General features: G+C 42.8%; 3 protein-coding genes, 1 long non-coding RNA gene and 1 other non-coding gene across 13 annotated transcripts; all 5 read left to right on the forward strand.

Annotated features, from left to right (window-relative positions):
* Positions 1–774: 774 nt before the first annotated feature.
* On the forward strand, positions 775–16,267 carry LOC121843829 (jupiter microtubule associated homolog 1-like; the record flags this gene model as incomplete). Of its 2 annotated transcripts, XM_042313685.1 has the most annotated exon segments (5): positions 775–902; positions 1,142–1,169; positions 6,363–7,267; positions 14,994–15,075; positions 15,245–16,267. In XM_042313685.1, coding segments are annotated over 2 exon segments (819 nt in total). In that variant the 3' UTR covers positions 15,997–16,267.
* A 6-nt stretch (positions 16,268–16,273) lies between these two features.
* On the forward strand, positions 16,274–18,198 carry LOC121843830. The gene is made up of 3 exons (XR_006081757.1): positions 16,274–16,437; positions 17,236–17,304; positions 17,398–18,198. It is a non-coding gene; the product is annotated as an uncharacterized LOC121843830 (long non-coding RNA).
* A 3,518-nt stretch (positions 18,199–21,716) lies between these two features.
* LOC121843831 lies at positions 21,717–30,306 on the forward strand. 8 transcript variants are annotated; one of them, XM_042313688.1, is made up of 5 exons: positions 21,719–21,845; positions 22,411–22,492; positions 22,662–23,054; positions 23,698–23,853; positions 24,784–25,107. In XM_042313688.1, exons 2-5 carry the CDS (start codon positions 22,426–22,428, stop codon positions 24,957–24,959), a joined length of 792 nt encoding a protein of 263 aa, XP_042169622.1. In that variant the 5' UTR covers positions 21,719–21,845; positions 22,411–22,425; the 3' UTR covers positions 24,960–25,107. The 8 variants fall into 8 exon arrangements, with proteins under 8 accessions (XP_042169621.1, XP_042169622.1, XP_042169623.1 ...); XM_042313689.1 differs by having other exon boundaries at positions 22,662–23,042; XM_042313691.1 differs by having other exon boundaries at positions 21,722–21,845; positions 24,812–25,107.
* Positions 30,307–39,618: 9,312 nt separating this feature from the next.
* On the forward strand, positions 39,619–45,093 carry LOC112241000. The gene is made up of 4 exons (XM_042313696.1): positions 39,619–39,736; positions 41,199–41,531; positions 42,255–42,388; positions 44,229–45,093. Exons 1-4 carry the CDS (start codon positions 39,670–39,672, stop codon positions 44,337–44,339), a joined length of 645 nt encoding a protein of 214 aa, XP_042169630.1. The 5' UTR covers positions 39,619–39,669; the 3' UTR covers positions 44,340–45,093.
* LOC121843832 lies at positions 42,793–42,845 on the forward strand. The gene has a single exon (XR_006081758.1). It is a non-coding gene; the product is annotated as a U7 small nuclear RNA (small nuclear RNA).
* Positions 45,094–72,089: the final 26,996 nt, after the last annotated feature.

Here is a 72,089-nt window from a genome sequence, read left to right on the forward strand (position 1 = left end):
CCAAAATGCCCTTTCGCTGAGTGGGGTATGTGGGTTAGCCTATGAGTTTTGGCTCAGCATTTGTCTGGATTAGCCTACATCCACTGGCTGCTTTGCTGCTTGGCTGCTTGGTATCTGTCTGAGACTGATAGGTAGGCCATCGGATTTGCTTGCATCAGTGTTTGCATTAGTGGTTTTCCGCATTTTCTCATGTCATCTTGGCAAATAGTTCCTAGCAGTATTATGCTCAGTAAAAACATCACCATACTACATGTTAGTCACTCAGTTCCACTAAAACAGGAATGCACCACAAATCAAGAGGGTAAAGCAAACTGTTACCAGCCTTCCACACCAGTCTTTAATCCATTTAGACCCATTCAACCAAATTGTAAAATCCGGCCAGTGAATATGTTTGTTTTGATCAATGAAATGTAAAGTGGAAACAAACCGTAAAGAAACTGTCATGTTTTTATTAGCACTTCTAGCATTGACACTCCATTAACTATCATTAGGCCTAACACTAGTCCCTATCACTGACCTAAACCCTTCTCTCCGAGAGCTACCTGTGTATGCAGGCTATTACTCCAACCCTGTTGTGTTACTCAACCGAGTCAGTTCATCAAGGTCCTGGTCAGCAGCTAATTAGTAGAATCAGGTGTGCTGGAAAACCTACAGGAGGTAGCTCTCCCGGAGGAGGTCTGCTTTACAGAACTCTAGTAGTGAGGTCATCTCCTTCTGACTCATTTGTGAAGTCTGAGTCATCACTTATTAACTGGGTGTTGTTTCTCTCCGTAGGCGGGACGGCCAAGGGTACTCTGTGCGGAGAACCATCCGCCCCCCTTAGACGGTGCCAGCAGCCGCTCCTCTTCCCCAAAAACAATGAGACAGACGAGGTCATCACCTCCATCAACGTTCCTTTAGGGGTAAGGGTGAGGGGTCACTGACATTGACATATGTAGGCCATTGTTTTATTCATAGATGTAATGTGTGTGTTTTCCACTGGTAAGACACTTGACTTGGTTTCTACAAGTCTGCTGTTATGGATGGTTTTCAGTGATTCTCAGTCCTGTGTTTTTGAACTGACTTAAATGCTGTTGATGTAGTAAAATGACTCAGCTAAAATAAAGTAAAATGCTGACTGTTATTATTCTCCATCTGACAGGTTGAGGAGTGCCAGCAGGCAAACAATGGTAAGTATCTCCGGTTCCATTTCGAATGTCAGTATTTTAATATATGGTATTTATGTACAGTACCAGTCAAAAGTTTGGACAGCTATTCATTCAAGGATTTTCTTTATTTTTACTATTTTCTACATTGTAGAAAAATAGGGAACACATCAAATCATGTAGTAACCAAAAATGTGTTAAACAAATCCAAATATATTTAATATTTGAGATTCTTCAAAGTAGCCACCCTTTGCCTTGACAGCTTTGCACACTCTTGGCATTCTCTCAACCAGCTTCATGAGGTAGTCACCTGGAATGCATTTCAATTAACAGGTGTATCTTTCTATAAGTTATTTTGTGGAATTTCTTTCCTTAATGTGTTTGAGCCAATCAGTTGTGTTGTGACAAGGTAGGGGTGGTATACAGAAGATGGCCCTATTTGGTAAAATACCAAGTCCATATTATGACAAGAACAGCTCAAATAAGCAAAGAGAAATGACAGTCCATTACTTTGACTGACCTTCATGTGTTAATCTGGAATATTAAGAGCTTTTAAAGTTTATTCAAGTGCAGTCGCAAAAACAATGAAGTGCTATGATGAAACTGTCTCATGAGAACCGCCACAGGAAAGGAAGACCCAGAGTTACCTCTGCTGCAGAGGATAAGTTCATAAGAGTTACCAGCCTCAGAAAATGCAGCCGGAATAAATGCTTCAGAGTTCGAGTAACAGACACATCTCAACATCAACTGTTCAGAGGAGACTGCGTGAATAAGGCCTTCATGGTTGAATTGCTGCATAGAAACCACTACTAAATGACACCAATAAGAGACTTGCTTGGGCCAAGAATCAGGAGCAATGGACATTGGACCAGTGGAAGTCTGTCATTTGGTCTGATGAGTCTAGATTTTAGATTTTTGGTCCCAACCACCGTGCCTTTGTGAGACGCAGAGTAGGTGAACAGATAATCTCCGCATGTGTGGTTCACAGCGTGAAACGTTGAGGCGCTTTGCTGCTGACACGGTCTGATTTTATTTAAAATTCAAGGCACACTTAATCAGCATATCTACCACAGCATTCTACAGCAATACGCCATCCCATCTGGTTTGTGCTTAGTGGGACTATCATTTGTTTTTCAACAGGACAATAACCCAACACACCTCCAGGCTGTGTAAGGGCTATTTGACCAAGAAGGGGAGTGATGGAGTGTTGCATCAGATGACCTGGCCTCCACAATCACTTGACCTCAACCCAATTGAGATGGTTTGGGATGAGTTGGACTGCGGAGTGAAGGAAAAGCAGCCTACAAGTGCTGAGCAGATGTGGGAACTCCTTCAAGACTGTTGGGAAAAGCATACCGGGTGAAGCTGGTTGAGAGAATGTCAAGTGTGCAAAGCTGTCATCAATGCAAAGGGTTGCTACTTTGAAGTATCTAAAACTCAGCAAAAAAAGAATCGTCCTCTCACTGTCAACACGTTTTATTTTCAGCAAGCTTAACATGTAAATATTTGTATGAACATAAGATTCAACAACTGAGACACAAACTGAACAAGTTCCACAGACATGTGACTAACCTAAATTGAATCATGTGTCCCTGAAATAAAGGGGGTGTCAAAAGTAACTGTCAGTATCTGGTGTGGCCACCAGCTGCATAAAGTACTGCAGTGCATCTCCTCATGGACTGCATCAGATTAGCCAGTTCTTGCTGTGAGATGTTACCCCACTCTTCCACCAAGGCACCTGCAAGTTTCTGGACATTTCTGGGGGGAATGGCCCTAGCCCTCACCCTCCGATCCAATAGGTCCCAGACGTGCTCAGTGGGATTGAGATCCGGGCTCTTCGCTGGCCATGGCAGGACACTAACATTCCGGTCTTGCAGGAAATAACGCACAGAATGAGCAGTATGTCTGGTGGCCTTGTCATGCTGGAGGGTCATGTCAGGATGAGCCTGCAGGAAGGGTACCACGTGAGGGAGGAGGATGTCTTCCCTGTAACGCACAGCGTTGAGATTGCCTGCAATGACGACAAGCTCAGTCCGATGATGCTGTGACACACCGTCCCAAACCATGACGGACTCTCCACCTCCAAATCGATCCCGCTCCAGAGTACAGGCCTCGGTGTAGTGCTCATTCCTTCGACGATAAACGCAAATCCGACCATCACCCCTGGTGAGACAAAACCGCAGCTCGTCAGTGACGAGCGCTTTTTGCCAGTCCTGTCTGGTCCAGCGACGGTGGGTTTGTGCCCATAGGTGACATTGTTGCCGGTGATGTTGTCTGGTGAGGACCTGCCTTACAACAGGCCTACAAGCGCTCAGTCCAGCCTCTCTCAGCCTATTGCAGACAGTCTGAGCACTGATAGAGGGATTGTGCGTCCCTGGTGTAACTCGGGCAGTTGTTGTTGCCATCCTGTACCTGTCCCGCAGGTGTGATGTTCAGATTTACCGATCCTGTGCAGGTGTTGTTACACGTGGTCTGCCACTGCGAGGACGTTCAGCTGTCCGTCCGTCTCCCTGTAGCGCTGTCTTAAGCGTCACAGTACGGACATTGCAATTTATTTCCCTGGCCACATCTGCAGGCCACATGCCTCCTTGCAACATGCCTACGGCACTATCACGCAGATGAGCAGTGACCCTGGCCATCTTTCTTTTGGTGTTTTTCCAGAATCAGTAGAAAGGCCTCTTTAGTGTCCTAAGCTTTCATAACTGTGACCTTAATTTTCTTCCGTCTGTAAGCTGTTAGTGTTTTAACAGACGTTCCACAGGTGCATGTTCATGAATTGTTAATGGTTCATTGAACAAGCATGGGAAAGTGTTGTAAACCCTTTACAATTAAGATTAAGTTATTTGGATTTTTATGAATTATTTTTGAAAGACAGGGTCCTGAAAAATATACTTTTTAACTACATGATTTCATATGCCATTTAATAGTTTGTCTTTACCATTACTATTTACTTTACTATAGTGAAAATAAAGGAACCCTTGAATGAGTAGGTGTTCAAACCTTTGACTGCTACCAAAATAATGTAGTTTCCAATGATGAATCTCATTGAAGTCTTTTGAAGAGACACCACTTAAAAGAAGTCCCTACCAGACTGGAAGGAAAGATTCCACATTCCTTGTTCTCTCAGCTGTCTGTAAACAGCAGTGCATGACTCCTATTAGTTACGAATGGCCACAATGAATAGCATCATGGTCGACCGTGGCAGCTCTGATAATTCCAGCCTTTTTTAAACGTGATCATGTCTCTCCTTTTGTTTTCAACAATGACATTTGTCATACCTGGGAAGTTTGTCCTGACCTTGTTGATCTAACCAGGAGAAACTCTGGTGTCCCAGTTATACAACACATGACTCATAGAGGGCTTTTATTAAGGCTTTTTATTTGTAGGGAACACCTTGTAGTCACAACTCAGATTCTCTTTGATCCAGTTGTGCCCTTTCATAATGTCTGTGGTCAGTCATCTGTTCTGTAATGATATAATGCTGTTCCTATGAGGAGCAAGGCTATTTATTAACTTCCAGGTGCTGCAAACATTAGTGATAGTGTGTTCTTGGATAATGGAGGGTTTAGGCTTCACACATCATCTTGGTGCATTTAAAAATAGATACTACATCCGTTCCGCTGTTATGGTCTTGTCTAAGCACTTTAGACGGGGGCTTGAAGTGGTACTGGACTGGCAGCGGACCCTGGGAGGATCTTGTCTGGTCCCTCCAAGTGTTTGACTGACACTGATGTTGTACAATTCTCAGGTGTAAAATGTAATCCAAGCAGTGTTCTGAAGGAAGAAACACAGCTTTATGTTCCTTGATACCAAAATAGGTTTAGAAACACTGGTTTAACACACTTTGCCTACGTGCTGCTGTAAGCCCCTACCGACTCCATACTGTAATGGCCCTCAGGAAATTTGACTTTGAGATTCTACATCACTAATGGGCAATTGACAGCCTGTTTCTCCAGCAGTGTGATTTCATTACAGATGACATTTGCCTCATGGAGGACTGTTGAGTTCAATTTATTGCATCTGCTTTGATTTGAGTTATGCTAGTACATTTATGCACATTTTACTGAAAGCAACACATTTTTCTGAATCTATCCCTTGCTTTTGGTTCTGTTGAGCTGTCATTTGGAAAGTGGTAGCAGGACCCATCAGGTTGTCCTTGCTACAACCAAACCTGTTATCAGATATCCTATCAATTCAAGGTTTGGATGATATTTACACTGAACATAAATATAAATGCAACATGTCAAGTGTTTGATTCATGACCTGAAATATAAAATCCCAGAAGTGTTCCATATGAAGAAATATCTTCTCTCATTGTGAACAAATTTGTTTACATCCCTTATTGTGAGCATTTCTCCTTTGACAAGAATCCATCCACCTGACAGGTGTAGCATATCAAGAAGCTGATTTAAACAGCATGCTCATTACACAGTTGCACCTTGTGCTGGGGACAGTAAGGCCAGTTTTGTCACAATGCCATAGATGTCTCAAGTTGAGGAAATCTCCACTAGAGCTGTAGCCAGATAATTTAATGGTCATTTCTCTACCATAAGCCGCCTCCAATGTTTTAGGGAATGTGGCAGTATGTCCAACTGCTGAGCATGTGTATGGTGGGAAAGTGGTTTGCTAAATGTCAATGTTGTGAACAATGTGCCCCATTTGTGGCGGCGAGGTTGTTATAGGCAGATAAGCTAAGGACAACGAACACAATTGCATTTTACTGATGGTAATTGTAATGCTCAGATGGCAAGATCCCAAGGCCCATTTCTTTTGAAGGTATATGTGACCAACAGATGCATATCTGTATTCCCAGTTGTGAGATCCATAGATTAGGGCCTAAATAATAGATTTCAATTGACTGATTTTGGGTCATGAAATGTAACTCAGTATATTCTTTACAATTGTTTCATGCAGCATTTTATATTTTTGTTCAAGATGTGTGTTTGTAGTGAGTAAGTGCTGTGCCTCTCTCCATTCTAGCATGTCTAGATCATAGGCTGTGTTTACACAGGCAGCCCAATACTGATTTTATTCATTTAAAAAAAATTACCACAATTGTCCTTTTGAGCAATCAGATCCGCTCTCTTGCCAATAATTGGGCCAAAGATCAGTTTGGTTGCCTGTGTAAACGCAACCTGAGTCATATCAGATCTCTGATCAGTGGGCCAGGTAGTGATCATCCTGATAGTGTGGTCTCCTCTGTGTTGTGTGGTAAAGTAGACTGCCCCGAGGAACCTGAAGAGAAGGAGGAGGCACCACAGCCCTCTGCCCCCTCGGGAGTTTCCGCCAACGCAGCCGCCCCCTCCGGCCGAAGAAACCCCCCAGGGGGCATGTCCAGCCTCATCCTGGGTTGAGGTCTGGTTTTGTTGGAACGTTTTTATTTTTGAAAGAATTGCCCCCATTTCCCCCTTCCCCACCTCAGTCCCACTGTTCTTCCCCACTGTCTGATACAATCCACCACGTCCCCTCTGAGCCATGGAATTTGCCCCCCTACCTTCCAACCCCTCATGTTTTTACTTTTTTTCTAATTAAAGAGAACCGTTGACAGAAGCACTTTATGTATCTCTTTTTCCCCTCCCCCATTTCAGTCCATTCTGTAAGTGTGCCTATATTGCGCCTGATGGAAAAGGCTTGTCTCATTCTCGCCCTGTTGTAAATGGTAAAGAAAAGTATTCAAAAAAGATTTGATGCGTGAATTTCTAAATACAATAAAGATTGATATGAATTTGTTCATTTTGCTCCTGGTTTTATTTTTATCGGAGGAAAGATGTATTTTATGTGGATCCAAAATGTTTTTAGTTATGCATGTTATACCACACAGATAATTTACTGTAAGCCAACTATTTGAAGCCATAAGTGAAAGATCTGTGTAATGATTTGGTCAGCCTGTTTTTTACAGATAAATCCCATTTGACATGTTAAGACACTTCCAAAGCACTTTTATAATAATGTCCACAGGATGGGGCTGATACTGTCTGGAACACATTGGGTGAGGGAATGACTTGCCCCCCTCCTTCCCACTGCTGGGAACAGTCAAGAGGCTGAACCACAAAGTGAAAGTATGTTCTTAGCTTGTGAGATGTGCCACTTGGACTGGACTATAGGGAGATTGGAATCAAATTGTAAGTGTTTTGTTTATTGCTGCTGTAACTTTTTGGTCGTAACTGAACAGTGTAGAAAAATGCATGACACACACACATGTTTGTAGAGGTGTTGACTAACAGTAAAATCACACTATATGCTCCCAGCAATTGAATGGGTCAACCCAAGAACAATAATTTCGGCAATGCAGTGATTTAAAAAAAAAAAAAAACTCAATTCCCTGTCTTAATTTGTTCTCTAATTTTGTTTTCTGCATTGATTAGTGCCTGTAAGTAAGCGTTTCACTGTTAGTCGACAAGTATTTGACAAATTAGATTTTTGTTCAAAACGTTGGTTGTTAGGTTTACTCTTTAAATTGTTGGGAGTATATAGTGAGACTTTATTTTTTTTTACATTGACCTTGCTCGCTTAGTAAGCAAAAATAGCATGTTGAGTGAATGCTTGTATTAGTCAATGCATATTATTCAGGCTATCCACAGTTGCTCTCTGATTAATTTGTCTCAACCACTGATTGTTGTCAGGTGTCAACCTTTTCCTGTGGAGAGACCACTATTTCTCAGAACCCCTGTTTGTTTTCTACTAAGGAGAAAGGCCCTAACATGGCATTGGTCTTCAGCTTGTCCACTCTCATGTTTCTCCTCATCACTGGGATGGAGACATCCAAAAGTAAGGCATTCTTGCAGGCACAATTTGTAGTACTTCTACCAACATAACTTCCAAAATGCTCACACTGAATGGTCTAGGAGTTTTGTTTTATCCAAACTACACTTGTCAGATCTAACATTTTCTGTACTACAGTCCTGTGTAATTTGGTTTTCTATCTATTGCTTAAACAGGTCTAAGTCAGGTCCCAGAGTTGAAGCAGGTCATCCAGGTGGACTCTGGGAAGGATGCAGTCCTAGAGTGCTCTGTGAACTTCAATGGGATATCTCCTGGTAATGTAAACATAGAGAAGGTTGTGTGGTGGAGGCTGGACCAGAATGGTCTTCACAAAGGTGGACCTGTGTTCATATGCAACCTATTCAATCAACAATCCTCCAATCCCAGGATGCCGCTGAGCCCAAAATATCAGCTTCCCATGCCACCTGCCAATGAGAAAGACAAAGTTGTGTCCCTGTTGGTCAAAGAAACCCAGCCTGAAGACGAGGGTCCGTATAGGTGTGTGGTGAACACTGACAGTGGAATCACAAATTGTAACTTCATGCTGAATGTCACAGGTAACCTCACAGGTCAGCAGGTCAGCTCACAGGTAAGCTCACAGGTAACCTCACAGGTCAGCTCACAGGTAACCTCACAGTTTCCCAGTCAGGTCAGCTCACAGGTCAGCTCACAGGTAACCTAACAGGTCAGCTCACAGGTAACCTCACAGGTCAAATAACCTCACATTAAATACAGCTTACAGGTTAAATCACAGGTAACCTCACAGGTCAGCTCACAGGTAACCTGGACAGGTCAAGGTCAGCTCACAGGTCAGCTCACAGGTCACCTCACAGGTCAGCTGGAAAAGCTTTTGGACTCCAACGTTTATGTTAGGGCCCTGAGTATTTCCCAGTCAGGAAAAACTAAGGGCTTTACACATAGTTTTGAATTCAAAGTGCCTTCCTCCCCTAACACTGACCATTTAGTATTCTCCTTGGACTAAAGCATCCGCCAATTGCATCATGATTTCCACTGTGCAGAGGATCCATCAAGAATTTGTGCTTTTGTCACATTAACCTCTATTAGTATCCAATATAAATTGACTTACCCTACAAACATTACCTAATTGATTCCATACCTGAATGCAGGAACTGCTGATTTTCAATTATATTGATTCTGATTTTTGTGTGTTAGGAGGAGACCAGCACCAGGGTCCTGGAAATGTTGCAAGGGATAAGGAGGATCTCGGTTCCAAAGAACAGTTACAGGCTGTGGCTGCTGCACATGGAGTGGTAGTAGGCACCTTGCCATTGGACTGCTGCGGTCTGCTGGAAGATGTTTCAAGCCAGCAGAAAGACTCAGACAAGGTGAGACCCAGGGTCATGTCCAAGTCAGTTAAGAACAAATTTAATTTTCAATGATGGCCTAGGAACAGTGGGTTAACTGCCTGTTCAGGGGCAGAACGACAGATTTGTACCTTGTCAGCTTGGGGATTCAATCTTGCAGTTATTAGTCCAACACTCTAACCACTAGGCTACCGCCCCCAATAGAATAAGTGGAATGGAGAACTAACTGCTCAGAGAAGAGGACTGAACTTAGTTTTTTAATTGTTTTAGTTTCTCTATTGCTGTCCTCCTTCCCAGATAGGAATTCAGGATTTGTTAATGTATTGTCAGTGATAAATCACAAACCATGGTAGAGCACACAGTATCAACCCTTGTAAAAGGTTGCTTCTGGTTTCTCTTTCCATATGAACCCTTGATACAAGAGGACTCTGTTGTGCCTGAAGGTATGTTTGAGTATGTTATTTGTCTACCTAATGGAAGAGGATTCCTCTCCAAACTATATCAAATGTCTGTAAAATGCACTTTATAAAATGTCTCACCAACCACCAGGAGGCTGCAGAACACTAGGCTACCCTGGGGCGGCAGGGTAGCCTAGTGGTTAGAGCGTTGGACTAGTAACTGGAAGGTTGCAAGTACAAAACCGCCGAGCTGAGAAGGTACAAATCTGTCGTTCTGCCCCTGAACAGGCAGTTAACCCACTGTTTCTAGGCCGTCATTGAAAATAAGAATTTGTTGACTTGCCTAGTTAAATAAAGGTAAAAAATTACATATATATATTTTTTTAATTCCGGGCATTCCTGTGGTTGGCAGACTGCATCACATCCAGCTGTGATTGGTAGTCCCATAGGGCATCACAATTGGCCCACTGTGTCCGGGGTAGGCCATCATTGTAAATACTTGAATTTGTTCTTAACTGACTTGCCTAGTTAAATTGAAAAATAAGTGTTCCTATTGTCCCCTATGGCACCAGAGCCTCAGGATACAGCAGTCCCAGCAGAGCACAACCCCAGCACCAGGACAGGACCGTTTCCAAAGACACATGTATTATCATGGGTGCCATGGGCTCTCTTCCCTGTCGGTGTCATGTCTGCTCTGTCTCTCATCGCATCGCTAACTGAATGTGAATGCTTTGCCTGGAGGAGGGAGCAATCTGGCTTAACACTATTCTGCCCCTCTGCAGGAGAAATGGTTGCAAATTGTCCTGCTCAAGCTAATTGTTAGCAGCATTGTCTGTAGTTGTTAATCACACCAGACTATTCTTTCATAATTGTTTTATATATTGTAACTGAAACCTGATATGAAACAAATGCTCATATTTAGTGGACATTGACTTGATAGTGAAGACACTAGTGTGATACAGTAGCAGTGTGTGAAATTGATCTTGACAGAACACATTTACTTTGTGCATCACAATTTGAATAAGAATTTATTCAGAAGCCAATATTGTGTTTTAGTTCATTTGAGAGTTGTTGTAATGCCTTTATTGTTTTGAAACTTCTATGTGTGATGTTTACTGTTAATTTTTATTGTTTATTGTCTTTATACCTGTGTTTATACCTATGTACCTGTGCACACAGCATCCATCCCTGTAAAAGGTTCTTCTTTTCCAGTATTTCCAGATGAACCCATGAATCAGCCACCTACATGCTTGAAAATAAGTATGTTTTTTTGCAGCTGCTCTTCCATGGGTCCAGGAACAAAGGCAGTTTATAATCATTTAAAAATATTACAGTGACATTACACTTCATAACACTTTTCACAACACATTAAGTGAGGTTCCCTCAGGCCACTACTCTACTATCACATATCTACAATACAAAATCTACAGGTACGTGTGTGCAGAGTGCGTGTCTTATCATGTGTACAGTATGTGTGTCTGTGCCTGTGTGTCTTCACACTCCACTGTTCCATCAGGTGTATTTTTATCTGATTTCTACTGCTTGCATCAGTTACCGGATGTGGAATAGAGTTCCATGTAGTCATGGCTCCATGAAGTACTGTGCGGCTCCCATAGTCTGTTCTGGATTGAAAAAGACCCTTGGTGACATGTCTTGTGGGCTATGCATGGGTGTTCGAGCTGTGTGTCAGTCCTTTAAACAGACACGGTGCATTCAGCATGTTTACAGAAACAAGCACAACAAATCTCTCCTCCACTTTGTGCCACTAGAGATTTAAATGCATATTGTTCTGTGTCTTTACTATGAATTATATGATATGACATGCTATTTTATCAAATTAATTGTTAATTAATATTACCTGATTAAACTAATCATGTAAATGTCATTAACTGGAAGTCAGGGGTCCCCGGAAGAATGTTGATAGAGCTGTTGTCTTCCGAATAAACACTTAAAGATCTGTTAATCTTTTATATCAATAGCAGTCAATTATTAATTGTCACCTTATTCAGTCTCATCTGAACGTCAGAAATTATTGGTTATCAGGAACTTCAAGAACCCTGGCTAACAAGTTGAATCAGCAATACAACATTTGGTTTAATTATTTATTTACTAAATACCTAAATAAATCACACAGAATTACATATGCACAGGATGAATCATACATTGATTACTAATTATTTCATAAAAGAAAACTCCCTAGAGGCTGAAACCATATGATACTGGTTACACAAAGAAAGGGGTTGGGTTTGATGCTTGAAAATGAAAGAGTGGGAAGACTGAGGAACAAAAGGATTGGTTCTCTATCGGACCTTATGAAACTATACTATGTAAATTTGAATTTTCCATTCTAAATAACCACCCATTGGAAAAGGAAAATGCAAGAAACATTTTTCTAAGCTTTGCGCTGTCAATTAGATTAGTGAAGATGGAAGGCTGGGTTGACCAGCAGAGATCTCCCTTGTCCTTTGAAGAATATTTCTGGGCTGTGTTGTAAAGTCTGTCGTCAATGTGGTAGAATGGATACGTTTGTACCCTGTTTCTGAAGAGTTTGTCCTCCTTTCCTAGGCTAGGCACGTTTACAGCTGCTCCTGATAATCCAGGAACATCTAGGATGTATCATACTTTAGTGAAAAGAGTTCAAAGTTCATACCACTTTGCCATACACATTGTGCTATTTTCTGGCTGGTGTAGTCAATTCATCTTTCCAACGTGGTGTCTGTCACCTTCACGTTGAAATTAGCCTGTTTTTGAAATCTGATTTGAACGTATGGACACCAGTCCTACGCGTCGGGAACTAAAGTTAATTTTAATAGGTTCTAGTTGATATTAGCCCTTTTAAACGTGTGGACATCAGTCCTCACGTCTGTTCTGGAATTGTAAAGGTTGACTTTGGTGGCAACAGTCTTGGGGGATTGAAGGGTGTTTCATATTTCTCAACCAATGTCTGTTCACTTGGGCGTGGCCACTGAGTGATCATAGTTTACTTTAAGAAAACAATTATTTCATTCAGAAGCTAAAATTAAATTTCAAATTTTCACAAATAGTTTCATATTTAAAAATGTAAATTGCATAAGCTTTCCATGTGAATCTGATAACTAGAATGTGAAGACTTTCCAAGATACAATGTATGTCGCACCTATCATCAGATATAATATTCTAGACAACAACTGATCTGACATCATATTCTTTAAGTACCAATGGACACTTTCAACTGGTTGGATTACAGAAAGATAGTTTTTTACATTACTGTCTCTACAGTCCATTCTGTCCAGTGGAGAGAAAAAGGGGGAAAGCAGATTTATGGGGGTCATAAACCTCCCCAACAGGGCAATTCATGACAAAATTATTCATGCTTTGAGCTTCCATGTACATTTAACTTATTCCTTGCCAACCGTTCTGAAACTAATTGCAGCTCTTTGTTAAGTGTTTGCAGTAATTTCACTCGCTGTAGTAGCTGACGTGTTTGTGGTGAGTCATCATACATAGACACACTGGCTTTGAAAAAAATGGGTTGCCTTATCTTACCTGGATTATGTTGGAGAGGCTTCCATTAAATAACACTCTCTCTGTACTGTTATGTTATAGGCAGATAAGCTAAGGACAACGAACACAATTGTAATGCTTAGATGGCAAGATCCCAAGGCCCATTTCTTTTGAAGGTATATGTGACCAACAGATGCATATCTGTATTCCCAGTTGTGAGATCCATAGATTAGGGCCTAAATAATAGATTTCAATTGACTGATTTTGGGTCATATGAAATGTAACTCAGTATATTCTTTACAATTGTTTCATGCAGCATTTTATATTTTTGTTGAAGATGTGTGTTTAAGTGCTGTGCCTCTCTCCATTCTAGCATGACTAGATCATAGGCTGAGTTTACACAGGCAGCCCAATACTGATTTTCTTCTAATTCTTTTTTTATTACCAGAATTGTCCTTTTGGGCAATCAGATCCACTCTCTTGCCAATAATTGGGCCAAAGATCAGTTCAGCTGCCTGTGTAAACGCAACCTGAGTCATATCATATGGATCAGATCTCTGATCAGTGGGTCAGGTAGTGATGACCCTGATAGTGTCGTCTCCTCTGTGTTGTGTGGTAAAGTAGACTGCCCCGAGGAACCTGAAGAGAAGGAGGAGGCACCACAGCCCTCTGCCCCCTCGGGAGTTTCCGCCAACGCAGCCGCCCCCTCCGGCCGAAGAAACCCCCCAGGGGGCATGTCCAGCCTCATCCTGGGTTGAGGTCTGGTTTTGTTGGAACGTTTTTATTTTTGAAAGAATTGCCCCCATTTCCCCCTTCCCCACCTCAGTCCCACTGTTCTTCCCCACTGTCTGATACAATCCACCACGTCCCCTCTGAGCCATGGAATTTGCCCCCCTACCTGCCAACCCCCTCATGTTTTTACTTTTTTTCTAATTAAAGAGAACCGTTGACAGAAGCACTTTATGTATCTCTTTTTCCCCTCCCCCATTTCAGTCCATTCTGTAAGTGTGCCTATATTGCGCCTGATGGAAAAGGCTTGTCTCATTCTCGCCCTGTTGTAAATGGTAAAGAAAAGTATTCAAAAAAGATTTGATGCGTGAATTTCTAAATACAATAAAGATTGATATGAATTTGTTCATTTTGCTCCTGGTTTTATTTTTATCGGAGGAAAGATGTATTTTATGTGGATCTCACAAATGTTTTTAGTTATGCATGTTATACCACACAGATAATTTACTGTAAGCCAACTATTTGAAGCCATAAGTGAAAGATCTGAGTAATGATTTGGTCAGCCTGTTTTTTTACAGATAAATCCCATTTGACATGTTAAGACACTTCCAAAGCACTTTTATAATAACTGAACAGTGTAGAAAAATGCATGACACACACACATGTTTGTAGAGGTGTTGACTAACAGTAAAATCACACTATATGCTCCCAACAATTGAATGGGTCAATAATTTCGGCAATGCAGTGATTTTAAAAAAAAACTCACTGTATTGCCTGTCTTAATTTGTTCTCTAATTTCGTTTTCTGCATTGTTGATTAGTGCCCGTAAGTAAGCGTTTCACTGTTAGTCGACAAGTATTATTTGACAAATAAAATGAGATTTTTGCCAAAACGGTTGTTAGGTTTACTCTTTAAATTGTTGGGAGTGTATATAGTGTGAGACTTTATTTTTTTTTACATGACCTTGCTCGCTTAGTATGCAAAAATAGCATGTTGAGGCAATGCTTGTATTAGTCAATGCATATTATTCAGGCTATCCACGTTGGCTCTCAGATTTTAATTTGGCTCAATCACTGATTGTTGTCAGATGTGAACCCTTTCCTGTGGAGAGACCACTGTTTCACAGAACCCCTGTTTGTTTTTCTACTAAGGAGAAAGGCCTTAACATGGCATTGGTCTTCAGCTTGTCCACTCTCATGTTTCTCCTCATCACTGGGATGGAGACATCCAAAAGTAAGGCATTCTGTAGGCACAATTTGTAGTACTTCTACCAACATAACTTCCAAAATGCTCACAATGAATGGTCTAGGAGTTTTGTTTTATCCAAACTACACGTGTCAGTTGTAACATTTTCTGTACTACAGTCCTGTTTAATTTGGTTTTCTATCTATTGCTTAAACAGGTCTAAGTCAGGGCCCAGATTTGAAGCAGGTCATCCAGGTGGACTCTGGGAAGGATGCAGTCCTAGAGTGCTCTGTGAACTTCAATGGGATATCCCCTGGTAATGTAAACATAGAGAAGGTTGTGTGGTGGAGGCTGGACCAGAATGGTCTTCACAAAGGTGGACCTGTGTTCATATGCAACATATTCAATCAACAATCCTCCAATCCCAGGATGCCACTGAGCCCAAAATATCAGCTTCCCATGCCACCTGCCAATGAGAAAGACAAAGTTGTGTCCCTGTTGGTCAAAGAAACCCAGCCTGAAGACGAGGGTCCGTATGAGTGTGTGGTGAACACTGACAGTGGAATCACAAATTGTAACTTCATGCTGAAGGTCACAGGTAACCTCACAGGTCAGCTCACAGGTCAGCTCACAGGTAACCTCACAGGTAACCTCACAGGTCAGCTCACAGGTAACCTCACAGTTAACCTCACAGGTCAGCTCACAGGTCAGCTCACAGGTAACCTCACAGGTCAGCTCACAGGTAACCTCACAGGTCAGCTCACAGGTAACCTCACAGGTCAGCTCACAGGTAACCTCACAGGTCAGCTCACAGGTAACCTCACAGGTCAGCTCACAGGTCAGCTCACAGGTAACCTCACAGGTCAGCTCACAGGTAACCTCACAGGTCAGCTCACAGGTCAGCTCACAGGTCAGCTCACAGGTAACCTCACAGGTCAGCTCAAAGCTTTTGGACTCGAACGTTTATAAGTAGGGCCCTGAGTATTTCCCAGTCAGGAAAAACTAAGGGCTTTACACATAGTTTTGAATTCAAAGTGCCTTCCTCACACCCTAACACTGACCATTTAGTATTCTCCTTTTTGCATCATGATTTCCACTGTGCAGAGGATCCATCAAGAATTTGTGCTTTTGTCACATTAACCTCTATTAGTATCCAATATAAATTGACTTACCCTACAAACATTACCTAATTGATTCCATACCTGAATGCGACGTGATTTTCAATTATATTGATTCTGATTTTGTGTGTTACAGTACGAGACCAGCACCAGGGTCCTGGAAATGTTGCGGATAAACAGGAAATTCCAAAGAACAGTTACATGAGTGTGGCTGCTGTATGTGTGGTAGTAGGCACTCTTGCCATTGGACTGCTGCTTCTCAAGCTGTTTCAAGCCAGAAGACTCAGACAAGGTGAGCACCCAGGGTCATGTCCAAGTCAGTTAAGAACAAATTCTAATTTTCAATGATGGCCTAGGAACAGTGGGTTAACTGCCTGTTCAGGGGCAGAACGACAGATTTGTACCTTGTCAGCTTGGGGATTCAATCTTGCAGTTATTAGTCCAACACTCTAACCACTAGGCTACCGCCCCCAATAGAATAAGTGGAATGGAGAACTAACTGCTCAGAGACAAGAGGACTGAACTTAGTTTTTTAATTGTTTTAGTTTCTCTATTGCTGTCCTCCTTCCCAGATAGGAATTCAGGATTTGTTAATGTATTGTCAGTGATAAATCACAAACCATGGTAGAGCACACAGTATCAACCCTTGTAAAAGGTTGCTTCTGGTTTCTCTTTCCATATGAACCCTTGATACAAGAGGACTCTGTTGTGCCTGAAGGTATGTTTGAGTATGTTATTTGTCTACCTAATGGAAGAGGATTCCTCTCCAAACTATATCAAATGTCTGTAAAATGCACTTTATAAAATGTCTCACCAACCACCAGGAGGCCCAGCACAAGAACACTAGGCTACCCTGGGGCGGCAGGGTAGCCTAGTGGTTAGAGCGTTGGACTAGTAACTGGAAGGTTGCAAGTACAAAACCGCCGAGCTGAGAAGGTACAAATCTGTCGTTCTGCCCCTGAACAGGCAGTTAACCCACTGTTTCTAGGCCGTCATTGAAAATAAGAATTTGTTGACTTGCCTAGTTAAATAAAGGTAAAAAATTACATATATATATTTTTTTAATTCCGGGCATTCCTGTGGTTGGCAGACTGCATCACATCCAGCTGTGATTGGTAGTCCCATAGGGCAGCGCACAATTGGCCCAGCGTCGTCCGGGGTAGGCCATCATTGTAAATACGAATTTGTTCTTAACTGACTTGCCTAGTTAAATTGAAAAAATAAGTGTTCCTATTGTCCCCTATGGCACCAGAGCCTCAGGATACAGCAGTCCCAGCAGAGCACAACCCCAGCACCAGGACAGGACCGTTTCCATAGCGACAGATGTATTATCAGGGGTGCCATGGGCTCTCTTCCCTGTCGGTGTCATGTCTGCTCTGTCTCTCACGTCGCATCGCTAACTGAATGTGAATGCTTTGCCTGGAGGAGGGAGCAATCTGGCTTAACACTATTCTGTTCCCCCTCTGCAGGAGAAATGGAGTGCACGCATTGTCCTGCTACCAAGCTAATTGTTAGCAGCATTGTCTGTAGTTGTTAATCACACCAGACTATTCTTTCATAATTGTTTTATATATTGTAACTGAAACCTGATATGAAACAAATGCACATATTTAGTGGACATTGACTTGATAGTGAAGACACTAGTGTGATACAGTAGCAGTGTGTGAAATTGATCTTGACAGAACACATTTACTTTGTGCATCACAATTTGAATAAGTCATTTATTCAGAAGCCAATATTGTGTTTTAGTTCATTTGAGAGTTGCTAATGTAATGCCTTTATTGTTTTGAAACTTCTATGTGTGATGTTTACTGTTAATTTTTATTGTTTATACCTGTCTTTATACCTGTGTTTATACCTATGTACCTGTGCCGAGCTCCATCCCGTTTCTTTTTATCCAGTATTTGCCGACGTCAAGCATACCCATGAATCAGCCACCTACATGCTTGAAAATAAGTGTTTTTTTGCAGCTGCTCTTCCATGGGTCCAGGAACATTAAGGCAGTTATATATCATTTAAAAATATTACATGACATTACACTTCATAACACTTTTCACAACACATTAAGTGTGTTCCCTCAGGCCACTACTCTACTATCACATATCTACAATACAAAATCTATGTGTACGTGTGTGCAGAGTGCATGTCTTATCATGTGTACAGTATGTGTGTCTGTGCCTGTGTGTCTTCACACTCCACTGTTCCATCAGGTGTATTTTTATCTGATTTCTACTGCTTGCATCAGTTACCGGATGTGGAATAGAGTTCCATGTAGTCATGGCTCCATGAAGTACTGTGCGGCTCCCATAGTCTGTTCTGGATTGTAAAAAGACCCTTGGTGACATGTCTTGTGGGCTATGCATGGGTGTTCGAGCTGTGTGTCAGTCCTTTAAACAGACACCTCGGTGCATTCAGCATGTCAACACTTCTTACAGAAACAAGCACAACAAATCTCTCCTCCACTTTGTGCCACTAGAGATTTAAATGCATATCGTTGTGTCTTTACTATGAATTATATGATATGACATGCTATTTTATCAAATTAATTCTCTAATTAATATTACCTGATTAAACTAATCATGTAAATGTCATTAACTAGGAAGTCAGGGGAACCCCGGAAGAATGTTGATAGAGCTGTTGTCTTCCGAATAAACACTTAAAGATCTGTTAATCTTTTATATCAATAGCAGTCAATTATTAATTGTCACCTTATTCAGTCTCATCTGAACGTCGTAAAATTATTGGTTATCGTCAAGAACCCTGGCTAACAAGTTGAATCAGCAATACAACATTTGGTTTAATTATTTATTTACTAAATACCTAAATAAATCACACAGAATTACATATGCACAGGATGAATCATACATTGATTACTAATTATTTCATAAAAGAAAACGTCCCTAGAGGACGAAACCGATATGACGGCTGGTTACACAAAGAAAGGGGGTTGGGTTTCAATGAAAGAGTGGGAAGACTGAGGAACAAAAGGATTGGTTCTCTATCGGACCTTATGAAACTATACTATCGTAAATACGGAATCTTATCCATTCTAAATAACCACCCATTCGGAAAAGGAAAATGCAAGAAACATTCTTACTCTGAGCTGCGCTTCGATAGATTAGTCGAAGATGGAAGGCTGGGTTGACCAGCAGAGATCTCCCTTGTCCTTTGAAGAATATTTCTGGGCGGATACGTTGTAGTCTGTCGTCGTGTGGTAGAATGGATACGTTGTAGTACCCTGTCGTTCTGAAGAGTTTGTCCGTCCTTTCCTAGGCTATGCACGTTTACAGTTGCTGCTGATAATTCGACGTCTAGGATGTATCACTTCTTTAGTGAACAAGAGTTCAAAGTTCATACCAAGTTGCCATACTCCGCTTGTGCTATTTTCTGGCTGGTGTAGTCAATTCATCTTTCCAACGTGGTGATCGTCACCTTCACGTTGAAATTAGCCCTTTTGAACGTATGGACACCAGTCCTACGTCGTCGGGAACTAAAGTTAATTTTAATAGGTTCTAGTTGATATTAGCCCTTTTAAACGTATGGACATCAGTCCTCACGTCATCGGGAACCCAAGGTTGACTTTCGTCAACAGTAGCGGGGGATTGAAGGGTGTTTCATATTTCTCAACCAATGTCTGTTCACTTGGGCGTGGCCACTGAGTGATCATAGTTTACTTTAAGAAAACAATTATTTCATTCAGAAGCTAAAATTAAATTTCAAATTTTCACAAATAGTTTCATATTTAAAAATGTAAATTGCATAAGAATTCCATGTGAATCTGATAACTAGAATGTGAAGACTTTCCAAGATACAATGTATGTCGTCCTATCATCAGATATAATATTCTAGACAACAACTGATCTGACATCATATTCTTTAAGTACCAATGGACACTTTCAACTGGTTGGATTACAGAAAGATAGTTTTTTACATTACTGTCTCTACAGTCCATTCTGTCGAGTGGAGAGAAAAAGGGGGAAAGGTATTTATGGGGGGGTCATAAACCTCCCCCAACAGGGCAACGTCATGACAAAATTATTCATGTGAGCTCTCCATGTACATTTAACTTATTCCTTGCCAACCGTTCTGAAACTAACTTCAGCTCTTTGTTAAGTGTTTGCAGTAATTTCACTCGCTGTAGTAGCTGACGTGTTTGTGGTGAGTCATCATACATAGACACACTGGCTTTGAAAAAAATGGGTTGCCTTATCTTACCTGGATTATGTTGGAGAGGCTTCCATTAAATAACACTCTCTCTGTACTGTTATGTTATAGGCAGATAAGCTAAGGACAACGAACACAATTGTAATGCTTAGATGGCAAGATCCCAAGGCCCATTTCTTTTGAAGGTATATGTGACCAACAGATGCATATCTGTATTCCCAGTTGTGAGATCCATAGATTAGGGCCTAAATAATAGATTTCAATTGACTGATTTTGGGTCATATGAAATGTAACTCAGTATATTCTTTACAATTGTTTCATGCAGCATTTTATATTTTGTTGAAGATGTGTGTTTAAGTGCTGTGCCTCTCTCCATTCTAGCATGACTAGATCATAGGCTGAGTTTACACAGGCAGCCCAATACTGATTTTCTTCTAATTCTTTTTTTATTACCAGAATTGTCCTTTTGGGCAATCAGATCCACTCTCTTGCCAATAATTGGGCCAAAGATCAGTTCAGCTGCCTGTGTAAACGCAACCTGAGTCATATCATATGGATCAGATCTCTGATCAGTGGGTCAGGTAGTGATGACCCTGATAGTGTCGTCTCCTCTGTGTTGTGTGGTAAAGTAGACTGCCCCGAGGAACCTGAAGAGAAGGAGGAGGCACCACAGCCCTCTGCCCCCTCGGGAGTTTCCGCCAACGCAGCCGCCCCCTCCGGCCGAAGAAACCCCCAGGGGCATGTCCAGCCTCATCCTGGGTTGAGGTCTGGTTTTGTTGGAACGTTTTTATTTTTGAAAGAATTGCCCCCATTTCCCCCTTCCCCACCTCAGTCCCACTGTTCTTCCCCACTGTCTGATACAATCCACCACGTCCCCTCTGAGCCATGGAATTTGCCCCCCTACCTGCCAACCCCCTCATGTTTTTACTTTTTTTCTAATTAAAGAGAACCGTTGACAGAAGCACTTTATGTATCTCTTTTTCCCCTCCCCCATTTCAGTCCATTCTGTAAGTGTGCCTATATTGCGCCTGATGGAAAAGGCTTGTCTCATTCTCGCCCTGTTGTAAATGGTAAAGAAAAGTATTCAAAAAAGATTTGATGCGTGAATTTCTAAATACAATAAAGATTGATATGAATTTGTTCATTTTGCTCCTGGTTTTATTTTTATCGGAGGAAAGATGTATTTTATGTGGATCTCACAAATGTTTTTAGTTATGCATGTTATACCACACAGATAATTTACTGTAAGCCAACTATTTGAAGCCATAAGTGAAAGATCTGAGTAATGATTTGGTCAGCCTGTTTTTTTACAGATAAATCCCATTTGACATGTTAAGACACTTCCAAAGCACTTTTATAATAATGTCCACAGGATGGGGCTGATACTGTCTGGAACACATTGGGCGAGGGAATGACTTGCCCCCCTCCTTCCCACTGCTGGGAACAGTCAAGAGGCTGAACCACAAAGTGAAAGTATGTTCTTAGCTTGTGAGATGTGCCACTTGGACTGGACTATAGGGAGATTGGAATCAAATTGTAAGTGTTTTGTTTATTGCTGCTGTAACTTTTTGGTCGTAACTGAACAGTGTAGAAAAATGCATGACACACACACATGTTTGTAGAGGTGTTGACTAACAGTAAAATCACACTATATGCTCCCAACAATTGAATGGGTCAATAATTTCGGCAATGCAGTGATTTTAAAAAAAACTCACTGTATTGCCTGTCTTAATTTGTTCTCTAATTTCGTTTTCTGCATTGTTGATTAGTGCCCGTAAGTAAGCGTTTCACTGTTAGTCGACAAGTATTATTTGACAAATAAAATGAGATTTTTGCCAAAACGGTTGTTAGGTTTACTCTTTAAATTGTTGGGAGTGTATATAGTGTGAGACTTTATTTTTTTTTACATTGACCTTGCTCGCTTAGTATGCAAAAATAGCATGTTGAGGCAATGCTTGTATTAGTCAATGCATATTATTCAGGCTATCCACGTTGGCTCTCAGATTTTAATTTGGCTCAATCACTGATTGTTGTCAGATGTGAACCCTTTCCTGTGGAGAGACCACTGTTTCACAGAACCCCTGTTTGTTTTTCTACTAAGGAGAAAGGCCTTAACATGGCATTGGTCTTCAGCTTGTCCACTCTCATGTTTCTCCTCATCACTGGGATGGAGACATCCAAAAGTAAGGCATTCTGTAGGCACAATTTGTAGTACTTCTACCAACATAACTTCCAAAATGCTCACAATGAATGGTCTAGGAGTTTTGTTTTATCCAAACTACACGTGTCAGTTGTAACATTTTCTGTACTACAGTCCTGTTTAATTTGGTTTTCTATCTATTGCTTAAACAGGTCTAAGTCAGGGCCCAGATTTGAAGCAGGTCATCCAGGTGGACTCTGGGAAGGATGCAGTCCTAGAGTGCTCTGTGAACTTCAATGGGATATCCCCTGGTAATGTAAACATAGAGAAGGTTGTGTGGTGGAGGCTGGACCAGAATGGTCTTCACAAAGGTGGACCTGTGTTCATATGCAACATATTCAATCAACAATCCTCCAATCCCAGGATGCCACTGAGCCCAAAATATCAGCTTCCCATGCCACCTGCCAATGAGAAAGACAAAGTTGTGTCCCTGTTGGTCAAAGAAACCCAGCCTGAAGACGAGGGTCCGTATGAGTGTGTGGTGAACACTGACAGTGGAATCACAAATTGTAACTTCATGCTGAAGGTCACAGGTAACCTCACAGGTCAGCTCACAGGTCAGCTCACAGGTAACCTCACAGGTAACCTCACAGGTCAGCTCACAGGTAACCTCACAGTTAACCTCACAGGTCAGCTCACAGGTCAGCTCACAGGTAACCTCACAGGTCAGCTCACAGGTAACCTCACAGGTCAGCTCACAGGTAACCTCACAGGTCAGCTCACAGGTAACCTCACAGGTCAGCTCACAGGTCAGCTCACAGGTAACCTCACAGGTCAGCTCACAGGTAACCTCACAGGTCAGCTCACAGGTAACCTCACAGGTCAGCTCACAGGTCAGCTCACAGGTCAGCTCACAGGTAACCTCACAGGTCAGCTCAAAGCTTTTGGACTCGAACGTTTATAAGTAGGGCCCTGAGTATTTCCCAGTCAGGAAAAACTAAGGGCTTTACACATAGTTTTGAATTCAAAGTGCCTTCCTCACACCCTAACACTGACCATTTAGTATTCTCCTTTTGCATCATGATTTCCACTGTGCAGAGGATCCATCAAGAATTTGTGCTTTTGTCACATTAACCTCTATTAGTATCCAATATAAATTGACTTACCCTACAAACATTACCTAATTGATTCCATACCTGAATGCGACGTGATTTTCAATTATATTGATTCTGATTTTGTGTGTTACAGTACGAGACCAGCACCAGGGTCCTGGAAATGTTGCGGATAAACAGGAAATTCCAAAGAACAGTTACATGAGTGTGGCTGCTGTATGTGTGGTAGTAGGCACTCTTGCCATTGGACTGCTGCTTCTCAAGCTGTTTCAAGCCAGAAGACTCAGACAAGGTGAGCACCCAGGGTCATGTCCAAGTCAGTTAAGAACAAATTCTAATTTTCAATGATGGCCTAGGAACAGTGGGTTAACTGCCTGTTCAGGGGCAGAACGACAGATTTGTACCTTGTCAGCTTGGGGATTCAATCTTGCAGTTATTAGTCCAACACTCTAACCACTAGGCTACCGCCCCCAATAGAATAAGTGGAATGGAGAACTAACTGCTCAGACAAGAGGACTGAACTTAGTTTTTTAATTGTTTTAGTTTCTCTATTGCTGTCCTCCTTCCCAGATAGGAATTCAGGATTTGTTAATGTATTGTCAGTGATAAATCACAAACCATGGTAGAGCACACAGTATCAACCCTTGTAAAAGGTTGCTTCTGGTTTCTCTTTCCATATGAACCCTTGATACAAGAGGACTCTGTTGTGCCAGAAGGTATGTTTGAGTATGTTATTTGTCTACCTAATGGAAGAGGATTCCTCTCCAAACTATATCAAATGTCTGTGAAATGCACTTTATAAAATGTCTCACCAACCACCAGGAGGCCCAGCACAAGAACACTAGGCTACCCTGGGGCGGCAGGGTGGCCTAGTGGTTAGAGCGTTGGACTAGTAACTGGAAGGTTGCAAGTTCAAAACCGCTGAGCTGAGAAGGTACAAATCTGTCGTTCTGCCCCTGAACAGGCAGTTAACCCACTGTTTCTAGGCCGTCATTGAAAATAAGAATTTGTTGACTTGCCTAGTTAAATAAAGGTAAAAAATTACATATATATATTTTTTAAATTCTGGGCATTCCTGTGGTTGGCAGACTGCATCACATCCAGCTGTGATTGGTAGTCCCATAGGGCAGCGCACAATTGGCCCAACGTCGTCCGGGGTAGGCCATCATTGTAAATACGAATTTGTTCTTAACTGACTTGCCTAGTTAAATTGAAAAAATAGGTGTTCCTATTGTCCCCTATGGAACCAGAGCCTCAGGATACAGCAGTCCCAGCAGAGCACAACCCCAGCACCAGGACAGGACCGTTTCCGTAGCGACAGATGTATTATCAGGGGTGCCATGGGCTCTCTTCCCTGTCGGTGTCATGTCTGCTCTGTCTCTCACGTCGCATCGCTAACTGAATGTGAATGCTTTGCCTGGAGGAGGGAGCAATCTGGCTTAACACTATTCTGTTCCCCCTCTGCAGGAGAAATGGAGTGCACGCATTGTCCTGCTACCAAGCTAATTGTTAGCAGCATTGTCTGTAGTTGTTAATCACACCAGACTATTCTTCATAATTGTTTTATATATTGTAACTGAAACCTGATATGAAACAAATGCACATATTTAGTGGACATTGACTTGATAGTGAAGACACTAGTGTGATACAGTAGCAGTGTGTGAAATTGATCTTGACAGAACACATTTACTTTGTGCATCACAATTTGAATAAGTCATTTATTCAGAAGCCAAATGTGTTTTAGTTCATTTGAGTTGCTAATGTAATGCCTTTATTGTTTTGAAACTTCTATGTGTGATGTTTACTTTAATTTTTATTGCTTTATATATTCACTTTATATATTAATCACTTGCTTTGGCAATGTTATTCATGCCAATAAAGCCCTTGAATTGAATTGAATTGGTCACGGTTGTTTGTATGGATATCCTTCATTTATTTGGCGTGGGCTATGGAGCCTGTGTGGAGTTGGGTTAATAAACCGTGAATTCGTCAACTCAACCCTCTGTCTGGACAATTGTATCTTTATGATCTTGCCAGGTCATTACAATACCTTTTAAGTATTCAACCCCCTGAGTCGATACATAGTAGAAACACCAGCTGTGGGTCTTCCTGGGTAAGTAAGAGCTTTGCACACCTGTATTGTGCAATATTTGTCCATTATTATTTTCATAATTCTTCAGGTTTTTGGGATCTTGGCTAAACAGCCATTTTCAAGTCTTGCCATAGATTTTCAAGCAGATTTAAGTACAAAACTGTAACTTGGCCAGTCAGGAACGTTCACTGTCTTCTAGGTAAACTACTCCAGTGTAGATTTGGCCTTGTGTTTTAGGTTATTGTCCTGCTGAAAGGTGCTCCATCCAGACAGGTTTTTCAGGATTGTACCTTTTATCCAGTATTTGCCGACGTCAAGCATACCCATGAATCAGCCACCTACATGCTTGAAAATAAGTGTTTTTTTGCAGCTGCTCTTCCATGGGTCCAGGAACATTAAGGCAGTTATATATCATTTAAAAATATTACATGACATTACACTTCATAACACTTTTCACAACACATTAAGTGTGTTCCCTCAGGCCACTACTCTACTATCACATATCTACAATACAAAATCTATGTGTACGTGTGTGCAGAGTGCGTGTCTTATCATGTGTACAGTATGTGTGTCTGTGCCTGTGTGTCTTCACACTCCACTGTTCCATCAGGTGTATTTTTATCTGATTTCTACTGCTTGCATCAGTTACCGAATGTGGAATAGAGTTCCATGTAGTCATGGCTCCATGAAGTACTGTGCGGCTCCCATAGTCTGTTCTGGATTGTAAAAAGACCCTTGGTGACATGTCTTGTGGGCTATGCATGGGTGTTCGAGCTGTGTGTCAGTCCTTTAAACAGACACCTCGGTGCATTCAGCATGTCAACACTTCTTACAGAAACAAGCACAACAAATCTCTCCTCCACTTTGTGCCACTAGAGATTTAAATGCATATCGTTGTGTCTTTACTATGAATTATATGATATGACATGCTATTTTATCAAATTAATTCTCTAATTAATATTACCTGATTAAACTAATCATGTAAATGTCATTAACTAGGAAGTCAGGGGAACCCCGGAAGAATGTTGATAGAGCTGTTGTCTTCCGAATAAACACTTAAAGATCTGTTAATCTTTTATATCAATAGCAGTCAATTATTAATTGTCACCTTATTCAGTCTCATCTGAACGTCGTAAAATTATTGGTTATCGTCAAGAACCCTGGCTAACAAGTTGAATCAGCAATACAACATTTGGTTTAATTATTTATTTACTAAATACCTAAATAAATCACACAGAATTACATATGCACAGGATGAATCATACATTGATTACTAATTATTTCATAAAAGAAAACGTCCCTAGAGGACGAAACCGATATGACGGCTGGTTACACAAAGAAAGGGGGTTGGGTTTCAATGAAAGAGTGGGAAGACCGAGGAACAAAAGGATTGGTTCTCTATCGGACCTTATGAAACTATGCTATCGTAAATACGGAATCTTATCCATTCTAAATAACCACCCATTCGGAAAAGGAAAATGCAAGAAACATTTTTACTCTGAGCTGCGCTTCGATAGATTGGTCGAAGATGGAAGGCTGGGTTGACCAGCAGAGATCTCCCTTGTCCTTTGAAGAATATTTCTGGGCGGATACGTTGTAGTCTGTCGTATACGTTGTAGTCTGTCGTCGTGTGGTAGAATGGATACGTTGTAGTACCCTGTCGTTCTGAAGAGTTTGTCCGTCCTTTCCTAGGCTATGCACGTTTACAGTTGCTGCTGATAATTCGACGTCTAGGATGTATCACTTCTTTAGTGAATAAGAGTTCAAAGTTCATACCAAGTTGCCATACTCCGCTTGTGCTATTTTCTGGCTGGTGTAGTCAATTCATCTTTCCAACGTGGTGATCGTCACCTTCACGTTGAAATTAGCCCTTTTGAACGTATGGACACCAGTCCTACGTCGTCGGGAACTAAAGTTAATTTTAATAGGTTCTAGTTGATATTAGCCCTTTTAAACGTATGGACATCAGTCCTCACGTCATCGGGAACCCAAGGTTGACTTTCGTCAACAGTAGCGGGGGATTGAAGGGTGTTTCATATTTCTCAACCAATGTCTGTTCACTTGGGCGTGGCCACTGAGTGATCATAGTTTACTTTAAGAAAACAATTATTTCATTTAGAAGCTAAAATTAAATTTCAAATTTTCACAAATAGTTTCATATTTAAAAATGTAAATTGCATAAGAATTCCATGTGAATCTGATAACTAGAATGTGAAGACTTTCCAAGATACAATGTATGTCGTCCTATCATCAGATATAATATTCTAGACAACAACTGATCTGACATCATATTCTTTAAGTACCAATGGACACTTTCAACTGGTTGGATTACAGAAAGATAGTTTTTTACATTACTGTCTCTACAGTCCATTCTGTCGAGTGGAGAGAAAAAGGGGGAAAGGTATTTATGGGGGGGTCATAAACCTCCCCCAACAGGGCAACGTCATGACAAAATTATTCATGTGAGCTCTCCATGTACATTTAACTTATTCCTTGCCAACCGTTCTGAAACTAACTTCAGCTCTTTGTTAAGTGTTTGCAGTAATTTCACTCGCTGTAGTAGCTGACGTGTTTGTGGTGAGTCATCATACATAGACACACTGGCTTTGAAAAAAATGGGTTGCCTTATCTTACCTGGATTATGTTGGAGAGGCTTCCATTAAATAACACTCTCTCTGTACTGTTAGACAGGTAACTCTTTATCCACAATATAGCAAGCCAGCAATTGACTATGATCGATAATGTCAAAAGCCGTACTGAAGTCTAGCAAAACAGCTCCCACAATCTTTTTATCATCAATTTCAGTCAGCCAATCGTCAGTCATTTGTGTAAGTGCCGTGCATGTTGAATGCTCTTCCCTATAAGCATGCTGAAAGTCTTTTGTCAATTTGTTTACTGTAAAACAGCATTGTATCTGGTCAAATACAATTTTTTCTAAAAGTTTATTAAGGGTTGTGTTAGCAGTTGATGTTATTCTTTATTAACACAGACCCCAAAGCAAATCAGGGGGAGGAAAATAGGTTTATTCGAAGAGAACAAATCATACGGGGAGGTAGATGGTCATTCTCCCCTGTCCTCAGTGATGCTCTCCCAGTGATTCTCCCCTGTCCTCAGTGATGCTCTCCCAGTGATTCTCCCCTGTCCTCAGTGATGCTCTCCCAGTGATTCTCCCCTGTCCTCAGTGATGCTCTCCCAGTGATTCTCCCCTGTCCTCAGTGATGCTCTCCCAGTGATTCCCCCCCTGTCCTCAGTGATGCTCTCCCAGTGATTCTCCCCTGTCCTCAGTGATGCTCTCCCAGTGATTCTCCCCTGTCCTCAGTGATGCTCTCCCAGTGATTCTCCCCTGTCCTCAGTGATGCTCTCCCAGTGATTCTCCCCTGTCCTCAGTGATGCTCTCCCAGTGATTCTCCCCTGTCCTCAGTGATGCTCTCCCAGTGATTCTCCCCTGTCCTCAGTGATGCTCTCCCAGTGATTCTCCCCTGTCCTCAGTGATGCTCTCCCAGTGATTCTCCCCTGTCCTCAGTGATGCTCTCCCAGTGATTCTCCCCTGTCCTCAGTGATGCTCTCCCAGTGATTCTCCCCTGTCCTCAGTGATGCCTCCCAGTGATTCTCCCCTGTCCTCAGTGATGCTCTCCCAGTGATTCTCCCCTGTCCTCAGTGATGCTCTCCCAGTGATTCTCCCCTGTCCTCAGTGATGCTCTCCCAGTGATTCTCCCCTGTCCTCAGTGATGCTCTCCCAGTGATTCTCCCCTGTCCTCAGTGATGCTCTCCCAGTGATTCTCCCCTGTCCTCAGTGATGCTCTCCCAGTGATTCTCCCCTGTCCTCAGTGATGCTCTCCCAGTGATTCTCCCCTGTCCTCAGTGATGCTCTCCCAGTGATTCTCCCCTGTCCTCAGTGATGCTCTCCCAGTGATTCTCTCCTGTGGTTCTCCACAGAACAAAGGGACAGGGTGTAGTTTATAACCCAGCCCTATCCTGTGGTTGACCAATTAGAATTCCTTGCAATAAAACTGTATCCTATTTCAGGTTGGACCAATGGGAACGTGCCACACTGTAAGTTCAGGACGGACATTCCTAACAGATGTTGAACTGAAAACCAACTATTTCCATGGATAATTCCCTATTACAGAAAAACCACTATTTCCATTGATCGTTGTTACTCTATTGACTTCTCATCCTCTGTCTCTGCATTGTGTATTTATCTTTGAAATATTCTTATTGTTGGTAACAGGCTGATTGGTCAGCTATTTGAGCGGTAAAAGGGGCTTTACTATTCTTGAGTAGCGGAATGACTTTTGCTTCCCTCCAGACCTGAGGGTAAACACTTTCTAGTAAGCTTAGATTAGATAGGCAATAGGGTCCGCTATTATTTTCAGTAATTTTCCATCCAAGTTGTCAGACCCCCGTTGCTTGTCACTGTTGATGGTGACAACCCTAAGCAGTTCCCTCCCTATCCTGCAGTTCAGAAGGACGACTGTACCTTTGGTGTGTCTGGGCCAGTAAAGACTGCTGAGGGGAGGATGGCTCATAATAATGGCTGAAATTTAGTCAATGGAGTGGTATCAACCATATGGAAACCATGTCTTTGATGTGTTTGATACCATTCCATTTACTCCATTCCAGACATTACTATGAGTCATCCTCCCCTCAGCAGCCTCCACTGGTTTGGGTGGTTTAATACATCATCCACAGCATTTATTAACTTGACCATGCTTAACGAGATATTAAACGTCTGATTTGTTATTGTTAGCCATCTACCAATCACTGCCCTTTATGAGGCTTTAGAAAACCTCCGTGGTCTTTGTAGTTGAATCTCTGCTTGAAACTCCCTACTTGACTGAGGGATCTACAGATATGGACAGAGGAAAGGGTAGTCATTCAAACATGATGTCAACCAGTGGAGACCCGTCATTCAGGGCAGGTGGGGCAGGGACCACACTTTTTGGGGGAGGCGGGGGTCTTGTTTTGTATGTTATTTTGGCATTAATACGTGACACATATCAGTTTGCAAACAATGTAAAAAAAAACATTGAGTTAATAAAGCTGCATACAAACATGGTCTCTTGTTGTTTTCTTGAGGAAGGCAGCTCCAGAATGCAGGTCTTTCAGCTCTGTGCTTTCTGTGGTGGAGGGGCAGCCAGTGGAAAATACAGAGCGCTGCGCCTGATTGGCTCAGTTTTCTGTCACTCATAGGACATTACGTCATCCCCAATTCTAAGGCTGGAGCTCCTTGTTACCTCATATCCCAGTGATTATGCCTTGCATTACGCCTGGGAAGAAACATTTGCTCAACTTGCCATTGGTTCAACCATTGGCTCAACTTACCCCATGGCCATTGGCTCAACTTACTCAAGGCAAACATGTTGACTAAATCAGCCCACACAGCTACAAGGATGCACTTTCATGCTAGGTTTACGACCTCATATTGAAGCTTATAGAGACCTCAACAGATGTGTAGAACAGTCTTAAAATGATCTACTTTGGTTTAGATACCAGCATCATGAAACCTCTAGTGTTTTAGATGTTATACACGTATTATCAGAACTATTGCATTTGTGGTTTCTATCTAAAACAAGGGACTTTGATTTAACTTGAGATGAATGAAATTATAACTTTACATTCTGACCTGGACACATGGTGGCCTCGCGCTATTAGACTTTCGCGTGCACCAATGACAGTGGGCATTCATGCTGGGATTGTAGGCCACTTTGGAACTCTAGAATGACTTACATTACCAGTCATGCTGTATTAATTATTGTTAGATGAATTTAGTTCTTATGTGTTAATTAACTAATTCAATTTTAAAAACTCTGTCAGTTTCTGAGAATTTGTAAGATCTGTATTTGCATAAAATAGACAGAGACCAGTCAACCAAAATTAGCCAATAGCGTTTATTCCCGAGAGCATTGGTTTATGTACCTCACATTTCGTCCAATAGCATTTTAGATGTCTCTCCTCTTCTCCGACAAAGAAAAAGCAGCTTCAAAAGTCCATTCCAACCCCTTAACGCACATACATTACTCACTAAATCTGGATTATCTCCTGAAGTCTCACCACAGTTTATTACCACTTAGCTGACAGTTCCAGTCCCCCCCAGATACGGAAAACCTGGAGGGGCTCTCGCTCTCTTATTTTATATCCACAAAGTTATAGCTGAGTCGGTTCAAACATAGGTTAAGGACCCTCTTTGTTTTTGTTAGGCACACACATGCATTCCTCTCTTCCCCCCTCCAACCCAGTTGGAGCTGTTATTTTTAATTACTCCTTGTTCATGCTACATAACCTCTAATCCTAATGGTTAAGTTTCTGGGTAGAATTATTTAATCATTTATCTTAAACCTTGATAAAATATCTTAATTATCCAATCTGCTGGCATGAAATTTTGTGATACTGTATCATATTGCATCTCATAAAGCAAAGAGTTCCAGAGGAGAAGTGCTGATATATAAGATTATATGGACAGAATGGCTACTCTTAGACTCTTTGATTGCAAAATTCTGGTAACTTTCCTGTAAAAGCTGGAGATTTTGGTAATCACAATATGGGCAATGGAAAATGATGGGGACCCCTGTAAATAATTAGCAATGGAGCAAGGTTCGACTTTAGTACATTTCAATAGTCGTGGGGTGCTGAATGTTTCATTGCTGAATCATAGAGCTCTAATCTGGCTCACTTTCCTCTATCATAGATCACAGGAGCAGGGACACATCCCATCAGAGCTCGCAGGGACCCATCCTGTCAGAGCTCGTAGGGACCCATCCTGTCAGAGCTCGCAGGGACCCATCCTGTCAGAGCTCACAGGAGCATGGACACGTCCCATCAGAGCTCACAGGAGCAGGAACACGTCCCATCAGAGCTCGCAGGGACCCATCCTGTCAGAGCTCGCAGGGACCCATCCATCCTGTCAGAGCTCGCAGGGGCAGGGACACGTTCCATCAGAGCTCACAGGAGCAAGAACACGTCCCATCAGAGCTCACAGTAGCAGGGACGCGTCCCATCAGAGCTCACAGAAGCAGGGACACATCCCGTCAGAGCTCGCAGGAGCAGGAACACATCCTGACAGAGCTCACAGGAACAGGAACACATCCTGACAGAGCTCGCAGGAACAGGAACACATCCTGACAGAGCTCGCAGGAGCAGGAACACACCCTGACAGAGCTCACAGGAGAAGGAACACGTACCGTCAGAGCTCGCAGGAGCAGGGACACATCCCGTCAGAGCTCACAGGAGCAGGAACACGTCCCATCAGAGCTCACAGGAGAAGGAACACGTACCGTCAGAGCTCACAGGAGAAGGAACAACAGAGCTCACAGGAGAAGGAACACGTCAGACCGTCAGAGCTCACAGGAGCAGGAACACGTCCCGTCAGAGCTCACAGGAGCAGGAACACGCTCACAGGAGCAGGAACCTGACAGAGCTCACAGGAGAAGGAACACGACAGAGCCGAACAGAGCTCACAGGAGCAGGAAGCTCACGTCCCGTCAGAGCTCCCATCAGAGCTCACAGGAGCAGGAACACGTACCGTCAGAGCTCACAGGAGCAGGGACACATCCCGTCAGAGCTCACAGGAGCAGGAACACGTCCCGTCAGAGCTCACAGGAGCAGGAACACGTCCCGTCAGAGCTCACAGGAGCAGGAACACGTCCTGACAGAGCTCACAGGAGAAGGAACACGTCCCATCAGAGCTCACAGGAGCAGGAACACGTCCCGTCAGAGCTCACAGGAGCAGGAACACGTCCTGACAGAGCTCACAGGAGAAGGAACACGTCAGAGCTCACCGTCAGAGCTCACAGGAGCAGGAACACGTCCCATCAGAGCTCACAGGAGCAGGAACACGTACCAGAGCTCAGAGCTCACAGCAGGGACACTCACAGAGCTCACAGGAGCAGGAACACGTCCCGTCAGAGCTCACAGGAGCAGGACACACGTCCCGTCAGAGCTCACAGGAGCAGGAACACGTCCTGACAGAGCTCACAGGAGAAGGAACACGTCCCATCAGAGCTCACAGGAGCAGGAACACGTACCATCAGAGCTCACAGGAGCAGGGACAGCTCACAGGAGCAGGGACACATCCCGTCAGAGCTCACAGGAGCAGGAACACGTCCCGTCAGAGCTCACAGGAGCATGGACAGATCCCGTCAGTCATTAAGCATCTCACAAGGTAAGGTTTGTCCTCATGAAAATGGAGTTGTGTGAGAAAGAATCCTAAAGATGGTCCAATGGGCATGGTGTGAAGCCTCTCTCTTTGTGTCAGTCTGCTAAATCTCCTGATGTCCTCTAGGGTGAGATTCAGGTCCTGCTGAACAACTTGCAGCAGGAGATGAAGTACATGCAGGGGCAGCTCAATACCAGGATATCATCCCTGCGCAGAGGGTGGGCATCCCTACACCCCCCAACAGTCAGCGTCCCTGCGACCAATGCAATGCTCCAACACCATCTCCAATCACCCCCATGGTGGGAGCAACGTGGAATGGTGGAGTGAATACCACATGTGGAGATTTCTACTGCAAGAGAAAGGGTAATTTAAGCTTTATTTTATGAGTAATGAAATTGCTACTCACTACAGTCACTACAGACACCCTGGTTCGAATCCAGGCTGTATCACAACCGGCCGTGATTGGGAGTCCCATAGGGCGGCGCACAATTGGCCCAGTGTCGTCCGGATTTGGCCGGTGTAGGCCGTCATCGTAAATAAGAATTTGTCCTTAACTGACTTGCCTAGTTAAATAAAGGTTAAATAAAAATACATCAAAAATGTAATTAGTGGTTGTTCTGTATGGTGACAAGAGTGGAGTGGACTGACTTCTCCCACTTGTCACAGATATCCGGAGTAGATGTGGTGCATTGTTCCATAATGACCATCACCGAGGCCAACCCTCAGAGCCAGACTGGCAGCCGGCCGGGGGCTGAGCCTGAGACACCTGCTGTAGCGCTTCAGAACAGTGGATGATGGATCTTCAGGAGAGGAAAGTAGATTCATCTATCTGATGAGAAAGACAACTCCGTAAGGAACCTGTTTAAATATTCTTTGTAGATGTAGACACAAAACTGACCCCAAGGCTGAGGTATTCACTTTATATCATGTCAGTTAAAAATAGCGGCTGATCATTGTATTTTAACTGTGAGAATGGTACTAATCATTTGGAGAATTTGTTGATGTGGTTTACAGAACAAGCCTGTACCGCCTCCTCCCCTGATGGGAATGTATCTGGGGAACTCTGGTCTTCCCAAAGGGGGGAATCCTTACTTCAGGAAAGCAGGTGAATATGGTTTCATTGAAATACTGTGCCAGCCAATTATCGCTTTCTCTGGTGATCTCCTGCCTGCTAACATCTTTCCTCTAGTCTAACAGCAGGTCTATGGGAAAAATATCTCAGGATGCTCTACTCTGATGGGACCACCTCAACACCACCAGGCCAGCTCCGTTGACAGTTCCCTGCCCAACACTCCACCCTCGTGGCACAGTTGACAGAAACTTGCCCCTGGAACTCTACCCTACTTTGGTATGAATCCTTCCAAAGTTAATTGATTTCATAAACTGAGCTTTTACAGTTGCATAGCAAGTGGTTGAAGTAGCAGCACTATTTTTCATTTTGTCTCACAGGCCATTTGCCCAGAGGGACCATTATCCACACATGAATATTTCAGACTTCAGCATAGAAAAACTATTGAAAAAAGTATCCCTCTCTACTTCATGTCTTGATGTTCACATTCATTTAATATACTGTATGTTTTATCATCCTTTATAGTTGCTATATGTTACATACTGTACAGATGTACAATATGTAAATCAATATTTTATTAATATATGAACATAAATTACAAAAAATATAGAAAAGCATTTTTAATGTACCACCATATACAGTATCTCAATATACAACTTTCATGTATGGGTACCTCACTTGAGATCAGTGATGAACTGTTTTCTAATAGGATATTTTCTGTATCAGGTTTAGCTCCAGTGTTTGGCCCAGAAATGTTTCCTTTTGTGTTTCCAGCTCTCTGAGGCCTGGCCCTCAAAAGTACCCAAATTGTTGGCTTTATGCAGACACCCCCCACTAGAGAGCGTTGTTCTCACAGCCTGACTTGAGGTTTACCAACAGTAGGTGCTGTGTGCACTGGCTTTAGTTCCAGACCCATTCTAACCTGATTCAATAAGCAATTGACCAGACACACTCTAACCTGATTCAATCCTGATTCAATAAGCAATTGACCAGACCCACTCTATCCTGATTCAATAAGCAATTGACCAGACACACTCTAACCTGATTCAACAAGCAATTGACCAGACCCACTCCAACCTGATTCAACAAGAAATCGACCAGACCCACTCTAACCTGATTCAATAAGCAATTTACCATGGTCTTCAATTTAGACCATAATTATTGAATCAGGTGTGTATACACACTTCCTCCACAGTGTAGCTTTCTAAGGGAGATGTCATGTTATATAATTTGCTGTTAAATATGTTGTGGTGAGGTTATGTTATGTGGTGAACCATTCACCTCTATGTCTGGGAGTAGAGGATATGTTATGTAGTGAACAGTGGTGGAACAAATACCCAACTGTCATACTTGAGTAAAAGTAAAGATACCCTAATAGAAAATGACTCAAGTCAAGGTGAAAGCCAACCAGTAAAATACTATTTGAGTAAAAGTCTAAAAGTATTTTGTTTTAAGTATACTTATTTATCAAAGGTAAATGTAATTGCTAAAATATAAGTAATTTCACATTCCTTATATTAAGCAAACCAGACGGTACAATTTAAGTACTTTTGGGTGTCAGGGAAAATGTATGGAGTAAAAAGTACATTATTTTCTTTAGGAATGTAGTGAAGTAAAAGTAATCAAAAATATAAATTGTAAAGTACAAATAACTAAAAATAACTACTTAAGTAGTACTTTAAAGTATGTTTACTTAAGCACTTTAGACCACTGGTAGAGAACCATTCACCCCTTTCATGTATGGGACTAGAGGATATGTTATGTAGTCAGTGGTGTAAAGTACTTAGGTAAACATACTTTAAAGTGCTACTTTTTGGGGTATCTGTACTTTCCTTTACTATTTATATTTTTGACTACTTTTATTTCACTACATTCTTTAATAAAATATTGTACTTTTTACTCCATACATTTTCCTTGACACCCAAAAGTACTACATTTTGAATGCTTAGCAGGACAGGAAAATTGTCAAATTCACACACTTATCAACCGAACATCCCTGGTCATCCCTACTGCCTCTGATATGGCGGACTCACTAAACACAACTGCTTCATTTGTAAATGATGTCTGAGTGTAGGAGTGTACCCCTGGCTTTGTGTCAATTTAAAAAACAAGAAAATGGTGCCATCTGGTTTGCTTAATATAAGGAATTTTAAATGATTTCTACTTTTATTTTTCATACTTAAGTATATTTTAAACCAAATACTTTTAGACTTTTATTAAAGTAGAACTTTACTGGGTGACTACTTTTACTTGAGTCATTTTCTATTAAGGTATCTTTACTTTTACTCAAGTATAACAGTTGGGTACTATTTCAGCCACTGTATGTAGTGAACCATTCACCTCTATTATGTCTGAGAGTAGAGGATATGTTATGTAGTGAACCATTCACCTCTATCATGTCTGAGAGTAGAGGATATGTTATGTAGTGAACCATTCACCTCTATTATGTCTGAGAGTAGAGGATATGTTATGTAGTGAACCATTCACCTCTATCATGTCTGAGAGTAGAGGATATGTTATGTAGTGAACCATTCACCTCTATTATGTCTGAGAGTAGAGGATATGTTATGTAGTGAACCATTCACCTCTATCATGTCTGAGAGTAGAGGATATGTTATGTAGTGAACCATTCACCTCTATCATGTCTGAGAGTAGAGGATATGTTATGTAGTGAACCATTCACCTCTATCATGTCTGAGAGTAGAGGATATGTTATGTAGTGAACCATTCCCCTCTATTATGTCTGAGAGTAGAGGATATGTGTGAACCATTCCCCTCTATCATGTCTGAGAGTAGAGGATATGTTATGTAGTGAACCATTCACCTCTATCATGTCTGAGAGTAGAGGATATGTTATGTAGTGAACCATTCACCTCTATCATGTCTGAGAGTAGAGGATATGTTATGTAGTGAACCATTCACCTCTATCATGTCTGAGAGTAGAGGATATGTTATGTAGTGAACCATTCACCTCTATCATGTCATAGAGGATATGTTATGTAGTGAACCATTCACCTCTATCATGTCTGAGAGTAGAGGATATGTTATGTAGTGAACCATTCACCTCTATTATGTCTGAGAGTAGAGGATATGTTATGTAGTGAACCATTCCCCTCTATCATGTCTGAGAGTAGAGGATATGTTATGTAGTGAACCATTCACCTCTATCATGTCTGAGAGTAGAGGATATGTTATGTAGTGAACCATTCACCTCTATCATGTCTGAGAGTAGAGGATATGTTATGTAGTGAACCATTCACCTCTATCATGTCTGAGAGTAGAGGATATGTTATGTAGTGAACCATTCACCTCTATCATGTCTGAGAGTAGAGGATATGTTATGTAGTGAACCATTCACCTCTATCATGTCTGAGAGTAGAGGATATGTTATGTAGTGAACCATTCACCTCTATCATGTCTAGTAGAGGATATGTTATGTAGTGAACCATTCCCCTCTATCATGTCTGAGAGTAGAGGATATGTTATGTAGTGAACCATTCACCTCTATCATGTCTGAGAGTAGAGGATATGTTATGTAGTGAACCATTCACCTCTATCATGTCTGAGAGTAGAGGATATGTTATGTAGTGAACCATTCACCTCTATCATGTCTGAGAGTAGAGGATATGTTATGTAGTGAACCATTCACCTCTATCATGTCTGAGAGTAGAGGATATGTTATGTAGTGAACCATTCACCTCTATCATGTCTGAGAGTAGAGGATATGTTATGTAGTGAACCATTCACCTCTATCATGTCTGAGAGTAGAGGATATGTTATGTAGTGAACCATTCACCTCTATCATGTCTGAGAGTAGAGGATATGTTATGTAGTGAACCATTCACCTCTATCATGTCTGAGAGTAGAGGATATGTTATGTAGTGAACCATTCACCTCTATCATGTCTGAGAGTAGAGGATATGTTATGTAGTGAACCATTCACCTCTATCATGTCTGAGAGTAGAGGATATGTTATGTAGTGAACCATTCACCTCTATCATGTCTGAGAGTAGAGGATATGTTATGTAGTGAACCATTCACCTCTATCATGTCTGAGAGTAGAGGATATGTTATGTAGTGAACCATTCACCTCTATCATGTCTGAGAGTAGAGGATATGTTATGTAGTGAACCATTCACCTCTATCATGTCTGAGAGTAGAGGATATGTTATGTAGTGAACCATTCACCTCTATCATGTCTGAGAGTAGAGGATATGTTATGTAGTGAACCATTCACCTCTATCATGTCTGAGAGTAGAGGATATGTTATGTAGTGAACCATTCACCTCTATCATGTCTGAGAGTAGAGGATATGTTATGTAGTGAACCATTCTGGGAGTAGGGAGTCTAGTGTTATGCACATCACCTGAACCCAGGTTGCACATAGAAAGCATCAGTAGAGTTAGAAGTCATTGTCACACACTCTGGTTTGTTATATTTACCTGCCTATAGTCTCCCTAATAACAGGTCACAACAGTGTGAACTAACTTTGAAAAGTTGATGGCGTGTGTCCATTTGAAGTGGTTGTTGTAGCGTTCCATTCCAGTTGTACTTGAAGTGACTGTCTTTGAATGACAAACCCACAAATTAATGCTCTGAAAATAATTGTGTTTTGTTGTTTAACCTCATTTATCCCTAACCTATGACTGTATCACACACAAGTAGGCCTACTTCGTGTTCCTATTGGTGGAGAGGTTCTAGAGCAGACACCACTGTGGTATAGACATTCTGTATATTTCCTGTCATTTGAAGGCTCAGTTTAGTTGTGATGTGAAGATCTTGTATTGGCAGGATGTCTGCACTCAGTCTGTGTTGTGCAGTCTTCCTCTGCCTTCTTTGCTGCACCTTGGCTGAGAAAGGTGAGTGGTGTTTATTTTAGTTTTCTATTGGGAGGTGGACATCCTTTTGAGTTCATGGAAAGGGGTGTTTATTTAACATTTCACCTAGTCAATTTTACATTTAAAATATATTATGTACAGTCGACTCCTGATAAGCGCACTTTGAATAAGTACAATACAGTTTTCCAGTCTCATTTCAATGACATGATTTTCAATAGCTTGCTCCTGATAACTGCATATCTGGCACAACAGTCCCAAGCCATTGCCTTTTTCAGGAGTCCAACTGTAATCTAGAGTCCACTGTAATCTAGAGTTGCAATATCACAGATATACAGATGCTGTTTTCAAGTCATTTACTTTTCAAGCATAATATTCAAATGAGAGTAGTAGATGGTTCCTTGTATTCATAATCCATTTCCAAAAATAGACCCAGACTTGTGTGAAACTAGTTTTGGGTAGTAAAGATCTCCTTAATTGGTTGGTATTGTCTTATCCTTAAAACAAAAGATCTGACACATATGTGTAGCATTTCGCTACACTCGCATTAAATCAAATCAAATTTTATTTGTCACATACACATGGTTAGCAGATGTTAATGCGAGTGTAGCGAAATGCTTGTGCTTCTAGTTCCGACAATGCAGTAATAACGAGCAAGTAATCTAACTAACAATTCCAAAAAAAAACTACTGTCTTATACACAGTGTAAGGGGATAAAGAATATGTACATAAGGATATATGAATGAGTGATGGTACAGAGCAGCATAGGCAAGATACAGTAGATGATTCGAAGTACAGTATATACATATGAGATAAGTATGTAAACCAAGTGGCATAGTTAAAGTGGCTAGTGATACTGTATTACATAAGGATGCAGTCGATGATATAGAGTACAGTATCAACGTATGCATATGAGATGAACAATGTAATTTCCTGATTTAAGTAACATTTATATAAGGTAGAAAGGGAATTGTTTAAAGTGGCTAGTGATATATTTACATAATTTCCCATCAATTCCCATGATTAAAGTGGCTGGAGTAGAGTCAGTGTCATTGACAGTGTGTTGGCAGTAGCCACTCAATGTTAGTGGTGGCTGTTTAACAGTCTGATGGCCTTGAGATAGAAGCTGTTTTTCAGTCTCTCGGTCCCAGCTTTGATGCACCTGTACTGACCTCGCCTTCTGGATGACAGCGGGGTGAACAGGCAGTGGCTCGGGTGGTTGATGTCCTTGATGATCTTTATGGCCTTCCTGTAGCATCGGGTGGTGTAGGTGTCCTGGAGGGCAGGTAGTTTGCCCCCGGTGATGCGTTGTGCAGACCTCACTACCCTCTGGAGAGCCTTACGGTTGAGGGCGGTGCAGTTGCCATACCAGGCGGTGATACAGCCCGCCAGGATGCTCTCGATTAACATCTGCTAACCATGTGTATGTGACAAATAAAATTTGATTTGTGTGTTTTTCTTCCATTCTCCCATCTGCTCATGAAAGGGAGCAAGGGACTGCTGGTCCGAAAGCAGGAGGGAGACACTATGACCATCCACTGCAGCACCTCTCTGCCAGACCAAGAAAACCTGAGTGTGTACATGCGCCTTAGAAAAGAGATTCTACTACTCTACTTTCACCAGGAAACAGAAAAATTAACCCTCCACGAGAGGTTCAAACTCAGATTGACGACTAACGGAACACTCAACAAAATGGACATCACCATCACAAACCTGACCACAGAAGACTCTGGGGCCTTCTGGTGTGTGTACAGTGTTTATAAGAAAAACAAGATTGAGAAGACTGAGGGGGAAGGAGCTGTTTTGCTGGTGGTGAATGGTGAGTGTCTCAGGCAGTCCTGATTCGTTCCCTAACCTTCCATTTGGCACTTACTGCACCCTTCAATGTTCAAGTTTTTTGTGGTCATATGCTCAAGCACAGTGAAATGTTTAACTTGCCAGCCTTATCCTACAGTGCAGCATTCGATATCAAAATAGTATAACTAATAAGCAATTAAATAGAAAACAACATGAGAAATAAGATAAGGAGCTGGATAAATGGATATGAATGGTAATCAGTAATCCATGAACAGCAGTGTAGTGGTAGGAATACATCTAATACAAAGGGGGAGCAGTAGTTATGAACCATTTAACAGTCTTATGGTCAGGGGACAGAAGCTGTTTAGGAGCCTGTTGGTCTGAGCCTTTATGGACCGGTACTGTCTGCTGGACGGCAATTTTTCTGGCCTTTCTCGGACACTGCCTGGCATGTATGTCCTGGATACAGATCTGTACGTTGGAAGCTGCTCCACTGGTTATACCTATCACGATCCTTCAGATCTGCAAATATTGAATGGTAATGGGGTCAAGAGGAGGGTTAGGGAACGATTCAGGACCATTGTCTTAATGTGATCTCTGAGCAGCACAGTCTCATAGGAACTAATCCTAATTTGAGCTACCAGGCTGTAACTTCTTAACAAGTTCAAACTGGTCAGTTTGTTGAGTTGTATTGGACTGAACTGAATTAAAATGTGTGCTACCCTGGTGTGTTGCTGTGCCACAGATGAGGAGTGTGACCAGAATGACGCATCCTCAGGGCTAGGAATGTCCTGGTATCTGGTCCTGGTCTCAGCTGTCACTGCTGGCTCTGTGCTTCTCCTGAGTCTGCTCATCCTCTTCATCTGGGTCATCCCCAGGGTAAGTACTACAGTAAAGAGTGTGTGTGTGCCCACATTAAAAAATACTGCAGTTTACTATAGAATACTACAGTAGTGACTATAGAATTCTGTAGTAAACTGTAGTATACTGTACAATACTATACACTGTAGTATCCCTCGATCATGTGTAGTACTTAATGTTGGAGTATACTGCAGTATTATATGAAAAAAACCTGAGTAAATTCTACAGTATTGTCCCCAAAAACACTACAGTCTGCAAAAACACTAGACTTTAATGATAGTAAATACTACAGTATTTAATTTGCATAACCCCTAACCATTCCCCTCCCCATATCCACATTTGTGCTAGGTTAGTTCAGAGCTTCTGCTTTTTTCTATATCTTCTCAGACCCCTGTCCTACCTACCTACCTACAGGTTATGGAAAATGTTCTCTTTTAGTATTTCTCCAGTAGGTTTCCTCAAGGAAAAAGCCTCCACTTCTATTTGAAAGATAATAAACTAAAATACTATAGTAAATACTACAGTAATATCCGCAATGGCACAACAGTAAATACTATAGTATATTACAGTCCGCAAAAACACGACAGTAAGTACTACAGTATACAATCCGCAAGCACACTGCAGTAAATACTACAGTATACTACAGTAAATACTACACACTGCAAAAACACTTAATTAAATACTTATATAATACAGTTAATTTACATCATACAATACATCATTAATTTACATCATTATTTTTACTATAGTTAACTGTAAATACTAGAGTATAATACTGTAAATACTAATTTAGTACGCAAAAACACTACTGTAAATACTACAGTATATTACAGTCCGCAAAAACAGTAAATACTATAGTATAAAATACAGTTTTCTTTTACTACAGTATTCATACTATAGTTAACTGTAAATACTACAGTAAATACTACTTTAGTCCACAAAAACACTATAGTGAATACCACAGTATTTATATCATAGTATACTGTAGTATTTTTTCGTGTGTGTGTGTAGGTGTTTAAGCTTGTGAATCTGTGTGTAGGTGTTTAAGCTTGTGAATCTGTGTGTAGGTGTTTAAGCTTGTGAATCTGTGTGTAGGTGTTTGAGTGTGTGTGTCGGGTGGCAAGATTGCCACCTCAGCACTGTCTCCACTGACCTGTCTTTGGTAGGGAAATGCACAGTTTTTAACTTCAGCCTTTTGCTTTGACTCATATATGTAGACCTGATGGAATCTGTTGGGGAAGTTCTATTATCAGTACTGTCACAACATATTTGACAGGATATAGCTCCTTATACTAGACATGTTCAGTGGTATTGTTTGATTTCATCTATATTGATCGTATTTCCTGAGTTATGAACTGCTTCTGGGGTCTTGCGCAAATTCTGCCCCTGCATATTCCGTCTCATCTATCTCGCGCGCGCGTGTGTGTGTGTGTGTGTGTGTGTGTGTGTGTGTGTGTGTGTGTGTGTGTGTGTGTGTGTGTGTGTGTGTGTGCGTGCGTGCGTGTGTACAGTATACATGTACATTTTTGACATTTGCAATGTGTTGATGATAATGTTAGTTCAATTAATTTCAATTCCATACAAAAGGTATTTACTGAAACACAAGACCACTTCTGATCCCCCCTTCTAAAGACACGGCGACATGAAGCCTAGAGGTTAAGAGCGTTGAGCCAGTAACAGAAAAGGTGCTGGTTAGAATCCCCGAGCAGACTTGGTGAAAAATGTGTTGCTGTGCTCTTGAGCAAGGCGCTTAACCCTAATTGCTCCTGTAAGTCGCTCTGGATAAGAGTGTCAGTTAAATGTTAATAACATAGCGTACTAATAGTCATTTTCTGACCAAGATCTCTTGTCTTCCCAGTTAAAGGCATGGCGTGCAACGATTAGACCAACACAGGGCAAGAGTAGCGATGTCTATGAAGACATGCGCACCACCATCAGACGTGCACACCCCCCTCAGATGGGTTATTAGTGATGTTGCACGGCAGCCATCTTTACTTTTGGCACCAACCTAAGACAGGTTGCTACGGGTGTTGCACAGCAACCATCTTTACTTTGGGCACGACCTTCGGACAGCTTGTTACTGATGATGCACGGCAGCCATCTTTAATTTGGGTCCAAATGGAAGCTCATGTCAGCTGACTAGGAGACAATTATGTAAACACACTGTAATACATGATGTCAACGAAGGACTTTGAAAGATATATTCTCAGGTTGTGTTAAGTAGCAACGGCTTGCATCAATGATGTACTCTTATGTCAGTCATTCAACCTCAAGGTAAGATACCTATATACTGTAGCTACTTAAGTACACAGCATTGTATGTGACTGACATCACACATTGTAAATGGTTGTTCATACAGAGGTTTGTTATAGTCCTTGACCCTGACGTAGCAGGTAGAATTTGAGTCTTGTAATTACAACCACAATTTAACTTGAAAATAGCACTGATTGCTGTGCATGGAATTTCATTGTCTTTAGCTGTACATTCTATTTTTCTTTATAGATTGACAATATATTTTTAACAACTTTTAAATGTTGAATTGATTCTCTATTGTATATATTTTTTTACATATTTGATGGCATTGGGCCTATGCATATTTTTCAGGCGCCAGGCAACTTTTACTGCTATTTTATTGTAATATTTCTTTAGTTCCTGTACTGATCATGTTGTTCCTGTAATGATAGTCTATTTTTTATAATAAATGAGTCGTAAGACTAACAGTTCCGTTTCTGTGGTCATTGTGGCATCTCATGTTTTTCACAACAGTTTTGTGATGTTTGCATTTTAAGAACCCACATCAGCAGGGCTCGTCTCTCTAAAGGAAAACAAGTGTATTTTTTATATTTGCTGGACAGGCTGGGGTTGGTCGGTCCTGCTGTCACCTTACAGCACTTACTGTATGGCCCACTAACTAGCTGGGATCCAATCACAGGTCTACTGCTTTACTGAATACTGTGTTCCCCTTCCATTTACTCCTGTCTCTCTCATTAAATCACACAAATATGAAAAGGAGTGGAAACACACTCTCCTTAAAAACCAGTATTCTGAAAGCCTGAATGACTATCAGTTAATAAGTCCACCTACTGACTCATTAACACAAGTGTTATTCTGCATTCCGATTATACTAATGTGTGTTAATGCCGAATCATTTTCCAGTGGAGTGTCATTCTACAACAACTTAATAGCAGTGTTCAGGGTTTCCAATAGAGCAGTGGTCCTCAACCCCTGGTCTGTGGACCACCACTGTTCCCTGAGATGTTAGTGACTGGTCCCTCAGATGGTTGGCTGACACAAATTAAGTTTGACCTAGTTTGTGTTAATCATCTTTTGGATGGGGAGAGGAGTCTCTGCTCAGTCTCTGAGGCAAAAAGGTTCAGAATCGTTACATCTAGAGATTCGTTATATCTAAAGCCTTGCAAGGCAGTCTTTCCATGAGTCAAAAGGCAAGGGCCTAAATGTCACACTGTTTGTCACTAAAGCATTCACAACACCAGACCACAGTGGAGATGCATGTTGTTTTCATTGTACACATCACTTACGTGTGGTGAAAGTTTGGTTAAAGCTGTGACTTTCTTCTCCCGCTGTGGACCCGGGTATTTTTATATAGTGCAGCAAGTGTACAGTGTATGTACAGAGGTGTGTGTGTCTTTGTGTGATGGTAGTGTTGTGTTTGTGTGTGTGTGCCTTTGTGTGATGGTAGTGGTATGTGTGTGTGTGTGTGTGTGTGTGTGTGTGTGTGTGTGTGTGTGTGTGTGTGTGTGTGTGTGTGTGTGTGTGTGTGTGTGTGTGTGTGTGTGTGTGTGTGTGTGTGTGTGTCTTTGTGTGATGGTAGTGGTATGTGTGTGTTTGTGTGCGCATGGAGATGGCTTAGAGATGGCATAGAGACGAGACTAAGACTTCTTGTCTTTGTGCACGTGTGTTGGTGCAGCGTGTGGTCGAAACTGCAAGCAGAGAGGAAGTCAAGACCCCCGTTTACAGGAATACAACATGGGTTACGCTTACTTACCCACACAACCATGATGTTGACTAGCTTGATTAAAGGTCAATAGTCATGACCTTCACCACAAACTGGCCAAGTAACTCTTCACTCAGTCCCTGCTGTTTACAGTGATTTCAATCCATCATATTTCTCAGGACATTTTCACATACTTCAATGTCTGAATAAACAAACATACTTTATGTTATGTATTACACTCACAGCCAGTCATTTCCTGTTTAGCTGTAACATTGCTGATTCTGAAGTATGGGCCTGTACGTCAGTTCAAAATAAGTTCCATATGACTTCAATCACTTTCTGACTACACTCCTTTCATTGGAACGAAACCTTCCATGTTTGCCCATAGAGTAAGGGCTCAGAAAGTGACTTTTTGGACCTGAATTCCAAAACATTCAAAGTTGACCAATTTTGCATTCCCACACCCTACCATGAGACATCCATGTCTTCATCACCGAACGGTTGAGTTTGACACAATTTGAAAGCTTACGAACAGGCTTGTCAAACTGTAAAAAAATGGGTCTACTTTGAGCACCTCTATCATGAATGTTTTGGCATTCAGGTCCAAACTGTCCCATTCTGACCACTTCCACCATGGCCAAACATGTATGAAACGTTGTGTTCAAAGGGGTGCAGACAGAAAGTGATTGAAATCATATGGAACGACCCAGAAGACATTTTCAGGAGGACAAAACACAGGTGTGCGAGATACTGTGAAATAAGAATGTGTGTACTGTGAAAGTGCTTTGTCGAGAGATTATGTGACAGCACTCACAACATTACACCTACTTTCTTGTGATGTCTCTGGACTGATGAAAGAAAAGTCCCAAAGCTTCCTCAATGTAAAGTACTTTACATTATTATTACACTGTAGTTGTCCTCCAATGAGTCAAGATGACCTTCAATGATTCCTTTCGATATCTGGTCTGGGTCTCAACATGGCCATGATGTAACGTTTTTCTTCTTGTCCTGTCCATTGGCTCTCTTAGGGTCCACATTGAACTGGCACATACAGAATGAATAGCTTGGCTGACAACACTAGTCAGTTGATGTGTCAGTCTGACACTGAAAGGGGAAGGCTGAGCTGAACTACTGAACAAAAATATAAACGCAACATGTAAAGTGTTGGTCCTGTTTTTCATGACCTGAAATAAAAAAGGATTATATCTGTCTGTAGTAAAGCTCTTTTGTGGGGAAAAACTCATTCTGATTGGCTGTGCCTGGCTCCCCAGTGGGTGGGCCTTGCCCTCCCATGCCCACTCATGGCTGCACCCCTGCCCAGTCATGTGAAATCCATAGATTAGGGCATTATTTATTTATTTAAATGGACTGATTTACTTATATGAAGTGTAACTCAGTAACATCTTTGAAATGAGTGCATGTTGCGTTCATATTTTGGATCAGTATACATGGTGCTGCATCTGACTGAGAGGATGTGGTTATAACAGCCTACATTTCATACTAGATGCAGTAACCTACATACAGCAATTTCAAAACATAGATAAGAAAGAATTGATAGGATCATCAGTTAAATTTGCAACTGATTGTTTTGTATTGAAAGTACTGATCATGTGGGTGAGCAGCCAGGTCTCCCGTGATACAAGTCAGTATTCAACGTCCATCCATGTCATGAGGACTTCGGGAGCAGAGTATGTGAGCGGAGCAGAGCTGGAGCGAGGAGCTGAGCTGGAGCGAGGAGCTGAGCTGGAGCGAGGAGCAGAGCTGGAGCGAGGAGCTGAGCTGGAGAGAGTAGCTGAGCTGGAGCGAGGAGCTGAGCTGGAGCGAGGAGCTGAGCTGGAGCGAGGAGCTGAGCTGGAGAGAGGAGCTGAGCTGGAGAGAGGAGCTGAGCTGGAGAGAGGAGCTGAGCTGGAGAGAGGAGCAGAGCTGTAGCGAGGGGCTGAGCGTGCCCAATTTGACTGGAGCGTGGAGCAACTTTCCCAAAGGCTGGAGCATCGGCTGCTTCTCGCTGCTCCAATTTCACTCCAGTAGCGCTCACTTCACCAGCTCAGGGCCCGGACCAGCATGCATCTGTAGTCTACTTGTGTGCTGCTATAGCTCCTTGCTTTAGCGACTCATCTACTATGCTACATTTTTCACAAAGAAACTGATAAAACACACAGGTGAAAAATAAAGGTGACTTACAAAGATGAGGACCAAGAGCAAGATAGGGAGTGTGGTGATGTAGTGTCCACAACTAAAGAATCATTGTGGAATCTGAAAAGACAGGTATCCCTAAAGCATGATGGTGTACTTAATATGTGCACATGCTAACAGAAAGGAACAAGGTGGGTAGCGAGCTAAGTGTGTCATTGTAGCAAAGCATTTACAAACAAAAAAAAATCAGATCTTTTAAAGGTTCCTTCCATTTTTGTTCTATGTTCTATAAAATTCAAAAGGCATGGCACATCTGATCTTTTTTGCAGGTGCATGGAAACGGTTGAATAAAATGAGAAAAAATAATAATCCCTCACACCGCTCTTGATGGTATCGCTGTTCTTTAATAACCTTTATATATCGGCCACACGGCCTTAAACTTAAGCACGTTTTCTCAGAAGACTGTTTCGTGTCTAGAAACCCAACAAAGAACTGGTACCCATTTTAAGCCCAAAAGCAAATTCTGTCCTATAGTTAACAACTCGATTAATACCTATTGTAGATTAGTCGGACAAGAAGCCATGTCAGTATATAGGAGAAAAACAAACCACATTCAGAAAAACCTCCCAAGACCAGAAGAACAGGCACTTAACGAACTAATGAAAGACTAATCTTTTGGTTATCAAACCTGTAGACAAGGGCTGGGGTGCTGTGGTCATTTTAGACTATGGAAAACTACAAAGAGATTCAGAGACAACTCAGTAATGAACGTTTCTATAGAAAATGTATTGTTGATCCCACACAGGTGTTCAAAAGGGAGATACACTCTAATCTGAGGCCCTATTAAATAACCTCATCTCAAAACCTGAATATGAATACCTTTGCTGCAAATGTGCCATATGTCCATGCTTGTACATTTTGCCAAAATTACACAAACCTAAAACAAGACAATTATCCAGGCAGACCAGTGGTTGCAAGAATAGGCTAAATGCTAGAGCCATTTTCGACCTTCGTAGACTCTTATTAAATCTCATGCGCAAGCATTGCCATCATAAGTGAAAGATACAAAACTTCATAAACAAGATCTCACCAATAACAGGATTAACATAAAACTGCATTTTGGTCACATTAGATGTTGAGAATCTATATACCAGCATTTCCCCATATGGGGGCTGACAGCCCGAGCTCACTATTTGAGAGACACTAACGATACTAACGAATATCCACCAACAAACTTTATTCTAGAGCTGACTGAATTTGTTTTGACATATATTTCAGGTTTGATGATGAATACTACCTCCAAGCGAATGGAACATCGATTGGCTCCACTTTCGCTCCGAACTATGATAACCTTTATGTGGGTCTTTTTGAAGAACGTTTTGTTAACAATGAAAACAAAATTTAAAAAATATAAAATCCTGAAGGGGTATCGATATATTGACAACGTTTTGCACATGGGGAGGAATGGTAGAAGATCTGTCAGACTTTGTTATCTGGAATGGAACAGGGGAACCCAAGAGCAGACTCAGGTGAGGAGACTGGGATGAAGTAACCAAGGTATTTATTGAAACACAGGGGAAGATGGAGTGCATGTCAGGGAAGCTTGGGCGGGATGCAGGAAACCCGTTGTGGAGGCTGAGGCTGGAGCAACAGGGGTTGGGACTGGGTAAGCAGGCCCGGAGAGGAATCCAAGGGAGTAGTTGAGTGGGAACTCCAGAACAGAGTAGCAGGATGATGAGACGTGTTACTAGAGTCAGAGCGGGCAGAACTGTAGCGGAGAGGAAAACAGAGTCAGGCAAGGAAAACAGGCATAACAGGATCTAAACAGTAACAAACGGCTAGAACCGTAGACTGACTGAGCAGAGATTACGATCTGGCAGCATGGGAGTGGCAGGGCTGAGTATTTGTAGAGGTCTTGATTATGGAACAGGTTGCAACTGGTGGGGATCTGCTCTGACTCCAGCACACCTGTCTCTGCCCACACCATCGCACACACAGAGAGAGAGAGAGTGGGAAAGAGCACTGGGGGAATGGCGACAGGTCAAGGAGACACAGGATGAGCAGTAGAGGGCGTGGCAGGAGCAGATGTGACATTTATGGCATTACTCAATGACATTGGCCCCATTCTCAAATTCACTGTTGAATGTGACATTAAACATGTTCATTACCTCAATATGTGGATTGAGAAATCAAATGGAACCCTGTTTTCAACTCTGTACAGAAAATACACTGACATAAGTACTCTGTTACAGGGGGGACAGCTTCCACCCTGAGCCATTAAAAAGAGGACTTCCAAGAAGCCAGTTTTTCCGACTGCGCAGTATATGCCACTCCACAGAGGACTATCTAGAAAAAGCAGCAAAGATACGCAATAGGTTTCTAACAGGCTACTCTCCACAATGTGTGGATGAAGCTCTTAATATGGCATTGGGGAAACACAAAATGAACTGCTACAAAAAATACCCACTAGAGTTAAAGAACACTCTGTAATGTTCACCACCACATATACTTTGAACTTGCGAAAATTGGAAGATGCTGTCAAGAAACACTACAATGTTTTATCATCGGAACCAGCTCTCCCAGCTGAATTTAAGAATCCACCACTTATTGTATGTCGGAGAGGTCGCAATTTACGCGATAAATTGGCCCATGCCAACTGCCAGCCACAAAAGAAAACAAGGCTCTTTTACGCCCCCTCTCGAACGGTAGCTATAAATGCAGAGGTTGCGCACAGTGCAATAATATCATGAAGTGTGAATATTTCTGCCAACCACATAAAAGAAAACGGTTACCAAATAAATGACATTATTACGTGCTCAACCACCAATGTTATCTACATGATTAAATGCCCATGTGGGCTGTGTTATGTAGGTTAAGCCTCTCGTTCTCTCAAACAGAATGTGTGCACATAAAAGTTCAATCAGGAGAAAGGACGAGGATTATCCAGTCGCAGTACATTATAATGACCTAAAACATGACATCTCTACATTTAGATTTTGTGGCATGGAGAAAGTGAAGATATCAGACAGGAGAGGTTATATAAATAATACTCTGAGCATAAGAGAATGTTTTTGGATTTTCACACTCCAGACATTATTCCCAAGAGGTTTTAATGATGAAATGCTCATGCATGTTATATTGTAAATGTGAACATGAATTATGCCCCCTTTTCAGATTACTCTGACGTTTTTCTTGTGCTGTACCCAATGATTTATGAAAACTTGCTTGGTAGGTCGATGTGGTTTTACAGACGTGTTTAATACGTTTTATGTACGCACTTTATTCTAATATTTAGGAAATGCACATTGTTATATTTGGTAGAACTTATTTGTTTTCTCTTGACTCCAACCCCATTCGATGCGTGGAACGGATCTGGGTGGGGCTATGTCTACACAAGGGCGCTATTAAAAAAAAGTGGCCCGAAGGGTGATTAGCATCCCCATTGACTCTCAAAGGCACTGTAGATGGAGCGTAATAAGGCATATTTCGTTTATTTTGTATTTGGTTCTTAGTAAGTCATGTGTGCAATTTGTAGACTATAATGATTTAATACAAAGAAATGTTGTTTAAATCCTGAGTGCTTAATGTCACTGTCTGGCACTCGCGAGTGCTTCACATTTGTTTATTTATAGGCTATAGCCTTGACATATTTGAAATAATATAGCCCAAATAATTCATTTTCGTTCCCTGTCTGGATTTGGACCTATTTAGTGTTGACTGTATATGCTGTTGATTTGACATGCAGCCTAATTGAAATGATGAGCGCTTCTTATCGTGACGTTTTACAGTTGTTTATTAAAATACTTAACATTCAAATCATATGGTTTGGTTTCAATACTAAAAAAACAAATGGTAGGCCCAGGTAGTCACAAAAAAATAGATGGTGGTTGTGATTTTAATGAATGGAGCGAATTTGGAGCGGTGTTATTTATTCTTTGAGCGAGGAGTGTTTTTTAGTGGAGCGGTTGTAAAGGACACTGAGTGATGAGCGGGATTTCAGAACGCTCAACTCCGCCCACATACTCTAGTCGGGAGACGACGTGTATACCAGCCACTAGGGGCAATTATGAGTAATTGCCTTCAAGTAGGTTCTGTTTTTGCTAGGGTGTTGTGGATGCATCTGAATCTAATGCTAAAGATTGCATGTTCGAATCCAGCGACAAAAGTTGTTTTTGATATTTTGGTTTTAAGTCTATCCCAAACCTTAACCCTTACCTTAACCATTTTGAGTTAATGCCTAACCTTAAGATTTCGGAGTTAAAGCCTAAACTTAACCCTTACCTTAAACATTTTGAGTTAATGCCTAACCTTAAGAATTCAGAATTAATGCCTAAACTTAACCTAAACTTAACCCTTACCTTTATTTGTCCTATTTTCTACATTGTAGAATAATAGTGAAGACATGAAATCTATGAAATAACACACATGGAATAATGTAGTAACCAAAAAAGTGTTTTACAAATCAAAATATATTTTATATTTAAGATTCTTCAAAGTAAACACCCTTTGCCTTGATGACAGCTTTCCACACGCTTGGCATTCTCTCAACCAGCTTCACCTGGAATTATTTTCCAAAAGTCTTGAAGGAGTACCTGCATATGCTGAGCACTTGTTGGGTGCTTTTCCTTCACTCTGTGGTCCAACTCATCCCAAACTATCTCAATTGGGTTGAGGTCGGGTGATTGTGGAGGCCAGGTCATCTGATGCAGCACTGCATCACTCTCCTTGGTCAAATAGCCCTTACACAGCCTGGAGGTGTGTTGGGTCAATGACCAATGAAAACAAATTATAGTCCCCCTAAGCGCAAACCAGATGGGATGACGTATCGCTTCAGAATGATGTGGTAGCCATGCTGGTTAAGTGTGCCTTGAATTCTAAATAAATCACTGACCTAAATCACACCTCCTCCTCCATGCTTCACCGTGGGAACCACACATGCAGAGATCATCTGTTCACCTACATCCGTTCATCCATTCACCTCTCACAGACACGGAGGTTGGAACCAAAAATCTCAAATTTGGACTCATCAGACCAAAGGACAGATTTCCACCGGTCTAATGTCCATTGTTTCTTGGCCCAAGCAAGTCTCTTATTCTCTTATTCTTATTTATGTCCTTTATTAGTGGTTTCTTTGCAGCAATTTGACCATGAAGGCCTGATTCACGCTGTCTCCGCTGAACGGTTGATGTTGAGTTGTGTCTGTTACTTGAATTCTGTAAAGCATTTATTTGGGCTGCAATCTGAGGCTGGTAACTCTAATGAAATTGTCCTCTGTAGCAGAGGTAACTCTGGATCTTCCTTTCCTGTGGTGATCCTTATGAGAGACAGTTTCATCATAGTGCATGATGGTTTTGCGGCTGCACTTGAAGAAAATGTGAAAGTTCTTGAAATGTTCCGTATTGACTGACCTTCATGTCTTAAAGTAATGATGGACTGTCGTTTCTCTTTGCTTATTTGAGCAGTTCTTGCCATAATATGGACTTGGTCTTTTACCAAATAGGGCTATAATCTGCATACCACCCATACCTTGTTACAACACAACTGATTGGCTCAAACACATTAAGGAGGAAATAAATTCCACAAATTAACTTTTAACAAGGTACACCTGTTAATTGAAATGCATTTCAGGTGACTACCTCATGAAACTGTTTGAGAGAATGCCAAGAGTGTGCAAAGCTGTCATCAAGGCAAAGAGTGGCTACTTTGAAGAACCTCAAATATAAAATATATTTTGATATTTGTATTTATATTTGTTTAAGACTGTTTTGGTTACTACATGATTCCATATGTGCTATTTCATAGTTTCATAAGCTGACCACGACTCCATTTTGTTGATCCCTGCCTACAGACAGAAACTGAAACAAGAAGCTCCCACGCTGAGGTCTGTTCAACGCTGGTCTGACCAAGCTGACTCCACACTCCAAGACTGCTTCCATCACGTGGACTGGGAGATGTTTCGTATTGCGTCAGACAACAACATTGACGAATACACTGATTCGGTGTGCGAGTTCATTAGAACGTGCGTTGAAGATGTCGTTCCCATAGCAACGATTAAAACATTCCCTAACCAGAATCTGTGGATTGATGGCAGCATTCGTGTGAAACTGAAAGCGCGAACCACTGCTTTTAATCAGGGCAAGGTGTCTGGTGACATGACTGAATACAAACAGTGCAGCTATTCCCTCCGCAAGGCTATTAAACAAGCTAAGCGTCAGTACAGAGACAAAGTAGAATCTCAATTCAACGGCTCAGACACAAGAGGCATGTGGCAGGGTCTACAGTCAATCACGGACTACAGGAAGAAATCCAGCCCAGTCACGGACCAGGATGTCTTGCTCCCAGGCAGACTAAATAACTTTTTGCCCGCTTTGAGGACAATACAGTGCCACTGACACGGCCTGCAATGAAAACATGCAGTCTCTCCTTCACTGCAGCCGAGGTGAGTAAGACATTTAAACGTGTTAACCCTCGCAAGGCTGCAGGCCCAGACGGCATCCCCAGCCGCGCCCTCAGAGCATGCGCAGACCAGCTGGCCGGTGTGTTTACGGACATATTCAATCAATCCCTATACCAGTCTGCTGTTCCCACATGCTTCAAGAGGGCCACCATTGTTCCTGTTCCCAAGAAAGCTAAGGTAACTGAGCTAAACGACTACCGCCCCGTAGCACTCACATCCGTCATCATGAAGTGCTTTGAGAGACTAGTCAAGGACCATATCACTTCCACCCTACCTGACACCCTAGACCCACTCCAATTTGCTTACCGCCCAAATAGGTCCACAGACGATGCAATCTCAACCACACTGCACACTGCCCTAACCCATCTGGACAAGAGGAATACCTATGTGAGAATGCTGTTCATCGACTACAGCTCGGCATTCAACACCATAGTACCCTCCAAGCTCGTCATCAAGCTCGAGACCCTGGGTCTCGACCCCGCCCTGTGCAACTGGGTACTGGACTTCCTGACGGGCCGCCCCAGGTGGTGAGGGTAGGCAACAACATCTCCTCCCCGCTGATCCTCAACACTGGGGCCCCACAAGGGTGCGTTCTGAGCCCTCTCCTGTACTCCCTGTTCACCCACGACTGCGTGGCCATGCACGCCTACAACTCAATCATCAAGTTTGCGGACGACACAACAGTGGTAGGCTTGATTACCAACAACGACGAGACGGCCTACAGGGAGGAGGTGAGGGCCCTCGGAGTGTGGTGTCAGGAAAATAACCTCACACTCAACGTCAACAAAACTAAGGAGATGATTGTGGACTTCAGGAAACAGCAGAGGGAACACCCCTATCCACATTGATGGAACAGTAGTGGAGAGGGTAGCAAGTTTTAAGTTCCTCGGCATACACATCACAGACAAACTGAATTGGTCCGCTCACACAGACAGCATCGTGAAGAAGGCGCAGCAGCGCCTCTTCAACCTCAGGAGGCTGAAGAAATTCGGCTTGTCACCAAAAGCACTCACAAACTTCTACAGATGCACAATCGAGAGCATCCTGGCGGGCTGTATCACCGCCTGGTACGGCAACTGCTCCGCCCTCAACCGTAAGGCTCTCCAGAGGGTAGTGAGGTCTGCACAACGCATCACCGGGGGCAAACTACCTGCCCTCCAGGACACCTACACCACCCGATGTTACAGGAAGGCCATAAAGATCATCAAGGACATCAACCACCCGAGCCACTGGCTGTTCACCCCGCTATCATCCAGAAGGCGAGGTCAGTACAGGTGCATCAAAGCTGGGACCGAGAGACTGAAAAACAGCTTCTATCTCAAGGCCATCAGACTGTTAAACAGACACCACTAACACTGAGTGGCTGCTGCCAACACACTGACACTGACACTGACTCAACTCCAGCCACTTTAATAATGGGAATTGATGGGAAATTATGTAAATATATCACTAGCCACTTTAAACAATGCTACCTTATATAATGTTTACATACCCTACATTATTCATCTCATATGCATACGTATATACTGTACTCTATATTATCGACTGCATCCTTATGTAATACATGTATCACTAGCCACTTTAACTATGCCACTTTGTTTACATACTCATCTCATATGTATATACTGTACTCGATATCAGCTACTGTATCTTGCCTATGCTGCTCTGTACCATCACTCATTCTTATATCCTTATGTACATATTCTTTATCCCCTTACACTGTGTATTTTTTTTTCACCTTTATTTAACCAGGTAGGCTAGTTGAGAACAAGTTCTCATTTACAACTGCGACCTGGCCAAGATAAAGCATAGCAGTGTGAGCAGACAACACAGAGTTACACATGGAATAAACAATTAACAAGTCAATAACACAGTAGAAAACAAGGGGGAGTCTATATACAATGTGTGCAAAAGGCATGAGGAGGTAGACGAATAGTTACAATTTTGCAGATTAACACTGGAGTGATAAATGATCAGATGGTCATGTACAGGTAGAGATATTGGTGTGCAAAAGAGCAGAAAAGTAAATAAATAAAAACAGTATGGGGATGAGGTAGGTGAAAATGGGTGGGCTATTTACCAATAGACTATGTACAGCTGCAGCGATCGGTAAGCTGCTCAGATAGCTGATGTTTGAAGTTGGTGAGGAGATAAAAGTCTCTAACTTCAGCGATTTTTGCAATTCGTTCCAGTCACAGGCAGCAGAGTACTGGAACGAAAGGCGGCCAAATGAGGTGTTGGCTTTAGGGATGATCAGTGAGATACACCTGCTGGAGCGCGTGCTACGGATGGGTGTTGCCATCGTGACCAGTGAACTGAGATAAGGCAGAGCTTTACCTAGCATGGACTTGTAGATGACCTGGAGCCAGTGGGTCTGGCGACGAATATGTAGCGAGGGCCAGCCGACTAGAGCATACAAGTCGCAGTGGTGGGTGGTATAAGGTGCTTTAGTGACAAAACGGATGGCACTGTGATATACTGCATCCAGTTTGCTGAGTAGAGTGTTGGAAGCCATTTTGTAGATGACATCGCCGAAGTCGAGGATTGGTAGGATAGTCAGTTTTACTAGGGTAAGCTTGGCGGTGTGAGTGAAGGAGGCTTTGTTGCGGAATAGAAAGCCGACTCTTGATTTTATTTTTGATTGGAGATGTTTGATATGAGTCTGGAAGGAGAGTTTGCAGTCTAGCCAGACACCTAGGTACTTATAGATGTCCACATATTCAAGGTCGGAACCATCCAGGGTGGTGATGCTAGTCGGGCATGCGGGTGCAGGCAGCGATCGGTTGAAAAGCATGCATTTGGTTTTACTAGCGTTTAAGAGCAGTTGGAGGCCACGGAAGGAGTGTTGTATGGCATTGAAGCTTGTTTGGAGGTTAGATAGCACAGTGTCCAATGACGGGCCGAAAGTATATAGAATGGTGTCGTCTGCGTAGAGGTGGATCAGGGAATCGCCCGCAGCAAGAGCAACATCATTGATATACACAGAGAAAAGAGTCGGCCCGAGAATTGAACCCTGTGGCACCCCCATAGAGACTGCCAGAGGACCGGACAGCATGCCCTCCGATTTGACACACTGAACTCTGTCTGCAAAGTAATTGGTGAACCAGGCAAGGCAGTCATCCGAAAAACCGAGGCTACTGAGTCTGCCGATGAGAATATGGTGATTGACAGAGTCGAAAGCCTTGGCAAGGTCGATGAAGACGGCTGCACAGTACTGTCTTTTATCGATGGCGGTTATGATATCGTTTAGTACCTTGAGTGTGGCTGAGGTGCACCCGTGACCGGCTCGGAAGCCAGATTGCACAGCGGAGAAGGTACGGTGGGATTCGAGATGGTCAGTGACCTGTTTGTTGACTTGGCTTTCGAAGACCTTAGATAGGCAGGGCAGGATGGATATAGGTCTGTAACAGTTTGGGTCCAGGGTGTCTCCCCCTTTGAAGAGGGGATGACTGCGGCAGCTTTCCAATCCTTGGGGATCTCAGACGATATGAAAGAGAGGTTGAACAGGCTGGTAATAGGGGTTGCGACAATGGCGGCGGATAGTTTCAGAAATAGGGGGTCCAGATTGTCAAGCCCAGCTGATTTGTACGGGTCCAGGTTTTGCAGCTCTTTCAGAACATCTGCTATCTGGATTTGGGTAAAGGAGAACTTGGAGAGAGGCTTGGGCGAGGAGCTGCCGGGGGGGAGGAGCTGTTGGCCGAGGTTGGAGTAGCCAGGCGGAAGGCATGGCCAGCCGTTGAGAAATGCTTATTGAAGTTTTCGATAATCATGGATTTATCGGTGGTGACCGTGTTACCTAGCCTCAGTGCAGTGGGCAGCTGGGAGGAGGTGCTCTTGTTCTCCATGGACTTCACAGTGTCCCAGAACTTTTTGGAGTTGGAGCTACAGGATGCAAACTTCTGCCTGAAGAAGCTGGCCTGAGCTTTCCTGACTGACTGCGTGTATTGGTTCCGGACTTCCCTGAACAGTTGCATATCACGGGGACTATTCGATGCTATTGCAGTCCACCACAGGATGTTTTTGTGCTGGTCGAGGGCAGTCAGGTCTGGGGTGAACCAAGGACTGTATCTGTTCTTAGTTCTGCATTTTTGAACGGAGCATGCTTATCTAAAATGGTGAGGAAGTTACTTTAAAGAATGACCAGGCATCCTCAACTGACGGGATGAGGTCAATGTCCTTCCAGGATACCCGGGCCAGGTCGATTAGAAAGGCCTGCTCACAGAAGTGTTTTAGGGAGCGTTTGACAGTGATGAGGGTGGTCGTTTGACTGCGGCTCCGTAGCGGATACAGGCAATGAGGCAGTGATCGCTGAGATCCTGGTTGAAGACAGCGGAGGTGTATTTGGAGGGCCAGTTGGTCAGGATGACGTCTATGAGGGTGCCCTTGTTTACAGAGTTAGGGTTGTACCTGGTGGGTTCCTTGATGATTTGTGTGAGATTGAGGGCATCTAGCTTAGATTGTAGGACTGGTGGGGTGTTAAGCATATCCCAGTTTAGGTCACCTAACAGAACAAACTCTGAGGCTAGATGGGGGGCGATCAATTCACAAATGGTGTCCAGGGCACAGCTGGGAGCTGAGGGGGGTCGGTAGCAGGCGGCAACAGTGAGAGACTTATTTCTGGAGAGAGTAATTTTCAAAATTATTAGTTCGAACTGTTTGGGTATGGACCTGGAAAGTATGACATTACTTTGCAGGCTCTCTCTGCAGTAGACTGCAACTCCTCCCCCTTTAGCAGTTCTATCTTGACGGAAGATGTTATAGTTGGGTATGGAAATCTCTGAATTTTTGGTGGCCTTCCTGAGCCAGGATTCAGACACAGCAAGGACATCAGGGTTAGCAGAGTGTGCTAGAGCAGTGAGTAAAACAAACTTAGGGAGGAGGCTTCTGATGTTGACATGCATGAAACCAAGGCTTTTACGATCACAGAAGTCAACAAATGAGGGTGCCTGGGGACATGCAGGGCCTGGGTTTACCTCCACATCACCCGCGGAACAGAGAAGGAGTAGTATGAGGGTGCGGCTAAAGGCTATCAAAACTGGTCGCCTAGAGCGTTGGGGACAGAGAATAAGAGGAGCAGGTTTCTGGGCATGGTAGAATATATTCAGGGCATAATGCGCAGACAGGGGTATGGTGGGGTGCGGGTACAGCGGAGGTAAGCCCAGGCACTGGGTGATGATGAGAGAGGTTGTATCTCTGGACATGCTGGTTGTAATGGGTGAGGTCACCGCATGTGTGGGAGGTGGGACAAAGGAGTTATCAGGGGTATGAAGAGTAGAACTAGGGGCTCCATTGTGAACTAAAACAATGATAACTAACCTGAGCAACAGGATACAAGGCATATTGACATTTGAGAGAGACATACAGCGAGGCATACAGTAATCACAGGTGTTGAATTGGGAAAGCTAGCTAAAACAGTAGGTGAGACAACAGCTAATCAGCTAGCACAACAACAGCAGGTAAAATGGCGTTGACTAGGCAACGGGGCCGACAGATAAAACATAAACAAGCAGAATGGAGTACCGTGATTAATGGATATAAGACAGTAGTTTTGGAATTGTTAGTTAGATTACTTGTTGGTTATTACTGCATTGTCGGAACTAGAAGCACAAGCATTTCGCTACACTCGCATTAACATCTGCTAACCATGTGTATGTGACAAATAAAATTTGATTTGATTTGATTTTTCACTATTATTCTACAATGTAGAAAATAGTACAAATAAAGAAAAACCCTTGAATGAGTAGGTGTGTCCAAACTTTTGACTGGTACTGTAGATTTTTTAAATGATCAATTAGTATATTTGAGTTTAACCATAATATTTGTTGTAATATTTGTTCTGTTTTTTCCTGATGGATTAAAGTGAAATTGCAACCAGCCTTGTTTCTAAAAATAGCCATATTTTGGAGTTTTTTTCATTTTCAAATAACCGAAATTGAGAGGTTGTAATCTGAATAAAGGTAAAAAGGCCATTCTTGAACATGAGGTGAGACATTCTTACTAATCTGCTAGAGAACCAGTTCGGATTTAAGTATAACTTTTGTATGACTGAAGCCTTTAGTGAGATGTCTAAATTTAACCTTAAACACTAAATATGGTGTTTTGAAGGACTTCAAAAGTTGACGTTTGAGAAACATGGATGAACGTCTAATTCTGACATGAGACTGTGAGAGCTTGTAGGGGTGATACAGCTGCCCAGAGGGAAACACCTCAGGTCAGCAGGCACCTTGACACAACACTGGTGCACTGGTCGCAATGTTAGCTACCGCCGGCGACATCGTGATAGAGCTGCCCAGTGGGAAGCACCTCAGCCAGGTCAGCAGGCACATACACCCACTCCTTTCGACACACCCAGTAACCTATACGAAGGTCGACATATTGGACAGCAGCTACACATACTTGCTTCTTATTTTTACATTTAATATATATATATATATTTTACATACTTGCTTCTTATTTTTACATGTATTTTTTTACATACTTGCTTCTATTCGCCTAGGTTTTAGAATAAGTAAACAGGATGTTTGTCCTTCAAGAAACGTCCACAAGAGGTCTCCTCAGATCAGAATATCAGCACGTTGTATGAGGTCGAGGATAATCATTTTCATCAAGTCTTATTTGCATGTTTGAAGGACACTGACAGTTGTACACTTTGATATGATTGACATAACAGGATTCCCGCAGTTGAATGAGCTACTGGCTGCATCCTTCATTAATCACCTGTTAATTGGGTCTTTTCACACATCTGTTGTAGCATAAGCACTAGAATTTGGACTTTAGCAAAACGTCTTTGCCGAAGTCTTTTCATACTAAAGTGATACTGTACATGAAAAGGATATTACAACTGTAGCCTATTTACAATCAAACACGGATGTGGATTCTCATTTAAAGTAAGCAATGATCCACCCTACTGCCATAAGCAATTGTTTGTTGACATGCTGTGATTTCTAAATGTATATTTTCTCAATGGGTTAGCCCACAGTGTCATCACCGTGAACTTCCTCTGATTACTGTGTACAGTATATTGCTCCAAGTCCCGCCTTCAGATTGGGCGTGCGTTGGTAGCGCAGGTGTGATTGTATCCATTCTACGTATCTAGAGATAGCCTGGCCCTGAGGTTAACTCCCTCAGCGTTCGCGTTCGATCCTGATAAATTAAATCATTCACTAATTTACTTCAAATCCACGAAGTAGCGGTTCCCCTGATTTTCCCCGCAGCCAGGTGTGTTCGGAAAACTTAACGTTCCAGGATTGGGAGGAATAGGGAGGAGAGCGCGCACCGAGATACCTGTGAATACCTGTGAAACTACGGTTGTAAATGAGGATCTGATTGCCACGGACATCGAACACGTCTGAGACATTGCCTGGCTAAAATAACAACTCATATCAAGGCTTAAAGCAAGTCGTTTCTTTACGAAGGATCATCATGAAGAAATCAGGATATTCAGGTAGGTGTGCCATTTGATGGAATATTTCTTATGGATACTCCTGTTGTTGTTATTACTTTGCTCTAATGTTATTATAACACTTTACATTGTTATTTTACAGTTGTCCATCTATATGTGCACAGTACCAGCTTCAATTATGTAACTTTAGGTTACTTGTAAATATGTAACTTTAGGTTACGTGTACGTGTACGCGCGCGGGCGCGTAGGTTATCTGTGTTGAGTGAAAGTGAACGTGCCCCAGAGAGATACATGCACATGGACACGGGATAATGATTTATTTTCCTGTACTCTAAAGGTCAGTTATGATTGCCACCATGATCCCTGACTGAGTCACTAAGCTCCAACCACTTCACAGTATCCCACCATCCCACCTTCATCGTCTAACTATTGAGTGATATACTGTTTCAACACATCTTGCTGTTCTGTTGATTGTGATGAGTTATTAGATATTATAAACTGGGTGATTCAAGCCCTGAAATTCGATAGGTATGACAAAAATGTATTTGTACTGCTGTAATTATGTTGGTAACCCGTTTATAACAGCAATCAGGCACCTCGGGGTTTGTGGTATATTATGGCCAATATACCACAGCTAAGGGCTGTATCCAGGCACGACACAACGTGGAGTGCCTGGATACAGCCCTTAGCTGTGGTATATTGGCCAAATACCACAAACCCCGAGGTGCTTATTACTTAAAGGTAGTTGATCATCTAGTTACCCTTGTTGTGAATTTCCCCTTTCAAAGAGCCTCACATGAAGCCAAGCGTGGCAATTTCTATTAGTCTTTGACTAAACAATGTCTGACTATTGACAATAGTTAAGTCTGACTGTATTCTTGCTGTCAAATAATTCACAAGATGTTTGAAAACTTTGTCTAGAATGGCAAAGTACTAACAATAGCCATTAGTGAACTCACCTGACCTCTAATCTGTTGGTATAATGAGAGGTGCTTTTCAAGGTCTGGAGGTCACACAATGGCCAAAGATACCTAATGAAAAGCTCAAGAAGAATATGATGTTTACTTGCAGTCTGGTCTCTATGTATCATTGTATGTAGATTAGAGATGAATAATACATTGATGTATTGTGCTTCTACACCTGCATTGCTTGCTGTTTGGGGTTTTAGGCTGGGTTTCTGTACAGCACTTTGAGATATCAGCTGATGTACGAAGGGCTATATAAATACATTTGATTTGATTTGATGTGGTAGAGTGTGTTTCCATTTGAGATAATGTTGTCTCTTGACAGTTTGGTTGCAAATACAGTTGATTGACAGGTTGATGGACCTCTCACCACTGCTTCCTCTCCACTGCCCTGCAGCAAGACAAGGGTTATGTCCTACAACACTGCTTCCTCTCCACTGTCCTGCAGCAAGACAAGGGTTATGTCCTACAACACTGCTTCCTCTCCACTGTCCTGCAGCAAGACAAGGGTTATGTCCTACAACACTGCTTCCTCTCCACTGTCCTGCAGCAAGACAAGGGTTATGTCCTACAACACTGCTTCCTCTCCACTGCCCTGCAGCAAGACAAGGGTTATGTCCTACAACACTGCTTCCTCTCCACTGTCCTGCAGCAAGACAAGGGTTATGTCCTACAACACTGCTTCCTCTCCACTGCCCTGCAGCAAGACAAGGGTTATGTCCTACAACACTGCTTCCTCTCCACTGTCCTGCAGCAAGACAAGGGTTATGTCCTACAACACTGCTTCCTCTCCACTGTCCTGCAGCAAGACAAGGGTTATGTCCTACAACACTGCTTCCTCTCCACTGCCCTGCAGCAAGACAAGGGTTATGTCCTACAACACTGCTTCCTCTCCACTGCCCTGCAGCAAGACAAGGGTTATGTCCTACCACACTGCTTCCTCTCCACTGCCCTGCAGCAAGACAAGGGTTATGTCCTACAACACTGCTTCCTCTCCACTGTCCTGCAGCAAGACAAGGGTTATGTCCTACAACACTGCTTCCTCTCCACTGCCCTGCAGCAAGACAAGGGTTATGTCCTACAACACTGCTTCCTCTCCACTGTCCTGCAGCAAGACAAGGGTTATGTCCTACAACACTGCTTCCTCTCCACTGCCCTGCAGCAAGACAAGGGTTATGTCCTACCACACTGCTTCCTCTCCACTGTCCTGCAGCAAGACAAGGGTTATGTCCTACAACACTGCTTCCTCTCCACTGCCCTGCAGCAAGACAAGGGTTATGTCCTACAACACTGCTTCCTCTCCACTGTCCTGCAGCAAGACAAGGGTTATGTTCTACAACACTGCTTCCTCTCCACTGCCCTGCAGCAAGACAAGGGTTATGTCCTACAACACTGCTTCCTCTCCACTGCCCTGCAGCAAGACAAGGGTTATGTCCTACAACACTGCTTCCTCTCCACTGTCCTGCAGCAAGACAAGGGTTATGTCCTACAACACTGCTTCCTCTCCACTGCCCTGCAGCAAGACAAGGGTTATGTCCTACAACACTGCTTCCTCTCCACTGTCCTGCAGCAAGACAAGGGTTATGTCCTACCACACTGCTTCCTCTCCACTGCCCTGCAGCAAGACAAGGGTTATGTCCTACAACACTGCTTCCTCTCCACTGTCCTGCAGCAAGACAAGGGTTATGTCCTACAACACTGCTTCCTCTCCACTGCCCTGCAGCAAGACAAGGGTTATGCCCTACAACACTGCTTCCTCTCTACTGCCCTGCAGCAAGACAAGGGTTATGTCCTACAACACTGCTTCCTCTCCACTGTCCTGCAGCAAGACAAGGGTTATGTCCTACAACACTGCTTCCTCTCCACTGTCCTGCAGCAAGACAAGGGTTATGTCCTACAACACTGCTTCCTCTCCACTGCCCTGCAGCAAGACAAGGGTTATGTCCTACAACACTGCTTCCTCTCCACTGTCCTGCAGCAAGACAAGGGTTATGTCCTACAACACTGCTTCCTCTCCACTGCCCTGCAGCAAGACAAGGGTTATGTCCTACAACACTGCTTCCTCTCCACTGCCCTGCAGCAAGACAAGGGTTATGTCCTACAACACTGCTTCCTCTCCACTGCCCTGCAGCAAGACAAGGGTTATGTCCTACAACACTATTTATTTGTTTCGCCAATGGACGGATGTGTACATGTCATCTTCTCCATGTACTTACTGTGATTGTGATATATGGTCGGCCCAACTAGCTATTTAACATGAACGTACTAACTGTAAGTCACTCTGGACAAGAGTGTCTGCTAAATGAATAACATGACAAATGTAAATATAATGTGGTATACAATATACAGGCCTCATCAGATTACTTAATATCTCGTCTTTAGGTGATGATGATTGGCTAACAGATTGTCTGCTCTGGTCCTAAATGTCTGCCTTCTGAATGTGTGCCAGTGAGATGCCATACATGGGTGGTGCATTAGGAAAGTTACTCTCGAAGAGCCTTGGAGACAAGGTGTTATATCCATCCATCTATCCATCCATCCATCCATCCATGATACTCAGCATGGAGACAAGGTGCTATATTCATTCATCCATCCATCCATGATACTCAGAATGGAGACACGGTGCTATATTCATTCATCCATCCATCCATGATACTCAGAATGGAGACAAGGTGCTATATTCATTCATCCATCCATGATACTCAGCATGGAGACAAGGTGCTATATTCATTCATCCATCCATCCATCCATCCATCCATCCATCCATCCATCCATCCATCCATCCATCCATAATACTCAGCATGGAGACAAGGTGCTATATTCATTCATCCATCCATCCATGATACTCAGAATGGAGACGAGGTGCTATATTCATTCATCCATCCATCCATCCATCCATAATACTCAGCATATAGACAAGGTGCTATATTAATTCATCCATCCATCCATGATACTCAGAATGGAGACACGGTGCTATATTCATTGATCCATCCATCCATGATACTCAGCATGGAGACAAGGTGCTATATTCATTCCATCCATCCATCCATCCATCCATCCATCCATCCATCCATCCATCCATCCATCCATCCATCCATCCATCCATCCATAATACTCAGCATGGAGACAAGGTGCTATATTCATTCATCCATCCATCCATGATACTCAGAATGGAGACGAGGTGCTATATTCATTCATCCATCCATCCATCCATAATACTCAGCATATAGACAAGGTGCTATATTAATTCATCCATCCATCCATGATACTCAGAATGGAGACACGGTGCTATATTCATTCATCCATCCATCCATGATACTCAGCATGGAGACACGGTGCTATATTCATTCATCCATCCATCCATCCATCCATCCATCCATCCATCCATCCATCCATCCATCCATCCATCCATCCATCCATCCATCCATCCATCCATCCATCCATCCATCCATCCATCCATCCATCCATGATACTTAGCATGTAGACGAGGTGCTATATACATCCATCCATCCATCCATCCATCCATCCATCCATCCATCCATCCATCCATCCATCCATCCATCCATCCATCCATCCATCCATCCATCCATCCATCCATCTATGATACTCAGCATGGAGAAAAGGTGCTATATCCATCCATCTATGATACTCAGAATGGAGAAAAGGTGCTATATCCATCCATCTATGATACTCAGCATGGAGAAAAGGTGCTATATCCATCCATCTATGATACTCAGAATGGAGAAAAGGTGCTATATCCATCCATCTATGATACTCAGCATGGAGAAAAGGTGCTATATCCATCCATCCATCTATGATACTCAGCATGGAGAAAAGGTGCTATATCCATCCATCCATCTATGATACTCAGCATGGAGAAAAGGTGCTATATCCATCCATCTATGATACTCAGCATGGAGAAAAGGTGCTATATCCATCCATCTATGATACTCAGAATGGAGAAAAGGTGCTATATCCATCCATCTATGATACTCAGCATGGAGAAAAGGTGTTGTATCCATCCATCATTCTCCCTGTGTTGTCTCTCTCCCCTCCTGACGATGTTTAACCTCCATGTGTGAACACCTGCCTCTAGCCTTTATCTGTACGTAGCCTGTATCTGTACGTAGCCTGTATCTGTACGTAGCCTGTATCTGTACGTAGCCTGTATCTGTACGTAGCCTGTATCCAGCGTCACGTTTCACCCCTAATGGTGGTTCACTCACTCACCCATTCTTTCACCCTTAATGGTGGCTCACTCACTCACTCAGCCACTCTTTCACCCTTAATGGTGGCTCACTCACTCACTCAGCCACTCTTTCACCCTTAATGGTGGTTCACTCACTCACCCACTCTTTCACCCTTAATGGTGGTTCACTCACTCACCCACTCTTTCACCCTTAATGGTGGCTCACTCACTCACCCACTCTTTCACCCTTAATGGTGGTTCACTCACTCACCCACTCTTTCACCCTTAATGGTGGCTCACTCACTCACTCAGCCACTCTTTCACCCTTAACGGTTTCTCAGTCACTCACCCACTCTTTCACCCTTAATGGTGTCTCACTCACTCCCTCAGCCACTCTTTCACCCTTAATGGTGTCTCACTCACTCACCCACTCTTTCACCCTGAATGGTGTCTCACTCACTCACCCTCCTAGAACCCACTCTATTTGCTTTAACCTACAGCTTCCTTTCTCTGAGGTTGTGTCCCAAATGGTACCCTATTCCCTATATAGTGCACTACTTTTGACAGGGGCCCATAGGGGCTAGGCCATTTTGGGCACAACCTGAGTCTCCAACCCTAAGCCCTTGGCTCTATGCTGCTCTGTGTAGTGTACACAACCCATTCCCATTGAATGTCTCCTTTCCCACAGTTTGCATCGGAGCAGGGAGTGCATGTCTGGTCATGTCGTCGTCATCTGTCCTGTTTGTCTCCCGCCGGAACGTGTGCGGAGCTGCTGTCACATTCTGGGCATATTTGTTCAGCTCTGGAGACGGAGAAGGTTGTCTTAATGATCAGTGTGGGGGTGTTTGGAGAAGGTTGTCTTAATGATCAGTGTGGGGGTGTTTGGAGAAGGTTGTCTTAATGATCAGTGTAGGGGTGTTTGGAGAAGGTTGTCTTCATGATCAGTGTGGGGGTGTTAGGAGAAGGTTGTCTTCATGATCAGTGTGGGGGTGTTTGGAGAAGGTTGTCTTCATGATCAGTGTGGGGGTGTTTGGAGAAGGTTGTCTTCATGATCAGTGTGGGGGTGTTAGGAGAAGGTTGTCTTCATGATCAGTGTGGGGGTGTTTGGAGAAGGTTGTCTTCATGATCAGTGTGGGGGTGTTAGGAGAAGGTTGTCTTCATGATCCGTGTGGGGGTGTTTGGAGAAGGTTGTCTTCATGATCAGTGTGGGGGTGTTTGGAGAAGGTTGTCTTCATGATCAGTGTGGGGGTGTTTGGAGAAGGTTGTCTTCATGATCAGTGTGGGGGTGTTTGGAGAAGGTTGTCTTCATGATCAGTGTAGGGGTGTTTGGAGAAGGTTGTCTTCATGATCAGTGTGGGGGTGTTAGGAGAAGGTTGTCTTAATGATCAGTGTAGGGGTGTTTGGAGAAGGTTGTCTTCATGATCAGTGTGGGGGTGTTAGGAGAAGTTTGTCTTAATGATCAGTGTGGGGGTGTTAGGAGAAGGTTGTCTTCATGATCAGTGTGGGGGTGTTAGGAGAAGGTTGTCTTCATGATCAGTGTGGGGGTGCTTGGAGAAGGTCGTCTTCATGATCAGTGTGGGGGTGTTTGGAGAAGGTTGTCTTCATGATCAGTGTGGGGGTGTTTGGAGAAGGTGGTCTTCATGATCAGTGTGGGGGGGGGTTGGAGTGGGCTACTATCAGAGATGGAGGTTTTGACATCAGAACTGAAACTGTGTGGAGATACTGTACATGGATATGGGTCTGTGTGGGGATGGGATATAGATGGTGTGCGTGTGTGTGTGTGCATACTGTATATACACACACTGTGAGCTGTATGTTTCTCTCAGTATTATTTTACAGTATTTCAGAGTGTGTGTGTGTGTATTTGAGAGAGTGCGTGTTTGTCTGACTGTATTTATCATAGACTGAAAATTAGGGTGCTCACTTCACACATGCTAGTGTCAGTGTGTGTCTGACCCTGGTAGCTGAGCCCTGTATGTGGAGCTGCTCTCTGCCTTGTACGCCACTCCCTCAGCCTAGCGGATCAATCAGTAACCTGCACATGAATAACAACCACACAAAGAAGAGGCTAGGACACACACACACACGCACACATGCATGCACACACCCACACCCACACACACCCACACACACAGGCTCATAATTTACAGAGCCCACAGCACTGATTTACTCATAATAGGGTATCGCTGGGTCTGGTATGCGCTTTCAAGTCCAACCCCAAACACACTACTACTACCTCTCTGACTTATTGCAAGCACCGCTGTGCATTGTGGCTTTTAACATTGTTTATATCCACAGACAGGCTTTGATTTGCTGTGTGTAAAGATATTATTAGATGGATCTTGAAAGTCAACCTATAAACTCTGTTGAGACACACTATTTGCCCTGTCATCTTGTCAAGTATGCCTAGGATGTCCAAACCATCAATTTGTGTGTGAGAGAGGCCTGTGTGAGAGAGGCCTGTGTGAGAGGAGAGAGGCCTGTGTGAGAGAGGCCTGTTTGAGAGAGGCCTGTGTGAGAGAGGCCTGTGCTTTAATGGATTATAGGTGTTGTATGTAACAGGGAGAGGGATGAGCTCACATGTTACGCATGTGTCTTTGGTGCTCTTCTGTCTGTCTGTCCCCCCCACACACACACATTTTAGGACTCCTTTAGGTATTAAAAAAAACAAAAATCATTTGGCCTTACTGCTATTAGCCAGTAGAAACACATTGAATAACAGATTCAGACATGGAACAACAGATAGTCCAAAAATAAATAAATCAGTAATTTATTTATTGATATTTTTTTACCCATATTTTACAACAAACTACTTCCATATATAGACTACCGGTCAAAAGTGTGCAAAGATACGCCAACACCGCTGTAGCTAGGCCACCTTCCACCACAGATACACCAACACCGCTGTAGCCAGGCCACCTTCCACCACAGATACACCAACACCGCTGTAGCCAGGCCACCTTCCACCACAGATACACCAACACCGCTGTAGCTAGGCCACCTTCCACCACAGATACACCAACACCGCTGTAGCTAGACCACCTTCCACCACAGATACACCAACACCGCTGTAGCTAGGCCACCTTCCACCACAGATACACCAACACCGCTGTAGCTAGGCCACCTTCCACCACAGATACACCAACACCGCTGTAGCTAGACCACCTTCCACCACAGATACACCAACACCGCTGTAGCCAGGCCACCTTCCACCACAGATACACCAACACCGCTGTAGCTAGACCACCTTCCACCACAGATACACCAACACCGCTGTAGCTAGACCACCTTCCACCACAGATACACCAACACCGCTGTAGCTAGACCACCTTCCACCACAGATACACCAACACTGCTGTAGCTAGGCCACCTTCCACCACAGATACACCAACACCGCTGTAGCTAGGCCACCTTCCACCACAGATACACCAACACCGCTGTAGCCAGGCCACCTTCCACCACAGATACACCGCTGTAGCCAGGCCACCTTCCACCACAGATACACCAACACCGCTGTAGCTAGGCCACCTTCCACCACAGATACGGATGTGGTGGATTGAGACACAGCCCATGCAAAACAAAAAATATCTCTAGCTTTAACAGACGGATGTTGACCTGGAGGTTATTATTATGCTGATGAGATGTCCGTGGGAGCCCAGACATGGACAGGGTTTAATGACGTGGTTTATCATCATGTCAGAAGGCCTGGTCAGCTTTAAGATAAAGACAGCAGCTTTGTTTTCCCACTTCTTCTGGATGTTGAGTCTTGTATGGAGAAGAATAGATGACAGCTGAGCTACAATCCGTTTTTCATTCTCCCACTCTGAGAGACAGAGGGAATCTATTCTAGACTACAGCCAGGATTCAATCCCAATCGTGTTGTAGGTCACTTGACATTTTACAGGTAATTTCCTTTTTTGGGCTGATTTCCTTCTGCACCATTTACCGTAAATGTGTAAACATTGCCTTTAAATGCTGCATCTCTACCTCTATCTATATCTATAGTGTCCTCCCTTTCCCCCTGGTCCTGTGATCTGCTCTACACACAGTACAGGCCCTGGTCTCCATTTCCTACCATATGCCGCGCTCTATACTGTACGGAGCCAGTCTGAAGTGTCCACTCTGTGTTTATCTGGGACTCCAGACAGGAATGCAGCTCTGTGATGATAGCTGTCTGTCAGGGGTGTGAGATGATGCCAGGGGAGGGGTTGACTGAGGAAGAGCTGTAACAGATGATGTTAGTGTCTTCTATAGTACATAGTGATACATACTGTATGAGGCCAAAGAGCTTTGTCCGTCACACACACACACACACACACACACACACACACACACACACACACACACACACACACACACACCCTTAAGGCTTTCAAGACCAGGATTTGAGTGAATTGTTTAGTGGTCCCAATTCCACATTCTTTTAGTCTGGGGAAAAAAACAAGCCAACACAAACACAAACAAATATGTTACCCTCAAACCTTAGATGACCCTGTAGTTTATATACTGTAGATAGACCCCCCTCTCTCTCAATTCAATTTAAGGGGCTTTATTGGAATGAGAAACATATATTTATATTTCCAAAGCAAGTGAAATAGATATTAAACAAAAATGAAAT

The sequence above is a fragment of the Oncorhynchus tshawytscha genome, unplaced genomic scaffold (assembly GCF_018296145.1).
Source record: "Oncorhynchus tshawytscha isolate Ot180627B unplaced genomic scaffold, Otsh_v2.0 Un_contig_12794_pilon_pilon, whole genome shotgun sequence".
Lineage (NCBI taxonomy): Eukaryota > Metazoa > Chordata > Actinopteri > Salmoniformes > Salmonidae > Oncorhynchus > Oncorhynchus tshawytscha.

Excerpts from the sequence above, each read along its gene's own strand:
- LOC112241000 (XM_042313696.1), top strand. The coding sequence starts at position 39,670 with ATGTCTGCACTCAGTCTGTGTTGTGCAGTCTTCCTCTGCCTTCTTTGC. Across the intron at positions 39,737-41,198 it reads CTGCACCTTGGCTGAGAAAG|GGAGCAAGGGACTGCTGGTC; the intron begins GTGAGTGGTGTT and ends TGCTCATGAAAG. Across the intron at positions 42,389-44,228 it reads TCATCTGGGTCATCCCCAGG|TTAAAGGCATGGCGTGCAAC; the intron begins GTAAGTACTACA and ends TTGTCTTCCCAG.
- LOC121843831 (XM_042313687.1), top strand. The coding sequence starts at position 22,426 with ATGGCATTGGTCTTCAGCTTGTCCACTCTCATGTTTCTCCTCATCACT. Across the intron at positions 22,493-22,661 it reads TGGGATGGAGACATCCAAAA|GTCTAAGTCAGGGCCCAGAT; the intron begins GTAAGGCATTCT and ends TTGCTTAAACAG.